Source organism: Cibotium barometz, chromosome 40 (genome assembly GCF_041138505.1).
Source record: "Cibotium barometz isolate CiBa-2024 chromosome 40, ASM4113850v1, whole genome shotgun sequence".
Classification (NCBI taxonomy): Eukaryota; Viridiplantae; Streptophyta; class Polypodiopsida; order Cyatheales; family Cibotiaceae; genus Cibotium; species Cibotium barometz.
The window spans coordinates 42656700-42717647 of record NC_141085.1 but is presented as its reverse complement, the minus strand read 5'-3'; the positions used below and the strand labels follow the sequence as shown (position 1 = coordinate 42717647).

At 44.6% G+C, this 60948-nt stretch overlaps 1 protein-coding gene and 1 pseudogene across 2 annotated transcripts; one reads left to right on the top strand and one right to left on the bottom strand.

The window, feature by feature from the left end:
* Positions 1–303: 303 nt before the first annotated feature.
* On the top strand, positions 304–45693 carry HESO1 (Nucleotidyltransferase family protein). Of its 2 annotated transcripts, none has more exons than XM_086779622.1 (10): positions 304–441; positions 1614–1757; positions 1852–2088; positions 2396–2563; positions 24256–24434; positions 24537–24632; positions 24787–24856; positions 24953–25080; positions 43992–44099; positions 44191–45693. In XM_086779622.1, the coding sequence occupies exons 2-10, from the start codon at positions 1721–1723 to the stop codon at positions 45535–45537; spliced, it is 2370 nt and encodes a 789-aa protein (XP_086635748.1). In that variant the 5' UTR covers positions 304–441; positions 1614–1720; the 3' UTR covers positions 45538–45693. The 2 variants fall into 2 exon arrangements, with proteins under 2 accessions (XP_086635748.1, XP_086635747.1); XM_086779621.1 differs by having other exon boundaries at positions 43992–44108.
* Positions 5539–8386, bottom strand: LOC147615522 (uncharacterized; annotated as a pseudogene).
* Positions 45694–60948: the final 15255 nt, after the last annotated feature.

Genomic DNA, 60948 nt, shown 5'->3' with positions numbered 1-60948 from the left:
AGAATTTAGAACTGGCAAGAAAAGTTTTGTATAAAGTTCTTATGACTTGTACACATGACATGCTGAACTTTAACATAAAGCCCATTGAAGAAGTGCTTGAATTGTAGGACACTAGCTTTTAACTATCTATTCGCTTCATTTGGTATGAAGTAAGGTAGTGTATATGTACCTACAAGAATTATTATTATTAATTGGCCCTTATGTGTGTTGTTCTTTCGAATTTCCAGCCAACAAAAAAAGGTTCTAATAAAAATTAAAGTGCCACGTGGATTAAAAAAAAAAACCTGAAAATCAAACTGAAGCAAAACAAAAAATTAAAACCAAAATCCAAATTAACTTTTTGTGATTTGCGACTGTTTATATGCTTTCTTCTGTGGGCGTACGACAGAGTTTGAGGTTTTGAGCGTAATCTGTGCCGTCGTCATGCTTCAGGCCAGATCGGTGAGTCCAGTACCAAAATTCAGCATGATCAAATTGCAATTTCTCATAAAAAAGGGAAAAGTGTTCTGTGATTTTAACCAAAAACGGAACCCGATTTCCAGTCTGTTCTCTAATTATGTGAGAAATTAGAGCAAATATTGATATAATTATCGACCTCTGCACAGTCGTTTTTACTGAATGAGCTTGGACAAGTAGGTCAGCTTAGACTAACAAAAGAATAGGGGTGGTCTTCTGCTTAAGTTGGAGCATTAATGTTTGTAAAGCATTTCCTACTTAAAAAATGCATTTATCCTCGGCTTGATTATGCAAATTATAATTTAACAAAAACACATGCATAATACATATATCTCACCGAAACAAAAAAAACAAAACAAAATAAGTATATAAACGTATAGCCACAGTTTCATATGGAGACAATATTTAAACGTGTAGCCTCAGTGTCATATGGAGACATACATACATACCCTCATATATTTTTTTAACATGAAACACATTTTTAGTCATCATACATGCTCTAAATATGTATTTCCCAGCACATCCAGGATAGCGTATTTAGTCATCATCTAGCATGCATGATGATGTTTCCCAGCACATCTAGGATAGGTACCTCTCTTATGTATGTAGGTACGTATGCATATTTACGTACATACACAAATATGCACGTCTATGTTGGGGTTTGTGCTCAAAGATAATCCCCTCTCCTCCTCTTTACCGCAGTAGCCTTCTTCCCTCTTTGGCCCCCAAAATCATCTGTATGTGTCATACTAGGCTTTACAGTCTCTCTCCATCATACCATTCAAAAAGGAACTCAATGAATGGGCATGACACATTTTTTGCAAGTAGCTTCTTAAAGTTGAAAGCGTGGGTGCATCCATTATCTGGTTTGTGTATGCATTGTATTGGTTTCCTTTGCCTATCTAAGCATCATGAAAACTAGCACTCAGCGGATCCATGCTGAAAGTATTGAGGATGCCATCACTCGTGGCATGAGTCTTTTTTGGTTTTAAACCCACTATTGTACCTGAACCACTAATACGTACATACTCACATACCTACAAGAATAAATGTCTCTTCTCTCCATTAGGAATTGGTCCTTCTCTTCATTATTTGCAGTGAATGTTATTGAGCGGCTTTCATGGCTTTCAGCTGAAGTTGTTTCTTCTCTGGTGCAGGAACGCTTTGCTCCATCATATCACCCAGCATCTGCAAGTTGGCCTGGAGAGAGTGGTGCGGAAGGTGTGCGTTGATTTGGTGAAACACTCAACAAATCAGTGCCAAAATGGAGTTTGAGTTTGGAATTGTCGGTGATGACCTGGGTAAGCAGATTGAGTGGCTTTGTAGTCCTGTTTTGTTCATTTCATGTAGATCTGCTGAATAGGACAAGCATTCTGACGACTTGATATTTAACAGCTCTCAGTGATGATGAGGGTCTTTCATCCCAGCTGTCTGTACAAGCGCTCGAGATGGAGCTACGGAGGCAACATGAGCTTAACTTTGCAGCTTGGGAAGGGGATACAGCAGGCCAGTTTCAGGGTTTCCTTGATGACCTTGTTTGTGAACTCCAGCCAAGAAAAGACGATTATCTAGTGAGATTGGATATTCTTACCCGACTGTCATCAGCACTCAATTATATGGATAATTTCAAAGGCAAGTATTTTGTTACATGGAAATATTCGAATTACAAATACCTCATGGATTGATATATATTTTCTCTTTGCCCTGTTATGGCAAACTACGGAACACACACATGTACGCAGGTGAGCGTGTAGGCACACACATGTGCCCATGTACACATGCACATCCACACGTATGCCTGGCGTACACGTGGGTGTGCGCGTGCACGCCCACCCCCCACCCCCCCTCCCAGGCATACGAGCACACATTCATGTCACTCATACAATATTTCTTGCCTTGTTACGCTTACCAAGATGGGAAATCATTTTTTTTGCTGCAGGAGCAACTTTGTCCACATTTGGATCTTTTGAGTCCAATTTCTATACCCGGTGGGCGGATTTAGATCTGTCTTTGGAGTTGCCAAACAGAAGCACCTTGCTAGAACCAATCAGCAAGAGATTGAAAGTGAAGGTCTTGAAGTCCTTGTTGAGGATTCTGATTGGAAGAGGTGGTTTTCTTCTTCCATCTCATCCATCTTTTGTATAGAGTGATATTATGGAGAGAGAGAGAGAGAGAAAGAAAGAAAGAAAGAAAGTTGTATTACATCTTCAAAAGGCCAAAATGACCTATGAGACCAAAAGGTTACATCATATCCATGAGGCACATAATCCTGGGTACAAAATAGTAATAAAGAAAGATAACAAAAATCTAGAACTTTAAAATTTGATCTAGGTACATGAGCAGAGAGCTCTCATATCACCCTAATACATCCCTCATGGGCCGCTGTGACATGGTGCTCAAGGTGGTAAAACTGAGTTGGCGCGAGAAGGTCCTGCGATGATGGGAGATGATGGCTCGTATCTTCCTGTGGTGGCGTGGCCGTGGGCGAGGGCCATGGGGTCTGGGGCGTCGAGCTCTGCATAACTCAGTGGCTCTGTCGAGTGTCACACCTCTCGGACGAGCTCCTACACTGTCTGTGGTCTGGGTATGATGGGTGGATCGGCCCTCGGAGTGCTGGTATGAAAGAAGTCAGTGAGAGCTCTCTGTGCTGGTCCTCGAGCAAGTACAGCTGATCTGGATCTCACTAAGAACTCCATGTGTCTACGGAGCTCTAGAAGAAAAAGTCCCAGGCATCTCTGATCTGGGAAGTCCACGATCCTGGAAAGTGGTCCGAACCCAGCTCGGAAGAGGCAGTGGAACCTCCCCCGAATCTCATAGTACACGGGGCATCGGCATATGTAATGGTCCTATGTCTCGGGCTCTGTGTGATAGAGCTGGCATATCCTGTCCTCTGATGCGGCCGCCCTAGGCCCATATCTGGCAATCTCCTTTCTCAGCTGGTGGGACAGGGTGCAGATCTGGCTGATCGCACATCTCAGCCCAAAGGATAGGTGTATGTCCATGTAGCGTGGACGGATGATGAACCCATCCTCTGTCAGGCATAGGAGGTGATCTCTGTAGAAGGCCATCTTTGTCTCCAGTGGACGAGTAGGTGAACTCCATGTCCTCTGAGTATCCAGTCTGACAATGTCCTTCCTGATAACCCTGTTCCTCTCTCTGCGGCTGAGAGCAAATGATGGGGCCTCTATGCTGTACTGGAAGGGGGGGAGTGCCTCCATCTGCATACCGTGCATGCCAAACCAAGTGCCTACCTGTGCATACGAGCACTCTGTATCTCCCTCAAGTGTCAACTGTCTCGAGGACTCCAGGGCTATCCGGGGGTATCTATCAAGTGGAAGCTCCCAGAGCCTATGCCAGTATGTCATTATCTGGAATAGAGGCTCTGTCACTATCGGTGCAGCCCCCATCTCTGCCCGCACAATCTCATGTGGCACTGATGGTTTACTCCTAATCATGCGTGAGATCATCGCCACTAGGGGTCTCTCCATCGGCTTCCACCCATCATATACCTCCTCTGTATCTGTCTCGGCCGGCTCTCTCCTCTGTCTCCTCCTATGGTATAAGCTAGGACCCCAGATGGGGGCACCATACAGTAGTGCAGGTGTAACTAGAGTATCAAATAGCCAAAGCTTCATCCTCGGCTCCTGAAACTGTATCTGTGAGCATTGCCTCTCTAGCGAGCCAAGGGCTACATATCCCCTCATCAATCTAGCATCGGCCGCCTTCCGCATCGAGAATTGAGGTCCAGCAAAAGTGATCCCAAGGTATACATACGAGGTAGCATACTCCACAGGCTCTCCACTGTATGTAAACTGTACTGCAAAGCTACTTATCCACTGTGAGGAGGTGTTAAAGATCATGACCTTAGTCTTTCCAAGGTTCATAGTAAGGTCCCGGTCCTCGCAAAAGGTTTGTAATGTATCCAAATGCCTCTGCAGCCCCTCTGGTGAATCAAAAATAAGAACAATATCATTTGCATACAAGAGGATCGGTATTAGGACTCCTGCCAAATGTGCTCCTGGTCCTCCTTGCCTGTCTATGTAATCCGAGATCTCGCAAAAGGTTTGTAATGTATCCAAATGCCTCTGCAGCCCCTCTGGTGAATCAAAAATAAGAACAATATCATTTGCATACAAGAGGATCGGTATCAGGACTCCTGCCAAATGTGCTCCTGGTCCTCCTTGCCTGTCTATGTAATCCGAGATCTCGTCAATGTATAGACCAAATAGAGTAGGAGACAAGGGGCAGCCGTGCTTCACCCTGATAGTGCTGTGTATGATCTCTGAGTCACCTCCTGGAGCCCGTACTTTGCCTGTGACTGACTCAGAGTGTAATGATCCCCCACAGCATCTCTGCTAGCACTCCCATATCCTGTAGTCTCCTCATCAGTTTGGCCCGTGGGACAGTATCAAAAGCTTTGCGGAAATCCACAAAGCAGCAATATATCCATTGCCCGTGAGCTCTCCCCTCCTCAATGATCCCCCGTAGTGTAAAGATATGATCTAGTGTGGAGTGCCCTCTTCTAAAGCCTGCCTGCCCCGGTGCTTTGAGTCTCTGCTCCTCGGACCATCTACTAAGCTCATGCTCCAAAATCGAACCATAAATCTTGGTCAAGGTGTGACCAATCATGATAGTCCTATAGTTGTTGGGGTCCATGGGGTCACCTGCTTTCAAGATAGGTACAATAGTATTCGATGACCAGCTGACGGGGAAGCCTTCACATAAAGCCCTGTTAAACATGTGAACCAGTAAAGGGGCTAGCGTGTCTCTAGCATGGGAGAAATGCTCGGTGAGGAGTCCATCATGATCCTGTGCTCTCCTAGTCTGCATTCTGTCAATAGCATCGCTCACCATGCTGAGGTGAAAGAAGGAAGAGTGTGGGGGATGATGTTCGGGTGGATGGGGGAGAGGTGGCTGCTCGGGGTCATGGTAGAGAGAGGTGGCAGAGAGAAAGAAAGATATATTAACGTCTACAAAAGGCCAAAATTGGCCTATGAGACAAACAAGTAGTACAATGATGTTCCTCCTTCCATCAAGAGGAAAATGTGGAGTTAATGCATCTCTATATGCTGAAGGGGTGATACAAGTATGATATGTTATCTACTCCTAACTCCATCCAGTCCCATAGTCTGGGTACAATATGTCATACATCCGATCTGAGGATGCCATAAATGTCTGGAACATGCGTCCTGGATCAGAGCGAAATTGTGCCAGCTGCTCCTCGACCTCCTGCTGGTGTCGAGATCGGATGGCCGCGATCTCTTTGTGGTGTAGCCGTGGTGTCTGGTAGCCGGCTAGTCTGGGTTGTCGCCTAGCTCGAATATCCTCCGCTTGCTGAGATGTCACTCCCAATGTATGTGGCTGGGCTACTGGTGCCAATCTCTGGAAGAAGTCAGTCAACTGGGACTGTCTTCCTCCGCTATGATGTGCGGGTGTCTGAAGTAAGATCTCCCTGTGTCTCTGTAGTGCTAGTAGTAGTCTGCCTAGCTGTCTCTGGTCCGATCTCTCCCAGATCTGTCTAAGTGATGTGGTCCCTCTAAAAACCTCAGGATAGCATGCCCTGATCTCCTGCAAAGCACCACACTGGCAAACAAAATGCTCCTCTGTCTCTACCCTCGTCTGGCATAATCTGCAAATGCACTCTGCTCGAGGGATGCATGTTGCTCTCCCAATCTCGATCTCTAGTTGGTGTGATGAGACCCTTAGTCGCCCAATGGCTACTCTGGCTCCATGTGATAAGTGGACCTCCAAGTATCATGGTCGCTGGATGAAGCCGTCTGTGGAGGTGCTCAAGAAGTGGTCTCTGTAGTAGAGCATCTTCGTCGGGAGTGGCTGACTGGGAGATAGCCAAGTCTCCTGTATGTGGCCCTGCCAAATGTCATGTCTCATGACTCTATTCCTCTCTGTCTCTGAGAGAGGCGTCTGTGTGGTGCAGCTAGGTCATATTGTAAGGGTGGTAATCTGTCAATATCAATCCTGTGTGATGATATCCACTGTACCACCTGAGAGTACCATGACCAGGTATGTCCCTCCTCAGCAAGCTGTCTGAATGCCTCAAAAGCAGCCCGAGATACCCGATTTAGTGGGAGCTCCCGCATCCTGTGTATAAAAGATATAGTCTGGAACATGGCCTCTACTAACATAGGTGGTACAACAAACTCCGCTCGAAGGATATCATGTGGTACTGAAGGTTTGCTGCGGATCATCCGTGAGAGCATCAAAATCTGAGGGCGCTCTATTTGTGTCCATGAGGATGTGGCCAAACCTGGTGCCCATACTGTTGCTGCATACATCAATGCTGGAGTAACTAGTGTATCAAATAGCCACCCCTTAGTACGGGGCTCTTGGAAGTGTGCCTGGTGACACTGGCATTCCAAAATTGCTAGTGCTGCGTACCCTCGTGTCACTCTGTCTCTTGCTGCTTGTGCCATAGAGAATCTCCCTGATGAGCTGGTAAATGTGACCCCAAGGTATACATATGAGCCCACCACCTCTACCTGTCCCCGGGCTAGTGTAAGGATAGTCTGGCATCTGACTGCTGTTGATGTATGAAAGACCATAACCTTTGTTTTCCCAAGGTTCACTCTGAGTCCTCGCTCCGCACAGAAAGTATCCAGAGCCTGTAGATGCCTTTGTAGCCCTGTCCGAGTATCCGACACAAGAATGATATCATCAGCATATAATAGAATGTGTATAGTCGTACTTGAGATGTCAATCCCAGAGCCTCCTCCGTGTATGATGTAGTCTGCTACCTCGTCGATGTATAAGCCAAAGAGTGTCAGGGAGAGAGGGCAGCCCTGCTTCACACCAATGGCGCTGGCAATCATATCTGATAGCCCCCCTGGGCATCTAACTCGTCCAAACACTTGCTCATATAATCTGTAAATCCCCCACATCATGTCGGGGGGTATGCCCAGTGTCTGTAAGCGGTGGAAGAGGCGCTCTCTCGGGACTATGTCGAAGGCTTTGCGGAAGTCCACGAAACAGCAATAGATTCTGTGTCTCTGTGCCCGAGTTTGGTCAATCAGGCATCTCAGGGTGAAAATGTGATCAATAGTAGAGAAGGCTCGCCGAAAACCTGCCTGACCAGGGGCACGAAGCCCCTCCCTCTCAGCGTGTGTGCTCAATTCTGCCTCCAGGATAGCCCCATAGAGTTTGGCCAAGGTATGACCAATCATGATAGTCCTGTAATTATCGGGGTCCAACATGTCCCCAGCTTTGTGGATCGGTACAATAGTGTGCATCGTCCACTCAGCCGGGAAACCTTCTACCAGAGCCCTGTTAAAGAGGTAAGCAATAAAAGGAGGGAGTGTGTCAGTTGCATAAATGAAATGCTCACCCTGTAAGCCGGTGTGATCCTCAGCTCTCCCTTGTTGGAATCTATGTATAGCTCGAGATACCATATCGGTAGTAAAGAAAACCGATGAGGTCGGTGGAGTCTTGGTGGGGCGAGGGATGAGTGGCTGGTGCGGAACATCATAAAGCCCTTCTGCATAACTCTGCCAGCGTTGAGGATCAGTAATCGGGGTGGGGGGGCGTGGCTCTCTGAGTCGTCGCCAAGCGGTGGTGGCTGCATCTTTGCTCATGAGCATGTGGTAGATGTCCCAGTATTGAGCCTCCTCATATGTGCGTCGCTTACGGCGTGTAAGAGACCGCATCTGTCTACTGGCCTGCTGCTGTGTTATTTCCCCTTTCGCTATCTGGGCTCGGAGATGTCGATGAAGCTCTCTGCACTCATTATCATACCATCTATTCTGGGGCATGTCCCCGGATCTAGGTGGCTTCCCTGTTTGGAGATGGTGTGGAAAGCTGTGGCTAGCTGCTGTGTGCAGTATGTGTGAAAGCTGGGCCGTCAGTACATCGATGGGTGCTGTAGGGTCCATACCAAAGAGGCCATCATGTACTTTTGAATCATAAACGTCTGCAAGCTCCCGGGTAAAGTGGAAGATGGTACGAGATGCCTGAGTGGTCGGGGGTGGCAGATCAAGAGAGCTCCTAAGAGAAAAAGCCAAATAAGTATGGTCCGCACCAATGGCAGAGAGAGAGAGAGAGAGAGAGAGAGAGAGAGAGAGAGAGAGAGAGAGAGAGAGATTAACGTCTACGAGAGGCCAAAGTCGGCCTATGAGACAAAAAATAATACAACTGTGTTCTTCCGGTCATCGGAAGAAAAGAAACAAAAGAAAAAGTGTGCATGTGTCTGGATACAACTGTGAATCATCATGGATCGGTGGAGCCCATATACAAACAATATAAGGGGGGTGGGGATGTGGATGGAGTGCTAAGGCAAGATGCATCTCTATATGCTGAAGGGGTAGTACAAGCATGCTATGCAGATCTATGTCTAACTCCATCCAGTGCCATAAGAGGGATATAAGATATCATACATCGCCGATGCTGAGGCTGTGAATGGCATGAACATGTACCCTGAGTCTGAATGAAAGCGAGCTAGCCTCTCCTGTGTCTCCATCTGGTGTCTCATTCGGATAGCTGCTATCTCTCGGTGACGGAGTCGGGGTGCTCTATGTCCAGTCTGTCTAGGTCTCCTCCTGGCTCTCAATTCCTCTGCTCTCTGTGCGGTCACCCCACGTGGTACATCAGCTGGCACTGGCATAGCTCTCTGGAAGAAATCTGTGAGCTGGGACTGTCTCCCACCCCTAGTGGGAGCGGGTGTCTGGAGGAGTCTCTCTCGAGAACTATGAAGCTCTAGTAGTAGTCTGCCAAGCTGTCGCTGGTCCGAGGCCTCCATCAACTGATGTAGTGAAGAGTGCTCCTCAAACAATCCTGCATATCTATCTCTGACCCCTTGGTGGGCTCTACATCTACATACAAAGTGATCCTCAGTCTCCACCTCCTCGCGGCACAATCTGCATATCCGCTCAGCTCTAGGAACCCGTGCCGCTCTCCCAGCCTCTATCTCTAGCTGCTGTGATGAGACTCGTAGCTGTCCAATAGCAACGCGAGAGCTGTGTGGCATGTATACATCCATGTACCGCGGTCGATGTATAAACCCATCCCGTGAGATGCTCATAAAGTGGTCACTGTAATACAGCATCTTCAGTGGTAGTGGGCTCTCTGGTGCTGTCCATGTCTCCTGTATGTAGTGCTGCCATATGTCCTGTCTCATCACTCTGTTCCTCTCATTGAGAGAGAGGTAACCCCGTGGAGCAGACTGATCATACTGAAAAGGTGGCAACCGCTCAATGTCTATACCATGATGTGAGAACCACTGTAGCATCTGTGCATGCCTCCACTGCCATAGGTGGTGCAGCGAACTCAGCTCGAACAATGTCGTGCGGGACGGATGGTTTGCTGCGTATCATCCTCGAGAGCATCAAGATCTGTGGTCTCTCCAGCTGTACCCATGTGGAGGCTCCAAGCCCTGGTGCCCAAACCGCTGCTGCATACATCAAGGCTGGTGTCACTAATGTATCAAAGAGCCACCCCTTCGTGCGGGGTTCCTGAAAATGTGTCTGATGACACTGACGCTCAAGGCCAGCAAGAGCTGCATACCCCCGGGTCACTCTGTCTCGGACTGCCTGAGCCATGGAGAAGCATCCAGCTGAGCTAGTAAATGTGATGCCAAGGTAAACATAAGAGCTCACCACCTCGACCCGCCCTCCTGCTAATGTGAGAGTAGTGTGGTTCCTGACTGCGGGTGAAGTGTGGAAGATCATAACCTTGGTTTTCCCAAGGTTCACTGTGAGCCCCTGCTGTGCGCAGAAGTCATCAAGAGCCACAAGGTGTCTTTAAAGCCCAACCTGCGTGTCGGATACCAAGACGATGTCATCAGCATAAAGCTTAACATGGACAGTAATACCTGATAGCTCAACCCCAGAGCCTCCTCCCTGTGTGATGTAATCGACCACCTCATCAATATAGAGCCCAAAGAGCGTGGGGGAGAGCGGGCACCCCTGCTTCACACCAATGGTGCTAGCAACTGTGTCGGACAAGCCTCCTGGGCATCGGACTCTCCCAAAGACCTGCTCATATAGCCTGTATATGCCCCACATCATGTCTGAAGGTATGCCTAGTGTCTGTAGTCGCCGAAAGAGGCGCTCTCTGGGCACAGTATCAAATGCCTTGCGGAATCCACAAAGCAACAATAGAGCCGTTGCCTCCGTGCCTTGGCCTGATCAATCAGGCACCTCAATGTAAAAATGTGGTCGATGGTAGAGAAGGCTCGATGGAAGCCTGCCTGGGCTGCTGCTCTCAATCCCCCAACCTCTGCATGAGTGCTCAGCTCTGCCTCCAAAACTGCCCCGTATAGTTTGGCCAATATATGGCCAATCATGATGGTCCTGTAGTTCCCGGGGTCTAGTACATCTCCCGCTTTATGGATCGGCACAATAGTGTGCATCGTCCACTTAGCCGGAAACCCCTCTGACAGAGCTCTGTTGAAGAGATGAGCAAGAAATGGTGCCAATGTATCAATAGCATAGATGAGATGCTCTCCCTGTAATCCTGTATGATCTGTCGCCCGTCCATGTTGGAGTCGGCATATGGCCCTCCTAACCATAGGTGGGGTGAAGAAGGTGGAGACTGTGGAGCATGGCTCTGTGGGCTGTGGTATAGGGGGCTGTGCAGGCACATCATAGAGTCTCTCTGCATATGTCTGCCAGGTCTGAGGATCGGCAATAGGTGTGGGAGGACGGGGCTCTCTGAGTCTCCTTCAAGCAGCAGCAGCAGCATCTCTGCTCATGAGCATGTGATATGTGTCCCAGTACTGAGCCTCCTCATAAGCTCGCTGCTTACGGCGGGTGAGAGTATGCATCCTCCTGCCTGCCTGCCTCCGGGTGATCTCCCCGCGAGCCCTCTGCACTCGGAGACTGTGGTAAAGGTTTCTGCACTCATCATCATACCATATGAGAAAGAAAAAGAAAGAAAAGATATATTAACGTCTACGGAAGGCTAGATTGGCCTATGAGACAAATTTGTATACAACAAGTCCATGTCCTAAGTATCATGGAAAGAAAAACTGAAATGAAAAGCGAATCCTAGTCATATGCAGCTCACTATGCAGTCACTGTCTAGCATGCTATAGATGTACAATCATGATAGGTGGTATACTACTAATTCCACCCAGTGGAGATGGTGGGGTGTAGTACATCCTACATGGGGCATGGGGCGAGGAGGACTCTCACATCTATTGTGCCCTGGTGTAGTCTTTGGACTCTCTCCTCCATAGTTGTGCGGTATCGTGCGTAGATTTGGGCTGACTGGGCCTGATGGAGTAGTGGTGGTCTGCGTCTGGGTAGTTGCGGTCTCCTGGTAGCTGTGATCTCCGAGGCTCTATTTAGTGTGAGCCCTCGTCGGGGCAGGTAGATGATACAGGGGGAGGTAGATGATACAGGGGGAGGGGGATGTGGCTCGTTTGATAGGCTTGAAGAAGCTGGTGATCTATGGCTGGGATCTCTGGCTCTGCACCTGTAGAAGCCTCTCTCTATGTCGGTGTAGCACAAGGAGGAAAAGGCATAAGCATCTCTGATCAGGATACTCCATCACCCGGCTAAGTGGGCCAAAACCCTCTCTGAACAGGCAGTGGTATATGAAGGAGATAGCACAGGCGGAAGCATAAACAGTAAACATATGAGAGAGTGCAAAGGAGTAAAGCTTTACAATGGCAATGGCTAGCAACTGAATGTTGAACTATGTGCAAGGGAAGTGGATGAAAGAGTGAATAATGGGGAACTCCTTACATAGTGCAGGAGGAAACAAGCTGACTGCCTCTAGGGATGGCCGACTGCCCTTGGACAAATAAATAGGAGAAAAATCCAGTAAAATACCAGATAAATGGTAAAGCCCCAGAACACTGAGATGCACAATTCTAACACCCCCTCTGCAGCTCATAGTGTGCAAGAGTCGGAAGAAGATAAGTCGATGAAGATGCAACCACGGACCCTCCAATACCGCGAATACTGGAATCACCTTGGAAAGAGCACCCACCAACCTGTTTCCTTGAAACAAGATGCCACCACGAACAGCAAGAAACTTTGCTTGGCCACGAATTTCCACACAAGTGTGCACTGAACTCCAAAAATAGATGATGAGCTGCTGGTCACATCGCGCCCATAATCCCCAACAGTGGACGGAACACATCACGTCCCAAAAGCCTCGAACAATGAACTTGGAACATATCCAGTTCATAGTCTCTGCTGTACCAAAGATAACCATGTCCTACCAGATGTCTAATGCTTTAACTCTGAATCACGGTCCCCATGCACCAGTAGGTGGAGCTGTAATCAGCCCCCTCTCCCGCCCACAAGCCTCTTCTGGCTGGAAGCACATGGGGGGAAACAGCATGTGTACTAGAGAAGCACACCATCTGGGGTCTCCTGAGCCGGAAGTGCCCTGGGAGCCCTAGAAGTGGTACTAGAATCTGTATCGCTATCCTGTGTCGTGTCTTTGCCTTTTCTCTGAGATGAAGCCTTGCCCTTGGTCTTGTCCTTCTTCTTGGACAAACAATCCTTGGACAGATGTCCTCTTTTCTCGCAAGAGAAACAACGACTCGGACCTTTCTTTTGAACTAAGGAAAATGCTTGGTCAGAACTATTGACTGACACCTTCAACTTACCCTGTGAGATGAGAACGGACTCCTCCTCCAAAAGTAGGGAGCCAAGATCATCAAAATCCAACTGAGTGGATGTGACCTGGCACCGCAAAGATCGAGAAATAACATCATAGTCCAGAGGAAGCTTGGTGAGGATAAGAGCAGCCAACTGAGAAGAGGACAAAGCAGCACCCATGGCTAGTAAACTGGTCATGGATAACCTTGGCCTTTATGAGAAAAGACTGCATTGAATTGCCTTCAAGAAATAACAAGCCGTATAGCTGCCGTTGCAAGGTAACTGCCCTCATCGACGAATCTCGTGCAAAGAGATCCTCCAATTTTGACCATACCTGATGAGCACTGGTGAGAGTTTGCACTGCCAGTGAGAACTCCTCGGTGATGGTCCGCACAAGCACAGAATGCGCCTTCGAGTCCTGATTCTCCCAGTCTTGTAATTCCATAGCAAATTCATCCTCCTGATCCTGAGTCCACTGCCTAGAGTTTTGAGGACGCTTGGGCTTCCTTTCAGTGCCCTGAACAATGTCCCACAAACCCTTGTGGATGAACTAGATCTGCATCTGAAGCTTCCAATGAGCGTAGTTGGGTCCTTTCAACTTGTCATCCTTGTTTGTACAAGGGGGAGCCATATCCACAGCAGCAAAGAACAAATCTCAGCTCTCAAACACTTCTTTCAAGTGCTTTCCAACGAAGCGAGGCACTAGGAACAATTAGCCCCCTCGCAAACCGTAGAGAGAAAGAGGCGGGGCAGTAGCAAAACAGTCCAAGATCCGCTGGGAACCGCCTACCGGAAAGGCAGGGACTCGTGGAGGAAGAAGATAGTGAAGAGCCACTTGTCTGGCAGCACCACGAGCAAGAAACGGACCACCAACAGATGCTGTAGTAGAAAACGCAGCCAAAACACTTCAAAATCTGCCTCTGAAGAGCAAAACACAGCCTGTAGGGCTGGCCGACAGCAACCAGAAGATGGCTGGACCAGAAACGCAGCAAGGTACTGAAAACTGTAGGGACTGATCTGCAGCCAGAGAAGTGATGGAAGCAAAACGCACAGCAAGGTGGGCAGATTTGCAGAGTTTGGAGCAGCCTGGACCTAAGAGTATAATACCATGAAGGAGATAGCACGGGCGGAAGCATAAACAGTAAACATATGAGAGTGCAAAGGAGAATGAGAGAGTTGGACAAGATCACTTTTTATAACAGCAGTAAAGCTTTACAATGACCAGCAACTGAATGTTGAACTATGCGCAAGGGAAGTGGATGAAAGAGTGATAATGGGGAACTCCTTATACAGTGCAGGAGGAAACTGGCCGGCTGCCTCTAGGGCTGGCCGACTGCCCCTGGACAAATAAATAGGAGAAAAATCCAGTAAAATACCAGATAAATGGTAAAGCCCCACAACATTGAGATGCACAATTCTAACAATATCTCCCTTTGATCTCGATTCTCATAATATATAGGGCATCTGCATATGTAATGCTCCTCTGTCTCTACCTCTCTGTGGCATAATCTGCATACTCTGTCCTCTCGAGGGGTCCATGTTGCCCTCCCTACCTCAATCTCTAGAGTGTGAGAGGAAACTCTGATCTGACCAATAGTCACCCTCATAGCATGAGACGTGTACATCCATATAGCCTGGGCGTCTGACAAATCCATCCTCTGTGAATCTAAGGAAATGATCTCTGTAGTACTACATCTTGGTGGGAAGGGAACCCGACCAAGCCTCCCTGGTGTGCATCTGGATCAAGTCCAGTCTCAGAGCTCTATTCCTCTCCTCTCGGGAGAGTGTAAATTATGGGGAGGACTCAGGAGTCATCATACTGGAAGGGCGGTAATCTATCCATGTCGAGCCCATGTACTGAGAACCACTCATCTACTTTAGCATACCATGATGGTGATGGCCCTCTGTGGCAATACTCTATGAGGACTCCATGGCCAAGCGCGGTATTCTCTCTGGATCCATGCCTCTGATGCATCTGATGTAGGCTATGGTTTGAGATAGAGCCTCTACCATCATGGGGGGCACTGCAAGCTCTGCTCTGACGATCTCATGTGGTACTGATGATTTGTTGCGAATCATCCTAGAGATTATGAGGATTTGCGGTCTCTCCATCCGACGCCAATCATATATGGAGAGGTTAGGGGCCCATCTACTTTAGCATACCATGATGGTGATGGCCCTCTGTGGCAATACTCTGTGAGGACTCCATGGCCAAGCACGGTATTCTCTCTGGATCCATGCCTCTGATGCATCTGATGTAGGCTATGGTTTGAGATAGAGCCTCTACCATCATGGGGGGCACTGCAAGCTCTGCTCTGACGATCTCATGTGGTACTGATGATTTGCTGCGAATCATCCTAGAGATCATGAGGATCTGCGGTCTCTCCATCCGACGCCAATCATATATGGAGAGGTTAGGGGCCCATACCAGTGCTGCATACATCATAGCTGGGGTGACTAAGGTCTCAAATAACCATCCTTTGGTGCGAGGTTCCTGGAAGTGAGCCTGATGACACTGTCGCTCCATCAATGCAAGGGCAGCATAACCTCGGGTGAGCTTGTCCTGTGATGCCTGTCTCATGGAGAGAGAGAGAGAGAGAGAGAGAGAGAGAGAGAGAGAGAGATAGTGGTATTAATGTCTTCAAAAGGCCAAAATGACCTATGAGACAAAAATGTTACATCATGTCCATGGAATACATCATCATGGTACTAAAAGTAAAACTAAAAGAAAATATCCGTAAAAAAGCAAAGAACCTCAAAGCTCTCGCATCATCCAAGCATATATCGCATAGGGCGCTGCAACATGGTACCCAATGTAGTAAGGCTGAGCTGGTGGGAGAAAGTCCTGCAGTGGTGGAAAATGATGGCTCTGATCCTCTTGGGGTGACATCAGCGTGGGTGGCGGCCACTGAAACCAGCCTTCAGCAACATGACGGGCGATGAACACACTTAATCACACTTTAATTGCTTTACGAACTGGAATAATAAACTTGGAAGAAGAAGAAAAATAAGTGGAGCTAGAGTGCTCCTGCACAAAAGACCATTTGGTCCCGAAGCGTGGCGCCTCCGCAGGTATTTATTTATAACTCAAAGTCGGCGTAGTCCTTGTACAATTCCCGAGGAGATGCCTCCTTGATCCACGGGGAGGAGATCTCCTTCAAGCTTTCACCCAAGATGTGTTGTGGAATACAAGGGCCTTGGCCTCTATTTATACAAATCTTAGAAAAATCTATTACAAAGTGCTTTTCCCCTTTATTGAAAAACTCTTCGAAGGATTTTCTGTTATTCTTTTTTATATATAAAAAAATAAAATAAAAAAAAATACATGGCGTTGCGTTTTTGACTTCATCGCAGCTATCGATTTTCTCTTTGTGTTTTTGCTGCATGACGTCTCTCTTTCCGCGTTTTTGGGGATTCACAGCTGAGACATGCGCCAGTTCGCCTTCTTTTAGTTGCAGCCCAGCCGCCTTTGCCACGTGGCAGTGCCATGTCACCTGGACGTGGTGCCTACGTGCTACGCTGGCTGTGCTGGCTTGTTGCACACGCTTTGTGCATCTGGTTATGCCTTTCTTTGACCGATGTCCTTGTTCTTGATGGTACATCTTCATGGCTTGTCACATGTGTTAGATATAATAAATGCATACTTACCTTTTGCAAAAACTAGACACAAGCTAGTCAACAAACAAGTATGCATCATTCGTGTCTATTGGGTATTCCAAGATCTGGCGAGGTAGTCTGGAGTCCAGTGGACTATCACATGCCATAAATCCAAGCATTGTCCACACATAAAAAACAACACACAAAGTTAAAGAAATTCAAACATACATCAGTATGCAATGCACAAGTAATGATCCTCTTGTTCATGGATTGTCTTGTCTGGTTTCATTGGAAACCGTGTTGAGCTATTTGTCTCCTGAGGGAAATCGCTGAGACTATCACTCGAGGCCATCTAGTTAATGGGACCACCCGAGAATTGATCAATAGTCATTTGGGCCATCTGGTCGTAATGACCGCCTGACTGTGAAGTCCAATACAATCATCTGGGTCATCTAGTCGCGGCCGCCCGATTGCGAAGTCCACGATATCTGGCATCGTTGCCGTCCAATGGGTCATCTATATATAATGAAGAGGGCGAGGGGTACAATCCCTCCCTCTTGAATGTGTCTTGATTGCAAGACGTTGGTATACCTGTACTTCAAATCTATTTGGACGAACCACTTCCTCATAAGCTCATATATCTAGATAATCGTTGAAGTACTTCTCTGAAAGGTCCAACCGATGACATACATGGTTGATCTTCTTGGTAATCTGAAAGGTCCATATACCATCATTCGTTGACTTTGGCAATCCGAAGATAAAATCCATAACAATACTCTCCCATAGAACATTCAATGGGTGCAATAATCCTGCTAGCTTTTGTCGATCTAACTTTGACCTTCTGACAAAACATTCTTAAACATAAAACTTAATGTTCTTTCTGCTAGGCCAATAGTAATAGCTTCTCCCAAGCTTGAGTTGTAGTCACTTTTGGCTTCAAGTCCTTTGTTACACATAAACAGGTACATGTTTACTTAATAAAAGAGTCTTTCTTGATGACAAGAAAATTCGCAAAATTTCCATTCTACAATCCGTTCCAATACAATCGTTGAAATCCTCATCTAAGACTTTCATAGGCCACACCATGGCCCTCATGGTACAAGACTGCTCCAATCTTAACAAACTTCCTGGCAGGATGTCAATATGATGATCTTCCGATCTCTTTGGAGGTAGCTCTCTATCTGCAAAACAATCTTCATACGTTCGAGCCCTTCTTTCGTCCTGTTCCTTCTTAGCTCTCCAAGCTAGGAATTCTTTATCTTGGAAAAATTGTCTAAACTGTTTGAAAGTCATGGTACTCTTCTGATGCCATGGCTGTGGTCTCACGAGTAATGGATCGACGACCGTGGTTCCCATCTTGAAGTCCTGTATTGGCCTCATAGTTGTTCCCTTCATTAGGCCTCTGATCTCCCTCTGCTCTCGACATGGCTCTGTCGCCCCAAGAAAGTTTCTTCAAGAGAAATCGTGCTCTGTTACCACTGTAAGCCCAGCGGGGCGTGCACTGACAGACTCAACCATGTGTCCAATAGATAAAGATATAGAGAGAGAGGGGAGAGGGAGAAGGGAATAGGGATCTTGCACAATACACCACATTGAGCGGGGAACAAGGCCTGCCCCCTTTCAGGAATTTATTCGGGAACAATCCACGGGCACGTTGGCCAGGATCAATACAATCAAGGAATACAAAATAAATAGATATGCCGATGTAGGATATCCAAGTTGATGTCGATGTCTATGTCTAGGCACGAGATCTCTGATGCCGAGCACACCACGGGGATAACCCACAACTATCTTTGACCAGGCTAGTACCAGATCTAATATCCAAATCCAATGAATCCAAGTCCAATGAATCCAAATCCAAATCCAAGTCCAAAGTCCAAGTTCAAGTCCAAGTCCAATTCCAAGTTCTAGTTCCAATCCAAGTACTAGTCCAATCCAATGATCAAGTTCAAGTCCAAGAGTCACTCGCTTATCCCATGAGTAATCTCCACAACTCCTACAGCCTTGTCGATGAAGAAAACCATGGAAAGCTCTTTCTGGCAAGAAAAGTGTTATAAAACCCGTTTTAATTGGTTTTGGGTGATTAAAACCTCCAAAAAGCAGTTTTTAGGGTTTTTGGAGCATTTTTAGGGTTTCTAAAATTTTCAGTTCGCACAGTCCGTATAGTTCCATACGACTGTATGGATCCGCATAGTCGTACGGACATGTGATGACGTGGCACAACAGTTGATGGAGGCGCTCTGAATTAGCAGGCAGCGATGAAAAATTCCATGATTTGGTTCATGATCAAGTAGATGATGATGGAGAAGATGATCTCCATGCTTCAACGAAGATGGCAACGCGATGAAGAGCTTCTTCTTTAACTTGGTGTTCAAGAGAGGCTCATGCTTCTTTTATACTTGGGAAGCCTTGCTTTTTGCCAAAACGTGATGCTTTTGCTTTGCTTTTGCCTTTTACTTTGCTTTTAGTCTTTTTAATAGTAACATATTACTGAACTTTAGTCAAAAGTTCTTGTTTTGCTTTTCTAGCTTCAGGGCCTTGCTTTTTGGCCCTGGAGCTGTTTTTTGAAAAAGTGGCTTTTAGCTTTTTGGTCCGGCTCAGTCTCCTCTTTCCAATGTTGTCCTTGGCTCGCAGTCAACCCTGTTTGACTTTTTGTTTTTTTCTTGCTTTTTGACCAAGAATGGTGCTTTTTCTTAATCAAACCTTATGGACCTTGTCCCCATGTCTACTTCCACCTGGTGTTCGGGCATGGGTTTCATTATGTGAAATAGAGCTAGGAGGGCAAATAGTTACAGGTCACCCCAAGAGATGAGATGGGTGCCTTGTTGTTTGCCTTGAATCCAAAGCCTTCGGAGCATCAAAACTCAGCCTTGAAACCTAATGTACAGTAGTCGACCAACCCTGTAGAGAAGCCCGAAGTGGTCGCTTGCTTCAAGGCGGGGGGGGGGGGAGAGAGAGAGAGAGAGAGAGAGAGAGAGAGAGAGAGAGAAGAATCGCTTTTGTCTGGAGCAGCTATGGAGGCAAGCAACCAGCTATAAATCAGCCTTGGAAGGAGTCGACCAGCCCTTGGGAGTTGTTGTGCATGCCCAACTGACATTGACATCTATGTGAAGCCCTAGGGTGTTCCACTTTGAAAACAGCTGGAAAGGGGGGAGCCCAGCTGATTTTGGTTTCTCCCTCCGAGAATAGCAACTCGTGAAGCTATTATTGCTTGTTGGGCTGCCCACCTTGAGTAATGGCCAAGTTTCATTAAAAACTGGTGCTCTTGATGTGAACACTTTAAAAATTTTCCGCCCAAACTTAAGTGTATGTGAACACTTTATAATTTGTTTGCCCAAATTTAAGTGTATGTGAACTCTTGCACTCATAAAACTTAGTATAATAAAATTGAGTTTGGGGTCACTTACCACCTGCTAAACACATAAGACCACTGCCTCAGTCCCAAACAAGTGTGCACACATGCGTCCACAGGTTTCCAGGCGTCCCCGGAGCCCATGGACAATCACTAGCAGAAATACCCAGGCATTGTCTAGGCAGCCAAGACAAGTCATTGTGCATGTCAAAACACACACAAATGCTTTATGCATAATATTCTGGTTTCCATCTTCCAACTTATTCATCTTGTACCGAACCCGTCTCAGGCACCGCCCATACAGGTATAAAGAATGCTCACCAGGGTGTCCACCCTTCCATGAGACTTTATCAGCATGCCAGGAACTCTCACTAGGGTATCTACCCTTCCATGAAGCCCTTCCACATGCACTGAGCCATGCCAGGAACTCACACCAGGATATCAATCCTTCCATGGGGCCCTTCCACATGTAACAACCCATGCCTGGAACTCACACCAAGATCCCAATCCTTCCATGGAGTCCTTCCACATGTAACAAACCATGCCAAGCGCTCACATCAGGATCTCAATCCTTCCATGGAGTCCTTCCACATGTACTAAACCATGCCTGTAACACACACCAGGGTCTATACCTACCCTTCCATGGTGTTCCTCCGCATGTGTATAGTCATAAATATGACACGGGGCATCCCGTTATAAATAAAGATACCATGTGCAGCTCTGATCTCCAGGAGGTATCTCCCAGATGCTGACACCTTTTTGTCTTGTGATGATCTCATGAGGCCCGTGTCACTGATGTCCAGCTCCTGTAGTCTGATGGGGTCATAAATCAAGTAGAGGAACTTGGTGGCTCCCGGTCTTGGCATTGAAGTCTCCTAGTAGTAGGACGTCACCTAGGCAAGAGAACTCTGTGATATCACTGAAGAGTGGTAGGAAAGGTGACTGGCCATGCATAACAGGAGTGGCTCGGCATACTGCAATATGGATAGCTCTCTCTCTAGTCAGTTGTAGCCACACCCGTATATACCATGCCTCCTCGTCCTTCCGGATCATGCTAAGAATCTGCCTGAGGTGTGATCTGTAGAGGACCGCAACGCCTCCCGAGCCTTGTACCCCTACTGACGTGCGTGTCTCACCCTGGAAGGCTGACTCCCGCTCATAACCCGCTATGTATGGTAGTCCCCTCTCGGGGCTCTGGTGTGTCTGTGTAGACGATGATGTCCCTACCTCTGAGGGTCTCACTCATCCCTCTTGGGTCAGACCACACTGTTGTTACAGTTTCATACAGCTAGCCTCAACTGTGTGGTCTCAAGCCCCACGCCCCTATTTGGGGTGACGCATGGTGATGATGATGCGGCCATCTCTGTAGACAGCCTTGCAGGCCTCCTGTACAGTCACCATGGCCTCTTAACAGTTTGCTACTTATGTGGGAGTCAAATCATCCCTCACGAATCTGTTTGCCCTTGAGGGCAGCCCGTCTATCTAGCAAGGCTTGTCGACTGGTGGTGTTAGGGAAGCGGATGAGAAGAGGCCTTTCACGTGTCATGTCTTTCCCAGTTCTTCACTCATCTGCAAAGGGGGTCCCATCTACCCCGAGTTTCTGGCATAGGGTAAGTGCATTGGCCTTGGGAGAGGCCCCTGTTGGTAACCCCCAGATGCGCACATGTAGGGTCCTCGCCTTCCTATCTCTCTCCTCCAAGGTTTCATTCATGATAGCTTGTGGGGCCCTCTGTTTTTAAACCATTTCTATCCGATTGGATTTCGTGGTCTGTGGCTCTTCCCGCAGCTTGTCATTGGCAGCCTTTAGCTGCTCCACATCAGCTGCAAGTACCTGGTGCTTGCTGATTTCCCCATCCTCCACATCTTGTTTAATGGTGGCCTCAAGTGTGGGCCTGAAGTTCTCTCAAAGCTGGGCTTCTTGTGGTGAGCGGGGGCTGTCTTGAGTATGGCCACCTTCTGTTCCAGTCTGAATTTGTGCGTCCTTGTCTTGTACTGTCATGTGCATCATAGATGCCATGGACATTCTCGGGACTAGATCCAGAAGAGGCAGCCAGATAAAGAGAAGAACCAGAATTTAGGAACCTCAGGTGTAGCATCTGTGGTTGACTTGGAGCAGGACAAACTGGGATCATGGAGGGGTGATGCAGTCGGCTGGCTGGCTGCCAGGAAGTACTGTCGGCTGACATCAGCAGTGCCAGAAGTGTGTTGGCTGCAGGACAGGAGGTGTCGGCTGTCCATAGACATGGTCGGCTGAACCAGCAGATAAGGGCAGCAGCAGGCGCAAGGAGGAGGACCAATTTATAAGCATTTAAAGCATTATGACTGGCCGACCAGCAGTCGGCCAGTTCCCCATGTATTCCAAGGGCTATAAATAGGCCCCTTGCTCATTGTTTTAATCATTCACTCCCACTAGGGGTTTGGATCATTAGAGGTCCCATAGGGGACAGATTTTGGTGTGTTACCACCTTTTCTGTAAGGCATCCCATGGCTGCAGATTTAGGTACCCTTTTTGTACCATAGAATATACTGAATTTTCCAGCACCTCTCTCTCTCTCTCTATACCTGCGTTTTTGCATTAGATGGTTCTCAAGAGTGTTTAGGGCTGAAAGAAGACTCCCAGAGCTTCCGCATGTTACATTGGTATCAAAGCATCAGGCTCAGCCAGGCTAAACGCTGATTCAGTCCCATATGATGGTGTACAGGTCCAAGGTACAGGAAAGTACACGGATTCAAAGCCCAAGGCAAGAACACAGATCGGGAAGAACTCCCAGGAGGTTTGTTGGTGGTGTTCCACAGTGCCAGAGGGGATGGCAGTTCCGTGAGCCAGATAGGTTCTCAGGTAACGGTCCCAAGGGAGGTTGATCCTCCAAGGGTGATGTGAGAGTGCCAGACTCAGTTCCAGGAATGAAGACCAAGACGGTGTTCAGAGTCAGGGCAGGAACGGATTGTGGACTAGAGGAAACCAGATGCATAGATCTTCATCAGAGACGAGTGGTTTGGAGAACAGGCCGGGTTTTCAGAGAAAAAAAAAGGTTGCCAGGGATGGATGATGACAAAGGGACTTTGGAACAAGATTGGGATGATGACAGTCATCCAAGAGCAGGTTGGATTCCCGTCATCAAGTTTAGCAAAGGGGGATGTCATGTGCATCATAGATGCCATGGACATTCTCAGGACTAGATCCAGAAAAGGCAGCCAGATAAAGAGAAGAACCAGAATTTAGGAACCTCAGGTGTAGCATCTGTGGTTGACTTGGAGCAGGACAAACTGGGATCATGGAGGGGTGATGCAGTCGGCTGGCTGGCTGCCAAGAAGTACTGTCGGCTGACATCAGCAGTGCCAGAAGTGTGTCGGCTGCAGGACAGGAGGTGTCGGCTGTCCATAGACATGGTCGGCTGAACCATCAGATAAGGGCAGCAGCAGGCGCAAGGAGGAGGACCAATTTATAAGCATTTAAAGCATTATGACTGGCCGACCAGCAGTCGGCCAGTTCCCCATGTATTCCAAGGGCTATAAATAGGCCCCTTGCTCATTGTTTTAATCATTCACTCCCACTAGGGGTTTGGATCATTAGAGGTCCCATAGGGGACAGATTTTGGTGTGTTACCACCTTTTCTGTAAGGCAGCCCATGGCTGCAGATTTAGGTACCCTTTTTGTACCGTAGAATATACTGAAATTTCCAGCACCTCTCTCTCTCTCTACTCTCTCTCTATACCTGCGTTTTTGCATCAGATGGTTCTCAAGAGTGTTTAGGGCTGAAAGAAGACTCTCAGAGCTTCCGCACGTTACATGTACTTTCTTCCGGAGGGTCTCTGTCTCCTTTATTTGTTGGTTGAGAGCGCGGTCAAAGGTTTTCTTGAAGTCACCAAGAGTTTCTTGTAGGTGTCCTCCATTTGGGCTACCTGTTTTCTGAGCTTCTCCACCTCTCCCATTGTGTGCACAATTATGTTGCTGCCTTGGGGGCCTGAGCAAGGGTGGGTAAAGGGACACGAGGGAGAGCAAGATTAAGTATGCAGAGGTGACGGGCAGGTTTGCAGAGGTGATTAAGCTGTGCGCATATGACAGCTATCACTAGCAAGGCAGCTCCTAGCCAGGAGAGAGAGAGAGAGAGAGAGAGAGAGAGAGAGCAGAGGACTATTGTGCAGGCATGGCAGTCAAAGAAGAGAGAGAGAGAGAGAGAGAGAGAGAGAGAGAGGCAGGCTTGTTGTAAGTTCTGAAGGTATCGGACTCAGTTAGCCTTCTGACAGTCTTAAGGCATCCAGCTAACTGTTTAGCACCTTGTGCAGCTGAGGCTAGTAATGTGCAGTTTATCCCACATGCGCGTGTGCCACTTATCACTTTTGAGGATTCGCATCACAACATTTCATGTGACATCTCTGTTGACAATGGCGTGGCTATATTGAAGTCACGGTTGTTGCGATGGGTTGGTGAGATAGATTCAAGGTGCCGTGATTTGATTTTCCTGGTAATCCATCTATGTATATACTCTCAAGGGCTCTTCATACATTAATCATACAATGATATGATGCCATGGCTTAGGAAGTGAATGCTGACGTGATTTCTGCAGGTTAAGTGCTGGGCCAAGGCGCACTGCATCAATGACCCGAAGATGGGCACACTGAACTCCTTTGCACTGTGTCTACTTGTTGTCTTCCATCTACAAGTAAGCTGCAACGGATCTTCTTTCAGCAGAAGAAGTTAGAGTCCACTGTGTGAAAGCTGACCTTGGCTTTAGATTCAGTCTAGTGATTCAGGACGTTATGTAAAAGCCTGCTGATGTCTTGTAGTGCTGCTTATCTGGTATGCTTTTTTTCCAGACACGCTCACCACCAGTGCTACCCCCACTGAGTTCTGTGTTAGAGGAAGATATCGCTAGACAGTTATCAGGTAAGACCATCAATACTACACAAGCTAGTGGAGATATTTATATGAGCGACATGTTTGAATTATGTGTATTGTTATCTTTTTCATGTGTTTATACAGATCCTCAGAATTCCACTGAGGAGGTTCTAAAGGGCTGCTGGGAGAAGATCCAGCCGTTTATTTTTCAAAAATTTGGGGATCAAAACAAAAGCTCTGTGGCAGAACTCTTTGTTACATTTTTTAATCAAGTACGTGTTCAGTGAACTCTGTGTAAAGTAGAGAAAGAAATTAAGAAAGATATATTAAGGTCTTCAAAAGACCCACAGGGTTTATGAGATTAGAAAGATAGTACAATTATTCATGAGATGAGAGAGAAAGAAAGAAAGAAAGAAAGAAAGCTGTATTAACGTCTACTAGAGGCCGAACTCAACCTATGAGACAAATCAATGTACAACTGTCAATGTCTTCTGGATGTCCAGAAAAAAAAAGGACAAAATGAACATGAAATAAACTAAGTGGGGGGGTGTGATGGATGGAGCACTACTACTAGAGGCTCAGTATGCAACCTATATGCGTAGGGTATACAAGAATGCAATGCAGATCTGTCTAGCTCCAACCAGTACCATAATGGGGGTGTAATATGTGATACATATGAGAGAGAGAGAGAGAAGAAAGAAAGAAAGAAAGATATATTAACGTCTGCGAAAGGCCAAAGTGGCCTATGAGACCAAAACATAGTACACAGCTGATGGTGTCTCATCAAAAGTAAGACAAAAAGGACTAAAAAGTCCTAAAATAGTCCTAAATAGCTATGAAAGGAAAAGACTCCTACTAAGGTACAACAAAAGTGTATAATATCTACAACCAGCATAGGACTGGTGTAATCTGCTCATCTCAGTATCTCTCTCATGGGGTGCTGTAAGATAGAGAAACTAAAGTGGCGGGGCAGTTGTCTCCTGTGGCGGGTGATGATGGCTCTAATCCACCGGTGATGAAGTGTCCGTGGACGAGGTCCTAAGCGTGGGCGTCTCGCTCGACAAAGTGCTATGGCTCTATCAAGGGTGACCCGTCCTGAAGGACGTCTGGCTCACCGAGGGGGTAGTGGAGGTCCTGGTCGTATCTGCCGAGGTGGTCCTGGCCCTGAAAAAATATGTCATGGCTCGTTGGCGGGGTGGATGCTGGTGTGCTGTCTTGGCTCGTAGGCCTCGCAAGCAGCACCACAAGCAGCCCGATACTCTGCCTTAGAAGAAGACAAGGCAATAGTTGGCTACCTCTTGTTGCTCCAAGAAATAGCTCCTGAGCCAAGGGTTAACCCGTAGCCTGATGTAGATCTTCTCGCGTCTGGATCTCCTCCCCAATCAGAGTCGCTCCAACCTCGGAGATTGACTCGGCCCTTCGTTCCCCCTCCAATGTCATAGAAGAGTCCAAGATCCTTGGTACCCTGCGTCTCAATGAGTCTTCAAAGGTGTTTGCATAAATGAGCTCAACAGCCCCACTGGAAAACTCAAGTCCAATCTGGTGTTCAGCAACCAAATCAATGAACCAACAAGCTTCCGATACAAGGAGGCATCAACCTGCTCACAAGGATCATGTACTGTCAGTTTGGTATTCAGGTCCATCGGAGATGAAATAGGCTTGCAGTTCTCCATCCCAAAGGCCTCCAGCAACTCATTTACTTACCGTTGCTGAGAAACAAAGAACCCTCTTTGGGTCTGCTAAATCTCCAATCCCAAAAAGAAATGGAGTAAGCCTAATCCGTCATCTCAAACTCCTTTGACAAGACAACCTTTGTCACGGATATGTGCTCCACATGACCGCTAGTGAGAATAAGATCATTCACATAGAGGATAATCAAGGTGACCGTATCGCGTTCCCGAAAGAGATACAAGTTTGGATCTGCAACTGATCTCTGGAAACCCGCTTGAAGAAAGAAAGAATCAATCTTTTGGTTCCAAGCCTTGGAAGCGTGTTTAAGACCATACAAGGCCTTCCCGTAACCTGTAAACCATTCCCTTTGATCCCGGAACCTCAAAGCTTGGAGGTTGCTCAACATACATCTCCCCCTGCAAGTCACCATTCAAGAACACAGATTTTATATCCATCTGATACATTGGCCACCGTTGAGAAGAGGCAAGGGCAAGAACTGTCTGAATCGTGGTCATCCTAGCTGTCGGTGCAAAAGTGTCCTCATAGTCAATGCCAGGCTGCTGAGCATACCCCTTAGCCACAAGTCTGGCCTTGTGCTTGTCCACCAACCCATTAGACGTATACTTGGTCTTGTAGACCCACTCGACACCCATGACTATCCGTTTTGACGGCCTTGGAACAACCTCCCAAGGGTTATTCTTCTCTATGGCTTCAAGTTTCACTTGCATGGCTTTCCTCCAAGTCTCCTGGGAAAGAGATTCCTTAACTTAAGTAGGCTCTTTGTCCTAAATGATACGAGACATCAAAGCATAATTTACTTGTAAAAGCTCCTCTGACTAACAAATGCAAGAATTGAAATGTCCCTGCCTGTCGCCAACATCTGGCGAGCCATCCACCATCTGGTCCTGGAAAGCCCGCCAAAGCGTATCCATATTCAAGTGGCCATTACGAAACTGCCACAAATCACCTAGCTGAGGAGTTTGTAAATCCCATTCTCCACTCTGCCTTCCCAAACAACCTGGCCTGTTGCTTTATCCCAGAGAGCAACAAAATGCTCATCAAAATCCACCTATATGCCAGTCTTGCAAACCTCATGCACTGACAAAAGATGAAAACCAAGAGATGGGACATAAAGAACCTGGGAGGAATGCTTCCCCCCTCTACCATCGGGAATGATCTCCAATCTGCCCTCGTTGTGAATAGGGATAGTGAACTTGTCACCAATAAGGATGTGACATGTGTGCCTTCTAAGATCCTGTAATAATTCTTGGGAAGGATTCATGTGCTTGGAAGCACCACTATCTAGAATCCACTCTCGAGTATCCCTAGCGGTGAGCCTCCCTGCTCGAAGAAGATGAAGCTCCGGTGTCCATAATCTAAGTGCACAAAAGTTGGAGTTTGCACGCTTGCAATTGAGGAATTACACCCTTCTCGGTGCTCCGCTGAGGACATTTCCTCCGGTAGTGACCCTTCTGGCCACAATGGTTACAGGTCCGCTTGACCTTCAATGCATTACGATCCGAGTCAGGCTCCTGCTTAGAAGACTTCGCCTGTGAAGACTTCTCTTTGCCCTTGTTGTTGTTGCGGTCTTTCGATCGCCGTTGGCCAGTCAAGGCCTCAGAACCTCCGCCCTGTGGAGGGTTCGTAAAACCGCTCTTCCTGATCCAAAACCATCGGCACAAGCTTCTCCCATGTGATGGTGTTGAGCCTCCCACTGGTGATCAAAGAAGAATAGAAAGGTGAGTACTGAGGGGTAAGATGAGACAGCAAAGTGATGGCCATATCCTGTGAAGATATCTACTTCCTAGCCTGAAGAACATCCTACTGAAGAGCCTGGAGTTTGTTGATGTGCTCTTGCATCATCGAAGACTTTGTAGGATTCACTCGCATCTACACTTCCAAGGAAATCCTCTTCATGGGTGATACCCTGTTATACAAAGAAGCCAAGTGCTGTCAAATCCCTCAGGCCAGCGTCATGTGTTTGATGTGATTGATCACTTGGGGTGTGCAATTAAGGAAGATGAAATAACGCACATGGGCATTGACACGATCCCACAACTGTGCCTGAGCCTCCCACTCTTTCCTAGTAGAAAGTGAAAGCTCCTCCTCCTCCAACTCTGGCCTTGGAACTCCAATCACAATGAAATCAGCCAAATCATAAGACTCCAAGACAGACTCCATCATTACCCTCCAGATGCCATAGTTGGTCCCGTCCAACTGTCGGTCCACCGGGAATGTCGGGAGGGTGGGGATCTTCACATTCTTCTAAGCCATCTTGAGCAAATCTACCATCTTGGGGGTTTAGAAGGTCTTGTGAAGGGAGGGTGGGTGGGAAAAAAAATGAAGAAGAGGCGGCAACTGGTATGCAAGGCGGCTATCTAGCAATGATGGCCGTCTTCTACCTGCTTCTCTATGTTCCGAACAGCCCAGAAATTCTCCAATTAGCACCAAAAAACAGCAAACCCTCAAGCCCAAGCTTCAAGCAACCTAGGGCTTTGATAGCATGTCGGAATGGGCAGCGGAAATGAGAAAACTGCTGTGAGAAATAAAACGCAGAACTATAGGAGAGAGAAGCTGTATAAACTCTACTATACACACGAGATCGAGTACAATATGGTGTGGGGGGACTGAGTGCAATATATACTACCATGGGCAGCAGGTCGGCCAATATAGAACAGGCTGACAACCCATAAAAGATGCCCATGACTGGGAATAAGAGCACTCTTGAGCTTAAGAAAAGCATCAATTTCAGATTTGACCGTTTAAACATAGCCCTTTTCTTGGTAAGTTCATGCAATGACGAGGTAATCATTGCAAAATGAGATATGAACCTCTGTAATATGAGCATAAACCAAGGAAACTACAAACTTCATGTATGGAGTTAAGTTCTGGTCAATCCTTAATGGCTTGGATCTTTGCAGGATCCATTCGCACGCCATCTTTTGACACTGTGTCCAAGATGGTAAATCTCTGAGAGGATAAATTCACTCTTTTTGCCATTACTCATAAGCTTGTGTTTCCGCAATTCATCAAAGACCACTTTCAAGTGCATCTTATGCTGTTACTCTTCCTTCGAAAACACCAAAATGTCATTGAAAAAGACGCATGTAAATGCTCTATGATTTTTGAAAATTATGTCCATCATTCGGTTGAAAGTAGCCAGAGCATTTGTGAGACCAAATAGCATAACCAAATACTCATAGAGCCCAAGCTTAGGAATAATAATGGTATCCCAAGCTACTCTTGCCCTGGTGTGTACAATGCCATCTAATCTAGGTCGATGAAGCTAGCCAATGCATCCGTCATGAAAAACTGAGCAAGACGTGACGAACCAAAAGCAGTTGCGAGCAGCACTTGGTTAGCCACCAAGGTTCTAGAGGCCAAATCAAGCTTCCTGCTACTCCAATACTGAAGTTTGCTTTTAATGCTCAAGAGCAAACTGTTGTGTAGGCCAAATGTCAATGCCAACCTGACAACCAAGGTATTTGGAGTGAATCCTCTCTCAATCCAAGTAAACCCCACATCCAAGCTCCAATCTGTGCGTGGAGAATCAATAATCCAAAGTCTCATTGATTTGTGCCAATTGATGGTGGGGCGTGATGCCAAACAAAACATCTCCAAGGCAGTGTGGAAAGCACATAGGCATGCATGTGAGGTCTCCGAAAACATAGCAGTATCATCTGCTAACTTTGAGTCCAGTAACTCTTCCTCTATGGGAAGAGCATAGTTGTTAGGTACGAAAAGTTCAATTTGGTACGGTACGTTCAAATACGGTCTCGGAACGCACCGCTAAATTTTAAAAATAAAAATACGGTGGAGGTACGGTCCAGCAAAAAATACTTAAATATATAAATATAGATGCAAAACTTAGAGAAGTTGCAACTTACAACTTATAATTTATAACTTACCTAAAACATAAAAATTTAGAATGTTGCAACTTGCAAGTTGCATAGAAAATGAAAGTAGACAAATGTACACGTGACATGTCAAAGAGTCATGAATATATATAAAGCCGCAAAAGTCGGCATGCCGCATGGGCAAGTACAAAAATGTGAGTACAAAAATGCAAAAAGCCCATAGAGGACTATAGAGGTTGAAAGCCTATGTCACCATCTCTGTCAGGAGGCAAGATTCTGAGCTATCGCTAGGCTCTTCAATATCCTCACTAGAGGAGGACATCTCAGAGCTCCCACCAAAATCCCCATTGCTAAGAACGTTGTCCTCATCATCATATTCGGGCTCCCGAATATCACCATGAACTGCCGAAGAAGACTCCGCAATGAAAGCATCCTCAACTCTAATCGCTACGGAGGTAGAGCTCCGAGAGCCACGTCTTACACAGGTAGCAACTGGGCGATCAGAGCCTCGAGAGCCAAAGGTAAGAATAGGCCGAACCTGTACTCCACCTCTAGTCGGCGGCCATGACGAGTGCGAGAGACTCGTCTATCAATCTCCTCTAGCTCTTTGTAGAGCTCTGTATATATGGCCTCCTCCTCTCCATTACGCTCCTTGTGGACACTTTTAAGAGTCCACCGTCAACTTGAATTTGTCGACGTTTACCTACAAGTTTTATAATTGATTAGGGGCTAAATAATAAAACATTGAAAGTTATGTAAGTCTAACATATTACATGTAACATAACAATATACCTGTCTAGCTTGACTCATATCGTGCATTGCACGCACCATGCGCAAGTTATTGTGGCAATAGACCAGCCGCTCTAACTGTCTCATGCTCAGTCGATTGCGTAACTTCGTGTGTATAAGTGAGTAGGAGCTCGAGTTCCTCTCACATGCACCCGAAGAGCAATCCTAATCCCCAATAAAAATAAACAATGTTCAAGATTCTAGTATCTAGATTCTACACATAATTTAGTAACTTGGTGCCAAGTGGTTAGTGGTTACCTGCGCTAGAATCCTCAAAGCCACTCTTTGTAGGTGAGGTTATTTGGTAAGCAAATGACTCCCACCAAAAGAGATGCTTCACCATAGAATCCCTCCTCCAACATACTGCATTGGCGAATGCGGAGCCCCTTTGACCATTATAGTTGATGAGCTCCTGTAAGAACTGAAATTGCCCATTCTCATCATCGGGTAATGCTTTTGGTAAGAAAGCATCCCTAGCTGAAAGCAACTCTTGATCAGTGAAAAGTGGGAGTGCTTTGTAGGCAGGATGCAACAAAGCAGCAAGGCCATGGATAGGCCTCTTCATCACTTCCATCTCTTCTCCACCAGTGCCAAGATAGCATCGCGTCGAGGAGTAGCCTCAAGGGGATCACTGTGAATTTTAAAATAAAGGGGAGAATATCTTATATGAGAAAAGCGAAAGAACAAGTATTTAGATTCAACATTCTATTTTAGTTTACTTGAAAAGTTGAATCTTATGGATCAAGCTCATCGAGGACTGTGGTGCGGAAAATCTCGGCAATGGCCTCTCTCATAAAGTGAGTGAGGAGCCCCATAGTAGCCCCCTCCATGTCTGTCATGCGTAATACCCTATACAAGGGAGTAACCGCAATGACTAGGGCGCAGACGTGGTGCCAGAACTCCTCTCCCAGGCAAAGCCGTTGAATGGCTCTTGTCTCATCGACACACGAAGGTATCTCACCTTGTATCCATTCCTGCCACTCCGGTGAAACCACTGTTACTTGGAGCTTAGGCATGACATCATAAAGGCGCTCTAGAAGAAGCCACATGTAGGTAAAGCGCGTCGAGGATGGCTTCTTCATCTCCAAGTCGCTGTGATGGCGCAAGGACCTTGACTTTTTGACTGAAAAAAGTGACAATTTGAGTTTCTTGTGTCACCACACTCTTCACCCATTCTAACTTGCCTATGTCCTCCATAAGCAAGTCAAGGCAATGAGAGGCACAAGGAATCCATACTATGGACTTCCTTCTCAAGCAAACGGCCCATCTTGTTGCAATTGGACGCATTGTCCGTAACCACTTGAACTACATTTTCGGGGCGAACCTACAAGGATGATGGATGATGGATCATGGATCATGGATGCAATCATGCATGATGCATGAAAAAGGAAAATAAATAAGACTTGAAAGTTGAGTAAAAGGCAAAGGCTAAACTTTCAAGGTTCAAACTCAAAAATTAAAATTGTATCTTACCTCGATTATGGCTTGTCAAATGTGGCGATAGATGACCTCGCCTAAAGTTTTCTTCCCCGCCTTTCTGGCATCCACGGCCCGCAAGAAGTACGTGCCAAGAGGGCAAGATACTAGAATGTTGAGGATGCCCCTCTTCTTTCTATCGGTCCATCCGTCGGAGAGGATGGAACACCCATACTTCACCCATCCTGCTCGGACGGGCTCAAGGGTCTTGTTGATTCTCTCCTTTTCTTCATCAAGTGCCTTCGTGCGCATGTCGTTGTAGGTGATACCATGCCAAGGGCCATGGCATGGTCCTACTTCGGCAATGGCCCTCACCATCCTTTCCCATTGAGGAGTTTTGAGGGCACGAAATGCGAGATTGTACTCAATGATCGTGCGTGCAATCTCCACATTTGCGTCTTGTTGCTTTGCCCAGACCCAAGAGAGAGAGGCCACATTTGCTCCAATGGAGCCTCCAAGAGTGGCTTGCCTCTTGTGTGGAACCTCAAACTCACTTGGCCTCTTTGATGAGGGGTTGGAGTTGGTGAAGGGGGAGAAGGATGTGGAGAATGATGAAGAGGATGTATCCCTTGCTGCCGGTGGGATGACTTCGTCTTGAGCAGCGGCAACGGCGGGGAGGACTCTTCCACTAGCACTTGCTTTGCCAAGCAAGGAGTACTTCTTCACAATGCTATTAGAAATGTCTTGAGGGATCATCTTGCAAGGTGCAATTTGCTCCCCCATCTTGGAGAGAGGTGCAATAAGCCTAGTGGCACTACTAGTGTAGGCCTTGCCACAATACTTGCAAGTCCACTTCCATGCCCCTGACTTCCCCTCGTTCTTCTCATGGGTAATGGCATGCAAAGTAAAGGCTTTATGCTTTTCTCTCATGGTGAAAGAGGAGAGAAGGATCCCGAGAGAAGGAAAGGGAGAGGTAGGGAGAGGCTTGAGGAAGAGGAAGAGGGAGGGAGAGGGAGGGAGAGGCTTGAGGAAGAGGGGGAGGCTTGAGGAAGACTCAAGACTCAAGAGGGAGAGCCTGGAGGCTTGAAAGTTGAGGAAGAGGGAGAGGCTTGAGCCTTGAGGGGGAGGCTTGAGCCTTGGCCCTTGAGGAAGAGGGAGAGAGCCTAGAGGGGACTCAAGGGAGAGGATAGACTTGAGCACTTGTGAGGGGAGGGTTGAGCAATGAGAACTTGTGAGGATGGGGTTGGGGGAGGGCCTATTATATAGATAATAGGGAGAGCCTAGAGACTCAAGCCTCAAGCAAAGGCAAGTTGGCAACCAAAGAGCCAAGTTGCCAAGTTGCCAAGCCTCAACCCTCAAGGGCCAAGGCAAGCAAGCAAGAGCCCCAAAAAACGCCCATCAAACGGCTCTCCAAACGGCTAGAAAACGGTAGAAAAAACGGGTGAAAACGGCGAAAAAAAACGGCCAAAAAAAAAAACGGTAACCTTTGAACCGAACTGAATGAACCAGATTGAACCGAACTATTCGAATCGAACTTCTGTGGCGGTTTGTGAACCGGGTGCAACTATGGGGAAGAGGCAACTTGAGGCCCGAAACCCCTGAGGTAATCCAAAGAAACTTGCTCATAGCCTCCGCTAGTATAAGGCAAAGTATGTTAGCAGTCATCTCTTGCCTGTACACTATAACAGGGTGTGCCTGCCCGTTTTAGTGTTTTCCCATTTTTTCTCTCTCCATGTATTTCCCCCATTTTTCGGAGATGTGGCTGGGTTGTCCGCTGTCCCCAGATGCTGGCTGATTGCATGCTCTGGTACCGGACCCGTCCAGGTGACCTGGCCGACTTCTTGCTTTTTTTGGTCGGGGGACTGCCCTATATGATGTTGCACTAGGGCCGGAACACCCCCCCCTCCCCCCCCCCCCCCCCCCAATAATTTTATTACCAAGGAGTATTTTGAAATCTGTACAAAGCTTTGAGGGCTCACCCATAACAGGGGTTCTTGCCGGATTCCATGTACATAACCATAAACAAATGTACAATAGTCTCCATCTGATGCCCAAGAATCCATGGACATATATGTATGTAGAAGACAATATACCTGTCAAGGGTACTGATCTTTCCCAATGACCAGGCCTTCCAACCCTTAGAGAAAATTGCAAATATTCAGCACCATAAATATACCTCTTTGTCTCTGCCATAATAGAACCATATGGGTGGGTACAACTGGTACAATCTTCACTTCAGCCGGCACATCAAGTGCAAGGGCTGGTACAATAGGTACAGGGGCTGGTACGGTAGGTACATGGGCTGGTGCAGTGGGTACAACGGCTGGGACAGAAGGTACAACGGCCGGTATAGCTGGTATAGGGGCTGGTACAGCAAGTACAATAGCTGGTACAACAGATACAATTCCTTTTGTAGAGGGGAGTGAAGTAGTGTAGACTCTCCATACAGTGATGTAGACAAGAAGGCGAGCAGCCAACATGGTAGAAGAGAGCCTGCAGCAAGAGAGAGCCTCCCTCAATAAAAAGAGAGCTCCAATTTATAGATTTGGGGCTCTCACTGTCTCTATCCTCAAGTGGTGCGATGACACCCGCAATTGGCCCACAGCAATCCACATGGCATGTGACATGTATATGCCAAGATAGGATGAAACCATTTTCTGTAAGCCTCATGAGAGAGAGAGAGAGAGATTAAACGTCTACAAAAGGCCAAATTGGCCTATGAGACCGAAGTGTTACAATGTTTCCATGATATATCTCATCCTAGATGGACCTGAATGTAAAAGGGTAACAACTGGTTACAATGGTAGAGCTAAGTGTTAGATGAGGTAATGTACGAGAGAGAGAGAGAGAAAGAAAGAAAGAAAGAAAGAAAGATTTTATTAACGTCTTCCAAAAGACCGAACTCGGCCTATGAGACAAATCGGAGTACATGTATGGGGTATCCTCTGTCATCCCAACAAAATGAAAAAGTACTGAATAAAAAAGCTGAATCTGGGTGTGTAGGAGAGAGAGAGAGAGAGAGAGAGAGAGAGAGAGAGAGAGAGAGAGAGAGAGAGAGAGAGAGAGAGAGAGAGAAAGAAAGAAAGAAAGCTGTATTAACGTCTACTAGAGGCCGAACTCGACCTCTGTCAATGTCTTCTGGATGTCCAAAAAAAAAAGGACAAAATGAACATGAAATAAAGTATGAAAGTACTGAGCTAGTGGGGGGGTGTGATGGATGGAGCACTACTGCTAGAGGCTCAGTATGCAACCTATATGCGTAGGGTATACAAGAATGCAATGCAGATCTGTCTAACTCCAACCAATACCTTAATGGGGGTGTAATATGCGATACATAGGCGATGGCAAGGCAAAAATACCTTGGAGCATGATCTCCGGGTGTGAGTGTAAGTGAGCTAGCCACTCCTGGATATGGTGCTGATGTCGAGCCCATATGTCACAAACCCCTATATTCTAGGGACATGCGGATGCGTGTCAGGCCTAGAAACATGCGGATGCATGTATGTATTATACCTGGGCATGTGTATGGATCATATGAGTGGATGCATATGAGTCCAAGGACATGGCAGGACATTTGTGGACTTTCGGGCGGTGCCCGTGTGGATTCCGGCCATGCACACATGGTGTGTTATGATGGCAGGCGGAATATTTTCAAGTACAAGAATGATGATAGGTGGTTCTCCAAGTTTACCTGTGCACAATGCATAAATGATGCATGCCATAACTTTATTTTACTTTGTGTGACATTGTCTTGCTGCCTGGACAATGCTTGTTATTTTGGCTTGTGAAGTCCGAGGGACCGGGGACGCCCGGGGACCTTGTGGACACGTGTGTGCACTCCTATTTGGGCCTAAAACTGTGGGCTTATGGGTTTTGCAGGTGGTAAGTGCGTCCACACTCAATGTACAGTTTACTTCATTTACTACTAAGGTTTATTGGTTTGCAGGTCCACACTCATTAATAAGTGGCCGGACAACTTATAATGCGTTCGCATTTGGTTGGACCAAAATTAATGAAGTCCGGACAGCTTATGGCCATTTCCCATTTGGTTGGACCTAAACTTATAGAAACAGGACAAATGGAGCACTATGGGCTGGACATCTACCTGGACACCTTATGGGGACACATGTTAGCCAGCATGTGTACCCACCAGGTCCCTGAGGTGGCACCTGAAAAAGGCGCCTCCCTCAAGAGGCCCTTTTGGGCTGTTTTACTCATTATTCAACATATTGGAGAGCTGGTTGGAGCTTTGGGAGTTGCTACAGGGTTGGTTGCTTGCTTCCCGGACTCACACAAGCTTGGACAACGATCCCCACACTCTTCTAAAGGACTGGTTGGTAAATTTCAGACCTGCAATTTTTGGTTATTGCGAATTTTGGGCTGGTTACAGGTGTCCAAAGTCAACTTGGACAGTACAGGATAGCTCTAGGGACCTCCACAAGGCTGTAGAACCCTTTACAGGTGGATTTCTCGCGACAGAAAGTTGCTGTTTTGGACTGGTTATTGCACAAAACAGGCCAGACAGCAATGGAATATGTGAGCATGGATGTGTCTCAAGGATTCCTGGTATAGCAGGTGCTTAGGGCAAGCATTGGGGACACTTGCTCGCGGAGAACACAGGTTGCTGGATCAGTTTCTCGCGTGGAAACAGGGCCTAAAGATCCATTTACATCTTGTGCATGTGAGGATTGTGATACTCTTGTGCAGGGCGGATGTACCTGTGAAGAGGCTTGTGCAGGGCGGATGTACCTGTGTAGGGCGGATGTACCTACAGATTCTCTTGTTTGAAATGTATTCATTCATAATGTATTTGGAAGAATCAGGTGCAGGCTGGTGGTGAATCCCCAGGCACCCGTAATCTTGTACTTTGCAGACTCTTTTGGTAATATAACCTAAAGGGGGGGGGTCAGCCTATCATCGGCCCCTTTATGTGGTGTATTGTCGTTTTCAGCTTTGTGGTTGTAATGCTCAAGTGTTAAGTACTCAGAATCTTGTTCACATTTATACGATTCCAATACACGCGTCCGCCTCCCGTTACATAATGGTTAAGGGTGATGTATACACCGAAGCCAGATGGTAGATTGGCTTTCAAGAAGCTACCCCTCATGGCTGCCCGTGATGGTGCACATGATGCACAACAAGCAGGAAGAGCACAGCAAGTGCCAAATGCTGAAAGGACAAGAGTCCCTGGTGCTAGGCTTGATGCAGGTCAAGAGAAGAGTAAGGATGAGGGATCCTCTACTCATTCCCGCTTTGCTCCAAGAAGACATATCCGTTCTCGTGTTGAGCTTTCCACTCATTCGGAGAGTGTGGCTCAAGAGAGAACGAAGAGGGATCGTGAATCTTCATCACGGCATCATCACCAGGGAGATGAACAGGATGTACATAGGGATGCACATAGAAGGAAGAAGCCTCGAGAGTTCAAGTCCAGTGACAAGGATGTAAAGTTTGAAAACTTTCAGGGACGGATGGACTCTACCAAAGCACTTGCTTTCATTAGACAGTTTGAGATAGCTTTTTGCAATGAAGACTTTTCGGAAAAGTCTATGCTCAGGCATGTGGGAATGCATCTCAAGGATACGGCAAGTGATTGGTGGCTTGCAAAAATACTTGATGGAAGTGCTGCCCCAACTTGGTCTTCTTTCAAAATTCAGTTTTATGATCAATTCTTACCACCAAACTTTGCAAAGGATGTACGCAAGGAGTGGGATTGGCTGTCCCAAGATGAGGGAGAGTCCATTGCTTCATACATAGCAAAGTTTTGGAAAGTCCTTCTTAAGGTTACTTCCTTCATGAAGATTGCAGAGGACGAGAAGAAGAGAAAGTTTGAATCGGGGCTCCATCACATCATCCAACAAAGCTTGGGAGTGTACCCAAATAAGACCATACAAGAGCTTATACACTCAGCCATGATTGTGGAGAACTTGCACATGAAAGCACCCACAAATAAGCCATTTGCAGGTCAAAACAAGAGCAAATTCAGGGCTGGTTATGACCAGAAAAAGGGTGGACAGCCACCTAAGAATGCTCCCAAAGATTGCCGAGATGCAAAGGATGACTCCGAAAAGAAGCCGACGGGTAAACGCCACAATTTTGGGCTCTCAAAACAGCAATTGGAAGAGTACAGGAAGAAGGCTGAAGGAAGGCTGGAAAATGCTTTAAGTGTGGCAGTAAAGATCATATATATCCTAAATGCCCACAGAATCCTAAGAATGCTGAGCCTAATGTGGAAAAGCCTCTTGTGAATGTTGTACCCGATGTGCAGGGTAATACAGGGCATGAGCCCAAGAGTAGAGTCATATGCAAGGCTTGGGGCAAATTGAAGGATCAGCTCGCTTTGTTTCTTTTTGATGATGCTTCCACAGATAACTTTATATCCGTACAGATGGCTGCCGCCATAGGTCTTAATGTGGAAGACATGGGAATGCAAATGAATGCAGATGCCGCCTTTGAGGGCAAACAGGTTGATGTAACTCCGGTCATTGGTAAGCTCTGTGTACATATACAGGACTACCTCGACCATGAGAGCTTTTTAGTGGCTCCTCTTACAGGTTGTGATGTTTTGTTGGGGATGCCCTGGCATCACCGTTTAGAGCCTATTAAGGCTTACAAAGAGAAGAAAATCAACTTTGTACATAGAGGCCGTGAGCACTCTATAGATGCTGGTACTACTGGAAGTACCATACCTCTTGTAAGCCATGTACAAATTAATAAGGCAATAAAGAAATCAGCTTGTTCTTACTTGGTTTTTGTACGTGATACCATTGAACATTCTAGTGTTGATGTTAGTACATTAGATCAAGACAAGTTTAACTTTTTGAATGAGTTCAAAGATTGTTTTGCGAATGCTTTGCCAGCAAGGTTGCCACCCGAGAGGCCGGAAGATCATTGCATAGATCTAATTCCCGGTAGCTCTCCACCTAATAGGCCACCATACAGGGTGAGTGCTAGTCAACAAGAAGAGATTATGGCACAGGTGAATGAACTTTTGGAAAAGGGTTTGATTCGGCCTAGTTCCTCGCCATATTGCTCGCCGGTACTTCTTGTTCAAAAGAAGGATGGTACTTACATAGGATGTGTGTTGATTACCGTGCCCTCAATAAGATAACCATCAAGAATCAGTTTCCGATTCCGCGCATTGATGACATCTTGGACAAGCTTGAAGGTTCGGCATGTTTCAGCCGAATAGACCTCAAGAGTGGGTATCATCAAGTGAGAGTGGCACCTCAAGATGTACACAAGACTGCATTTAGGACAGCCTTTGGTCTTTATGAGTTTTTGGTGGTGCCTTTTGGCCTTACAAATGCACCTGCTACCTTCAACAGGATGATGGACAGGGTGTTCAGAAAGCATAGAAAGTTCACGGGTATATTCTTTGATAACATTATTGTATTCTCAAAGAATGAAGCCCAACATCGTGAGCACCTGGCTATTGTGTTTAAAGAGCTTAAGGAAAATCAGCTCTACATAAATGCAAAAAAGAGTGAATTCTTTCTCCCAGAGATTCACTATCTTGGTCACATTGTATCAAATGATGGTGTGCGCATGGATCCCGCAAAGATACAAGCCATGCAAGAATGGCCAGAGCTGAAATCAGTCCATGAAGTGAGGAGCTTCCTTGGTTTATGTGCTTACTACAGGAGGTTCGTCAAGCATTTTGCTTTCATTGCCGCTCCGTTACATGAGTTAACGAAGAAGAAAGCAATCTTTAAATGGACACAAGAAGAGAGAGATGCCTTTCAAAAGTTGAAGAGTGCAATCATCTCGGGACCGGTACTCATTATTCCGGATTTGCACAAACCTTTTGTGGTGGAATGTGATGCATGTGGGGACTGCATAGGGGCTGTTTTGAACCAAGAAGGACATGCCATTGCCTATAAAAGCAGACGCTTGCAACATGCAGAGCTTCACTTACAGGTTTATGAGGAGTTGTTGGCTGTAATTCATGCCCTTACTATTTGGAAACACTATCTTTTAGGGGCTGATTTTATGGTCAAAATTGATCATCAAAGTTTGAGATACTTTTTGACTCAAAGTAAGCTCTCAGAGAAGCATATGAGATGGGCAAATTTCCTCTCAATGTTTCATTTTCAGATTTTACACACTCCAGGGAAAAAGAATGTGGTGGCAGATGCCTTATCTAGACGACCACAGGTTCATGCTATTACAGTTGCATACCATGAGGACTTATCGGATATGCGTAATACTTATCATCTGGATGAGGATTTTGCACATGTATGGGCTGATTTGCAAGAGGGTATTGCTGTCCCATCTTATGTCATAAGAGATGGATATCTCATGATGCAAAATCGTATGTGTGTGGTAAAGAACCTTCGCCATAAGGTTATGGATGAGTGCCATGCTCCTCCATATGCAGGTCATAGAGGCATTTTGGCCACAGCACAAGCTTTGGAGAGGTATTTCTTTTGGCCAGATATTCGCAAGGATATTGAATCATATGTACGTGAATGTATGGTATGTCAAAAGGTCAAGTTTGACCGACATAAAGCATGTGGATTGCTTCAGCCTTTGTCTATACCAAATGAACCATGGGAAAGCATTGCTATGGATTTCATTATGGATTTGCCAAGGACGCCACAGGGAAATGATGCTATTTGGACCATCATTGACAGGTTTAGCAAGCAGGCACATTTCATTCCCGTGCGCAAGACAATAAAGCCAGATCATATGGCTAGGATGTTTTTGGCACAGATATTCAAACACCATGGCATGCCTAAATCTATTGTGGGGGATAGAGATCCTAGAACCACAAGCTTATTTTGGCGCGCATTGTTTGACAATATGGGTACAAAGCTGAACTTCTCATCAGATTACCATCCACAGACAAATGGGCAAAGTGAAATAGCAAATTCAGCCGTCCTCGACTTGCTGAAATCTTATGTATCCGACCGCAAATCGGATTGGGAGAAGTATTTACCACTTGTGGAGTTTGCCTACAACAATACGGTACATACTTCTACGGGCAAGGCGCCCTTTGAGATTATCTATGGCAAGGTGGTACTACCACCCATCCTTCGTACAAAGGATGAGATATTTGCAGCAAATGAGTATGTCAGAGACTTGGATACTGCATTTGCACAGGTATGAACAGCCATAGAGAGGTCTCAAACCAAGAATAAAAAGGCAGCTGATAAGCATAGAAGGGATGTACAATTCAAACAAGGTGATTGGGTCTTGCTGAAATTTGAAAAGGCACGCCTTCGGAAGAGGCCAGGGAAAGAGGGAAAGTACCCTAAGCTTTCCAACAGGTACTATGGACCTTTTCAGATCTTGGAGAAGATCAATGATGTTGCATTTCGGCTTGTACTCCCAGATCATTGGAACATGCATAATGCTTTTCATGTGAGCCTATTGAGGCCTTATGTGGGACTGACACCGTTTGAGCCGGTTTTGGAAGACCCACCCGAGGTGGTTGAGCTGGAAGAGATTCTTCAACCTGAACAGATTGTTTTTCACAAGGAACGAAAGCTTGCGGGAGGCAAACTTGTTCGTAGGTACCTTGTGAAGTTCAAGAATTATTCAGCTTTGGATGCGAAATGGATGGATGAGGCCTACTTTGAGGATTACCCAGATCTTTTGAAGGCCTATCTGGAGGCCTTTCAGTTGCGGTCAACTGATTAGAAGCCGGGGGAAATGTCACAAACCCCTATATTCTAGGGACATGCGGATGCGTGTCAGGCCTAGAAACATGCGGATGCATGTATGTATTATACCTGGACATGTGTATGGATCATATGAGTGGATGCATATGAGTCCAAGGATATGGCAGGACATTTGTGGACTTTCGGGCGGTGCCCGTGTGGATTCCGGCCATGCACACATGGTGTGTTATGATGGCAGGCGGAATATTTTCAAGTACAAGAATGATGATAGGTGGTTCTCCAAGTTTACATGTGCACAATGCATAAATGATGCATGCCATAACTTTATTTTACTTTGTGTGACATTGTCTTGCTGCCTGGACAATGCTTGTTATTTTGGCTTGTGAAGTCCGAGGGACCGGGGACGCCCGCGCACCTTGTGGACACGTGTGTGTACTCCTGTTTGGGCCTAAAACTGTGGGCTTATGGGTTTTGCAGGTGGTAAGTGCGTCCACACTCAATTTACAGCTTACTTCATTTACTACTAAGGTTTATTGGTTTGCAGGTCCACACTCATTAATAAGTGGCCGGACAACTTATAATGCGTTCGCATTTGGTTGGACCAAAATTAATGAAGTCCGGACAGCTTATGGCCATTTCCCATTTGGTTGGACCTAAACTTATAGAAACAGGACAAATGGAGCACTATGGGCTGGACACCTACCTGGACACCTTATGGGGACACATGTCAGCCAGCATGTGTACCCACCAGGCCCCTGAGGTGGCACCTGAAAAAGGCGTCTCTCTCAAGAGGCCCTTTTGGGCTGTTTTACTCATTATTCAACATATTGGAGAGCTAGTTGGAGCTTTGGGAGTTGCTACAGGGTTGGTTGCTTGCTTCCCGGACTCACACAAGCTTGGACAACGATCCCCACACTCTTCTAAAGGGCTGGTTGGTAAATTTCAGACCTGCAATTTTTGGTTATTGCGAATTTTGGGCTGGTTACAAGTGTCCAAAGTCAACTTGGACAGTACAGGACAGCTCTAGGGACCTCCACAGGACCGTAGGACCCTTTACAGGTGGATTTCTCGCGACAGAAAGTTGCTGTTTTGGACTGGTTATTGCACAAAACAGGCCGGACAGCAATGGAATATGTGAGCATGGATGTGTCTCAAGGATTCCTGGTATAGCAGGTGCTTAGGGCAAGCATTGGGAACACTTGCTCGCGGAGAACACAGGTTTCTGGATCAGTTTCTCGCGTGGAAACAGGGCCTAAAGATCCATTTACATCTTGTGCAGGGTGGAGTACCTGTGAGGATTGTGATACTCTTGTGCAGGGCGGATGTACCTGTGAAGTGGCTTGTGCAGGGCGGATGTACCTGTGTGTAGGGCGGACGTACCTACAGATTCTCTTGTTTGAAATGTATTCATTCATAATGTATTTGGGAGAATCAGGTGCAAGCTGGTGGTGAATCCCCAGGCACCCGTAATCTTGTACTCTGCAGACTCTTTTGGTAATATAACCTAAAGGGGGGGGGTCAGCCTATCATCGGCCCCTTTATGTGGTGTACTGTTATTTTCAGCTTTGTGGTTGTAATGCTCAAGTGTTAAGTGCTCAGAATCTTGTTCACATTTATACGATTCCAATACACGCGTCCACCTCCGTTACACCGTATCTCTGTGATCTCCCTCTGATGTAGTCTGGGAGTCTGGTAGCGTGGTGCTCTCGGTCTCTGTCTGGCTCGGAGGTCCGCAGCGCGCTGAAGTGTAACCCCCTCCTGTGTCAGGGTAGGCACTGAGAGAGAGAGAGAGAGAGAGAGAGCTCACAAAAATCACATGCCTTCCAGTTTTCTGCTGTAACGGAGCTTTGGAGTGAAGGCTTGACCGTCTGTACTTTCACGGGAGAATGGGGTGATAAAACCTCAACTAGCGGAAAGTGGAGGAGCAAGGGCTATGTAATGGCTGTATGTTTCCAACCTAATTGTTTTAGCACATTGTGAATTTTTACAGACTCTTGTTCTCTTACTTGTTGCTGGGTTTTTGTAGATTGAGGACCCCTTTGATCGCACAGAAAACTGTGCCAGATCAGTGCAGGAATCCACTTTTCGTGTAATTTCTGGGGCTTTTACATCCATGGCAGACATGTTGTGTCATCCATTATGTGATCGTGGCCTATCATGGATGCTTGAAGCTCTATTCCACTGGCCAATGGGTACACAAAATTTAGGACTACGAGCTTGGCTCTCAAAAGTGTATTCTAAAGAGGGGAAACCGAAGACAGTTAAAGTCAAGCAAAGTACTATGGAACGGAGCACAGCAGCTATATCTGTATCAAGAAGAATGCATAAAGCAGCACAAGCAGTGGAACACCGCCCTCATGATACAAGAGTTTTGCCGTTGGATGCCTTTCTTGAGAAGAGCTTTGAAGCTAAGTTTGGGGAACAGTTGCAGTTCAACCACGTTGTTAATGAAGGTGTGCCCAAAAAGATGAGGAGGAGAAAGAAGAAGCTTCCAGTTATGAATGAAGAGCAAAACTCCCTTCCATCAGTTGCACTAGAGAACGTGAGAGTAGCAGCGTGTGATTTGGTATCAGAACTAGATGCACAGGAATATCTTCATCCTGAGGCACAGAGGATTGCCAGGAAGCAGAAATCCAGAGCTTTGAAGAAGGGTTCTCAAAAGAATAGTTTGGCTGCACCTGAAGGCATTTCGGAAACAACTCTTGAAATGCTGTCGGTGAGGTCTGATAGAGAAGTCCAACCTTGGGAAAACCCCTCGTCAAATGTCCAAGGTCCTATCGAAAACCATATAGGAGTTTCCTCTCTAGAAAATTCAGTGATAAACATGGTACAGACAGAGATTGCCATCAATTCAGTACATAGCCAATCCAATAATGAGAGAAGCCACAAAAAGAGCCAGTCATTGGATAGGAAGAATGAGGGTAGATGGAAAAGCAGGTACAGAGAGCGAGGTTCTACAAGCTACACAAACAATGTAGCACCCTTGTGTGACAGCAACATTGCTGATACAGAGATTTTGCCTAGGAAAACCGACAGCATGGCTGACAGAAAGGCGTCAACAGTCAGGCTGGAAAGTGACATCACTCAAAGTGAGATGTGCGCAACAAGAATTACAGCACCAATCAAGTTTAACGATAGCACAAGTCAAGGAGAGAGAGTCTTTCAGAAGGGCGGGAAGAAGACAGGACAACCACATCCATCTAGAGCGAAAGTTTGGGCGCCAAAGACTAGAGCAAAAGAAGGCTCCTCTGTATATGCTGTGACTGAGGTTCCATCACTAGCAGAGGACCGGAGAAGTATGACTGTTGTTGACAGCAAGAGTAGAAGCAGTGATTGCAACCAATGGAGGAAGCCTGATAATATGAATAATTGAAGGGATTTTTTTGTCTTTGTTTGTCCATGGCATGCGTGGCTTTTAAAAGAGTGATTTGTACCATAGCATATGTATTCATGGGAACCTGTTTATTTTCTAAGCCTTTCCATAAGCAATGGAAAGGCATACGGTTTTGTTCCATTCAATTGGCTGTTGGTAAGCAAACACTATTGGCAGATTAAACACCAAGATCTTGGATGTAGCAATTTATCAAACCTTCATTTTGGAAGGAGCTAGAGTTCGAAGGAAGTGAGCTCAACACATGTTTTAATTTTGTGAGAGAAATTGGATGCATGTGTGAAAAGAGGAATCTTTATATTATGTAGGCAGTTTTCGGATTGATGGGGTTGATATTTTTGAGTAAATATGGGTGCCAAATTTTGTTTGGCAATTAATTAATTTGTTGAGGTGGTATAACCTTAGGAGTGGAGATGTGACGTTCAAAAAAAAAAATCGAATTCTAAAGGCTTCTATGGATCCTTCCTTAATTGCCCCAGGTTGGAATAAATTGCAATTAGTCTTCGGCCATTTTGAGGCACTGGCCTCTAGCGCGCGCGCGAGAGAGAGATTCGCCGGACGAATGGGGAGAGAGAGAGAGAGAGAGAGAGAGAGTTTGCGAACGATGCGAATGGGAGAATGATCCTTTTTTTTTTGTTGCACTGGGTCTTTTTCGATTTGCCCTGCTCCAATGTTAAAACCTTAGGGCCTAAGGTTAAAAGCTTAGGGCGACGATGATTAATTCGGGCACTAATTAATCATAGTTGAGCGTAGATTTCTAAAATTCATGATAATGTTACATGTATATTTGATGCATTGTGAGAATTAACACTTATTCATTAAATTTTGAAGAATGCACTTATTGATTCACTTGCTTGAAAAGCAAGAATCTGCCAACTTGCATGGCATGCCTATACAGATGGTTTCAAGGCTATTTTGAGCATGCTACTTTGGACGCCTTTATTATTAATGGTTGGGCAAGCTATTTGAGGCATGGAATGTCATGAACAAAAAATAATTTGATAGCTTTTTTGATGGTGGAGATTGGTTTAATTCTTTAATATTCATGGGAGGCTTTAGGGACTTGATCACCTCCACCTTTTTGACATCCACATGCAAGAAAAGTTACATTCTCTCTCCCTCTCTCCACCCTAAGAAATTTATCCTTTTTACAAAACTTCCTAATAAGGGGACTTTCAAAGATCTCACCAAGCTCTACAACCTCCTTTGAGATGCTTAGGGCTTTAGGGTTCAAATCTTTTTATAAGATCGTTCGTTAATCACTTTGTTGATTAATATGGTTTCAGTCGCCCAACCTAACGTAAGGCGCTTTGCCATTTGCTCGTGCAAATGGTCACTTAACTTTTGTAAAATAGTGTTAGAACATATAAAGCAACCTTTCCATGTGCTTAATGTCAAATAGGTCAAGGCTACGGACTCCATGTACATAGTTGCTTAAGACTAGTAATAGAGGTTGGATCATTTTTAAGTTTGGTCAGCCTAGTGTGAAAATTAGTCACTTGTAAAAAAGTCATTTTTGACAATAAGCAATATACAATCAATCCCTTGTAACAGTTTTCTCTTGAGCTCTCCTTCATTTCTCTTCTTGTTTGCTTGCATGCTATTGGATTCTTACATGTTAGATGGATGCTTGTTTGACTAGGTTTGGTTGTAGGTTTTCTTCTTCCATTAGCTTCTTCTATCCCTATCTTTTGTTAGAGAGAACTGTCGCGAAGGATCTCTCTTCTTGCGTCCATCTAGGCGTTGAGATCTCCCTTTACCCCTTTGGCAAGGAGCATTCCGATGTGACAACGGTGTGAGGACACACAACTGATGAGCTAGCGTATCCACATTGAGAAGTTGCATATACGGTTGGAAGGCAAGATCCAACGACACATGCTTCAGTCCTAGGCTAGTCCCTGACAGCGGTGCCAAATATGTTCAAGTCAAGAGCTTACCTTAGCCTTGCCTAGCTCCATTTTTTTTGTCCATTCAAGCTGTTGAGAATACCCAATATTGCCCAATGTTAATTAGGAGGTCACACTCCGAAAAAAAACATGGTTTTGGAGCCATTGGATGTGTTTGTTTGTTGCTTTTGATTCTTACTTGGAGTTTATTTACATTAGGGCATTCTATTTTCATCTATTGGTAGGCCACAAGCTTGGTTTGTTGGTGATTTACATGAAATTGGAGCGCAAGAGGCTTAGATTTTATTTCTTTGTGCCAAATGGGTGTTGGAGATGGGTGTTGGATGAACCACAAGGTAGGGAGGTATATCCTTGAGTGTGTTTAAGTGCCAGTGACGAAAGGATCTCAGTGCTTATAGTGCCAGTGGCGAAAGGAAATGAGTGAATGCACACCAAAAACTTGTGAGCCGTAAGTGGAAGCAGATTTGGGTTTTTGTCTTAACAGGATTCCTTTTGGGTTTGTTGGTGACTAGCCAACGATGTACTGCCTTCTCAGGAGATGTCATAGAGCGGCCCTGGGAGCCCTGCTTGCACAGGTGCCCGATGGCGATGCTGCCCGACTGCTTGGCCCAAGTGCTTTGCATCGTAAGCTTTCATGGCTTTCTCGTACTCGGCTTTCCGCTTCTTGATCTTGGCAACATAAAGAAGCTTTGTTCGCATCACTAATTGATTTTCATTTGTCACCCGAGCCTGGCCTCATCATCCTTCGGGACCAGCGGCTTTCTGTTCTTCAGATTTGTTTCTTCCCTCTTCCAAACAGAGACATGATTTCCGTGATTCTGTCATCTTCAGCTTGGGAAAACCCTTGAAGAGCTTGCTAATGTTTATGCAGTTCCTCATAGCCGTGATTTGCATAAAGCCCACTCTGATCTTCATAGGTCTCATACACAGCTGGGACCGTGTGAGAGATGACGAAGCCAAGGTACACCAACGTTAGAAAGTGGAACTGGTCCCCGACCACTGATGACCAGGTACTGCCATGAGCTTCAGAAAGAGCTTGAAATCCTTCCCAACAGCTATATCTTGTGCAATGGCGATCCTCAAGATGCAGACCTGGCTTGTAACTCTCTTGACGCTTTACGGCAATCTGTCGCACTACATGGTTACGTCACCTTAGGTTAGTAGTATGGAACTTCAATGGCACCCTCTGGTCAAATCCAACACAAGGATGTCATTTTCTATATAGCCAGGTATGAGTGGGAGTCAGGTTTTCGAGGCGGGACCCACACATCAAGAGGAGTATGTGGCTCACGAGGGATAGCTATCCTTTGTAGACCCATCTCTGACATATTCTCACCATCGTTTGATGCAAGGTATCTTTGGGTCCACCGGCTACAACTTAGTGGGATGCATTGTTGCGTGTTATTTTGCACCGAGTCACTCCCCTTACGCCGCACAACATGGCTAGTCACTGTACTTACCGTTATATGGGGATATTATCGAGTTCTCACAGCTGGGGGAAGTCCTCCTGTTCAAGGACTTCAACTCTAGGACAGGGAGTCAATAGGTCCCACTACTCAATCTTGATGACGCTATCACACTAGATATCGCTGACACGGGTTTACAAAGATCATCACATGATCGTGAGGAGGTCATGGTGTGCATAAATTGTGAGCTTTTATGAACATATACATGGGGGGTGACTTGAATTGGTTGGAAATGCTGAGACACCAAGATTAGTGGTACGTAACTTTGCTCTATTTCAAACATGCTCTAACCATCATACATGCAAGTTATAGGAAGTCAACACCCTTTTTCCAAACCTTAATTCACCTAGCATTGCATTAACTCACATCATGGTCTACAAAGTCTGAAAGCCTATACATAACATGAACAATACCACCCTTCCACATATACAACTCGTATATATGACACCCATTTCACATATATAACACGAAGCATGATGTCATAAAAGAACATACACCCTCATGTAACATACCTCAAAAAATATCCATATCTATCAAGTGCATGATGAATATAAAAAAGTGATGTAAAAAAGAATCGAGCCCATGTATATAAAATTAACTCTACTATGATGGATAACATGAAAGAAATGATCCAGGAGTGCACGCAATAAAATGATGCTCTTCAATGCAAAATCAATTCCTTAGCATTTCCTTACTAAGCCTTCCCATACCCCCACAACCTGCAAAAACATCTATATAATAGTATCTCCAAGGCTCATGAATGTGGTGAGTAGCCATTTGTGGAAACATGTACAAGCTATAAGAATATGATTAAAACATAATAGATACAATGTTTAAGATTAACCATCTTACTACCTAATGAAGTTCTCATATCTCTCAGCACCTCCTCGAGCAGGATACGATAATACGCTCTATACTCGTCCTTTCCTCTGACTCCACCGAGATACTCTTGTGATGTGGAAAGAGTCTCTTGTTAACTGCCTCCCCTACCTCCCGGTCGATCTTGGGTAGCTCAGCCATCCTTCCCCAAAACACACCCAACAATAATTCACACACCTAGGGAGAAAATGTATGTTAGCATAGATGATTATTGATTTAATATAGTCACATGAATGCAAAAATCTATTTACACCATACCTGCTCATTAGTATCATTTGCATCACAAAGCAAGGTATATGTATGATGAAGTTTGAAGGAAGATCTCATGGCATGGCTATATACCATAGGCCAATGATCAGATACAATACATGTGATGAACCAACCCTCATCCACAGTGAATGAAGAAGCTAACTTTGCCAAAGAAACATTATGAGAGAAGTGATTCCATTGAGAGAAGTGATTCCATTGAGAAACATTATGAGAGAAGTGATTCCATTGAGAAACTTCAGTGGAATCAAGCAACTCCACACGTAATCTTGTGGGGAAATGGGCCCACACTAAGTGGGCCACTTCCACACAAGGAGTCCCTTTGTGAAAGAGATCATTTGCTTTCACCTTGCATAGAAATTTACCGATCCTACAACATGTACACCAAGTTGAAGATGAAAACATTTATTAAGAGTACATCATGCGAATAATTGAGATTGGGATATATATTTACAACTTACATGTCTAGCTCATCTTATAAGGCGAGTACACTTGTTGGCAGATAAACCAACATAGTAAAGAAAGATTTAATAGTAAACATGATGATAGAATTAAGCAACAGACAATTGATTAATACATAATGCAGACGACATTGCACAAGCAATACGAAGATAGAAATAGACTCTATGTATTCCTAAATGCTCTTCTTCTTCTTAATTATCCACGATTACAACTAGCGCTTGCAAACGGGTATATAGTTATCATCTCTTGAGAAATAGAACGACACATGATTGTTGGAATCCTATTCCTAAACTACCCCTAATCTAAGGATATAAGATTAAAGTGGCGGGTTATTTCCTAAGCTAACACCTGGCACACCCGGTGTGGGTAGTCCGCCCCACGGACAAAATTCGAACCCACTTGATGTCGAGGATTATTCGAATATATAAAAATAAATCAAGATTCTGTAATTTCTTGATTATATAAATTTTCTTGAAAATCCAATCTGGATCTATTGCCTGAAATCTATATCTATAATATGGGCTAAGGGATGGACTTGTTTGTAAGAATTAAACGTAGAAAGTAAATAATCTAGAAAGAAAACTTTTTCCAAATTGTAGATTTTCTTCATTCTACTCAGCATCATCCGGATTGTTACTCTGACCAGATATTCAAGTAACAGCACCTCTTCTTTTTGAGCAAGTACCCCTTTCCATCTCCTGCTCTAAGACATGAACATTTTTTTTAAATTCACTTGCTTGTGTTTCTAAATTTTTTTCTTTATTTTTCATCATATGTAAATACCATGTATGATGACTTTGAAGCCTTTGGATTTCTTTCTAATACTCATTAAACTTTCTAACTGCATCCCGCAATTCTGTAGAAACAGTAACTTTTTCTCTTAATTTGCCAATCCTTTACCAAGTCTCGTACTCTTTGATCTTCAAGTTCAACATTCCTCTTCTCCACTTCTTAATTGGTGAACCTTAAGGCCTCAGCTTCATTTTTGAACTGCTCCGAGTTATGATGAAAAGCTCAAGCCTGTTCTCTGAAGATGATACAAGCTTTTGAAAGTTTTCAACCAGCTCTAAGATGACTTGCTTGCCTTTGTCTATTTTTGTTGAAGATCTATTATCTGCTCCTGTATCCTAGCTTTATCTTGATTAGCCTGACTTATTTCCATGCTGAGAGTTTGAACAATCCTCTTGAAGTGCATCTGTTTTGACTCCAAGGTCTAGAGAGCCCTGCTCACTCCGCTTAAGTTTGTTGTAGCTTAGCTTTAGATAAATTAAATTAATTTTGTAGAGATCATCTTTTTGAGTTGTTAGAGTTGCAGCCACATCTGTGGTTTCGATGGGTGGGAAATGTACAAACAAGCTGCCTTTAATAACTCTATGTCCACCTCTTCCACTACATCTGGAAAAATAACTGTTCTGGATGGGCTTGTGTCATCCTGATCCTTCAAGACATGCGGATTCTAGATCTCATTCAAATTTCGAGAAGTAGAGGTATTGGGGACCTCTTCCTGGAATGTGTTGATCTTCTTTCTAGATATCCTCTTTGGTTCTACTGGATGCATCTAGAGTTGATTTATCATGAATCTTCTTCATTTTCTTCTCGCCTGGGAGTAATCCTTGTGCCCCTTGTGAGTGGGTTTAGCGTACTATCAAGAACTTTGTTATGCAGAAACTAGAGGTATAGTCCTATTTTTTTTTTTTGGACTGAGGACCTACACTCTTAAGCTCTTCTTGTAATTGATGAAAAAGGATATGAGCCCATGCAACATGCTTCCCAAATGATGCAAACAAATACATACCCATTCCCCTCTTGGACATGTATGTAAGCTTATGGTGGGTAAGTATTATCATTTCAATGATAAATCTGAAATGCAGCCTGATATTGCGAGCATCCTTGTAATTTGCCAGCTTGTACTCTTTGCTTGCTCCTTTGGAACCGAAATAAGCTTCCATATCTGCATCTGATGCTATAAGAATATCCACAGCTCCTTCCAGTGGCAATTGGAATACATGAGCTACATATTCTAGAGTGAACAACTTTGTACCTTATTTGGTTGTCTTCACAACTCCATTCTTCTGCACTTTATGTAGGCTACTCCAACACATTTGTGCTGAGTGTTTGATGGTTCCATGGGGGAGAGCAAAAAACTGCAATAAGCCCACCTTCTCCAACAAGACACGGTTGAAGGTGATGTTCACATGTAAGATGGTAGTGAGATTCTCGAATTCCACCATATTTGCAGGCAAAAACAGAGAACAACGAGAGAAATTACAAGAATGAGAGAGAGTGCGAATGAGAGAACAGTGAACTTTGCAAAAGAACTTGTGAAAAATGAAGGTTTTGTTGATATGGATTTAAAGCTTGGCATAAATCACACAAATGGCAAAAAAAATTGATACAAGAATTCATGATGATTGGATTCATGGTGAACACAAATCAACGTGACATGGCGGCTAAGAGAGATGAAATGTAGGTAGCCCCACGATGTAATAATAATAATTCAACAACTTTACACATTTTCAAATGCATGAATACTACGTGGACAAGGACATGTGTCATGTGAGTGTGTTGTGGCAAAAATAGTGCACACTGGCATAAGCACTGATTTTGGTAACCTTTCTAAATAGGGCTTTAGTCTAAATCCATTCGCAGGCTTCAATAAGCTCACACCATCTAATGATGTTAATTCAAATGTGCTAGTGCTGAGCTTTGTGATATCTAGTATGGGCCTATCCATCTTAACTTGAGCTTTACTCGGATGTGGACCCATTCTGGAATTAAGCAATAATATCAAGTCACCTGTATCGAAAATTTTAAATTTAGTATTTCTATCAACAAAAATCTTCCATCGTTTTTGGAAGACATCAGCATTATTCTAGCTACTCTGGAGCCTTTTCTTTCCCAATGCCAAGCTCTAGCTGATATCTCCGGAGAAAATCTATGAGTCATTGCCACCCAAAAACTGGGGATCATGAATTCCATTAGCACCACTACTTCTCGACCATATACCAACAAGAAAGGAGTACTTCCGATTGCTACATTATATGCTATTCGGAATGCCCATAGTGCTAAATATAGCTTTTGATCCTAATATGTTCTATTCTGATTCATGATCTTCTTCAATATTTGCTGCAATACTTGATTAGAGGATTATGCCTGACCATTGGCATGTGTATAATACAATGTAAACTTTTTGTGAATGATCATATGATATTCAGTAAGATTCTAGATAACTTAATTCTAGAAGTGTCCACCCTGATCCACTGGATAACCAAACCTGGTCATGATCATTTCATATAAAAAATTTGCTACAAATAGCTGTGTTGTCTCTGAGAGCCTTAGCTTCCACCCATTTGGTACAATAATTAGTGGCCATATATATTTATTACCGATTCTCTGAGTTGGTGGTTGGAATGGAATCACAAAACCCAATCCCCACTTTTGAAATGGTTCCAAAGGTAACATTGGGTTGTGCGGCATCCTATCTGCGTTGCATGTGGTTGCCCTAATCTCTGCATGCTTTGGCGAATTTCCACACATCTTTCAACACTATCGGCCACCATAATCTGGCCTATAATATTTTTCGACTTGTGATTTCTTCAGAGAAGTGCCTTCCACTGATGTATTGATGGGCTTCTGTGATTACTGATATCTTCTCATGATCTGGAATGCACCACCTCAAGATTTGATCCTCTCATCTTATATAGCTCTGTCCTGCCACACAACTGTAAATGTTTTGCTTCAAAGTGCCAGCCTCTTTTGATGATCTCTACTCATACCTTCTAGAAATGATCCATTCATCAAAACAACATCTCATCATACCATGTATTTGGTAGAATATCTAGAATAAATGGGTCTGCATTTGAAAATTGATCTTTGGACCACTATCTGCCGGTTCTCCAGACTCTATTCAAGACTGAAAATCATGCTCATTTTCGGGTCTATGTTCAATGGTGAACTCGAGCAGCAGCATCCATCTTGCCAATTTGCATGTAAGATTAGTCTTACTCACGAGATAAATTAATGCATGGTGATTGACATGAAAAAAATTACCTAAAAGATAATGCCTAAACTTGTTGATAGAATAAACCATGCCCAGAGCTTCTCTATCTATCGTGGAATAATTCTTCTGAGCTTTGTAGACAACATCCGACTGGTATAGTCAATCGGACGAAACCATTCGGCCTTGGTTTGTTGCATTAAGAACCTGCCAATGGCAACATCTAATGCATCCACAAAGATATGAAATAACCTCTCCCCATCCGGAGTGGATAACATCATCGTTAAGTGCCAGAATGGTTTTTCACACTTCTCATTCCCAGGAATTTGCTCAATTCTTTAGTATTGTGTGGAGCTTGTAATCAAACAATGATGATCACCTTCTGTGGATACACTGCTAACCCATTTTTTGAAACAATGTGACCAAGCAAAGCTCCACTGCTCATTGCAAAAGCATAGTTTGCTAGATTGAGACTAAGTCTAGTTTCACGGCACCTCTACAGACACAATGTCAAGTGTTGGAGATGCTACGAAATCCTCTTGAAGACACTCAAGTCATCCACAAACACCCTCGTAAATGTTGTGAGATACTCATAAAAAAAATCTTGGACCATCCCTTGGAATGTGGCTGGTGCATTCTTCAGCCCAAAAGTCATAAGATTAAAGGTGAACACCCATTAGGACATTTCGGAGGTCATTTGGAGGGCCTTTTAGAGGAGAGATCTATGCGTACCAAATGGCTATGAGCCTCTTCTCCCCTTGTTTTGGCCATTTCTGCCTCTCTCCGAGTGTCCAATTTAAGTGATTCAAAAGTCATTTTGGGCGTTTTTGGCTGCTTTGGACGCGATGGTGATGTCAAAAGCACCAAATTATACACCAAACTACCAGTAAGTGTAGACTGTTAGGAGAGTAGCATCAAATTTTGGGAAAAGGTGCTATATGATGGCGTGAGTGCCTTTTGCAAACCCAAAAAAGTTGAGAGCGACATGTAGCTAGTGCACATATTTCAATACCTTGTCAGATCCATTTTTTGTAACTTGTGATAGTTTCTTGTCAAGTACACATTTAATGAGGGTATCTTTTGAACATTTTTTCTAGAGAGAGAAAATAAGAGCTTGTGAATTTCTTACAAGGCCCTAGAAATAACCTCCAAAATTTCCTAATGCCCTACTTCGGACAAAGGCTATCCTTTCTTTATCCTATAGTGCCATCCCTACCTGATTATATCCGTTGAATCCATCCCAAAATGAATACATCTCATGGCCACCAACTGCATCCAGTAGTGAGTCTATAAATGGTAATGGAAAAGGATCTGTAAACTGTGGCCTCATTTAACTTTTTGTAATTTACACATACTCTCAACTTGCCATTTTTCTAAGGAACAATGATAATTGGAGACACTCAATTAGCTTTGTCAATCGGATAAATGAAATCTACTTTGAGCAATTTGTCAATTTCTTCTTTTACTTTCTAGGCATAATTCGGATTCATCCGGTACCTCTACTACCGGATGGGAATTGCATCTTCCTTGAGATTAATTTCATGTTGATAAAAGCTGGGATCAACACCCTTCATATGTGTATAACTCCAAGAAAACACATCTTTGTATCCTTACAAAAGTTCCTGTAGTCTCCACTCCTATGTAAGTTTTACACTTACGTGGATCATTTGAGGGTTCTTATTATCTCCTAAGTTTATTTCAGATAGTTCATCTTCTTGCACTTGACTACTCTTGTGCATGTTCCTCTCATGGGCTTCTTCGGCAGATATGAATACCCTGATTTCTTCAGGAACCTCATCCTTTTTTGCTTCTGGGGACAGACTTCTTAAATTTTTTGCTCTGCAGGATCCCTTCCTCCATGTTTGTCCCCAAGATTGGTTGCACTGCCATAACTTTCGCCTTGTATTGTGACACTATCCACCTCAAATAAGGAAACTAAGTATGGATTTTCCTTTAAAATTTTCTCTTCCTCATCATCTTCCACTCCTTCTAGCTAGTTATCCTTCTGCACAGAGTGGTTAGTCTAATGGGTCAACTTTTCCTTTAGAGAATATGGACACTTAGACCAGCTGATCTATCTCCCACTTGTGTGTCGGATCTTTCCACCATGACGGAACCATGGTCCAGCTAAGCAACATTGGGTATGCTCCAGAGTTCTCCTTCATTCGGAGTATCACAAAGGATGTGTGAAATTTACAGTTAGCCACACTAATTTCTTGATTCTAGACATGCTCAGAGGCATCACTCTCTATTGATCCACCATTTTGATAGCAAAGGGTGCCGATTGGATGTTTTGTGATGCGTAAGTTGTGGTCTATTTCTTATGATAACACATTAAACCTAGATCCTCCATCAATGAGAACACCAACTACTGTCCATCCCTTTAAATGTCATTGTAACTTCTAAAACTACTTCATCATAGTTTGAAACTATTTCTATTGAGCCACATTGAACTGTATTCATCTGAATGTTATTGGATTGAATTTCTACCAACAATTCCACATGAATGATCTTTTTCAAAAGCCTACAATAATCCCATGAATTTATCCAATGTGATATTTAGCTTCATCTTCTGCAAATCCTCCCATAAATCATATTCTAATGATCCATCAACTATCTGCACTTCACTTGTTGTAGTCTTAGGTAACATTCCTACCCCTTTCTTATGCACAGACCACTACTCCTAGCTTTCCTGCTCTTTGAGTGGGTTTTTTCTTTCCTCTTTGATTTCCACAATACTACATCCCTCTCTGGATTCTGCTTGTGATTTGTTACTGCTATTTTATCAGCTTCATGACTTGGTAATGATACTTCTAGCTCTTTTTGGATTTGTTCTACACCTTTGTTGTGTAGTTCTGATGCTTTTGGCACTTTTTGGTTCTTCTCTGCACCTTTTTCACTTAATTCTAGTGCTTTCGATACTTTTTGGCTCTTCTTTGCACCTTTTCCTCTTGATTCTAATGCTTTCAAAACTTTCTAGCTCTTCTATGCACCTTGTCTTCTTTGAACGGACTTTAGACAATCTACTACCATCGTGATTGGTTGTGGAGCTATGTGCATGTTTCGGACCTTGCCCCTCTGCTTCATGCACTAACTTGGCAACTTGGTCCCGGACACATTGCTGCTCCTCCCAATTCTAGGGTTTATGCTTTGTCCTTGGTTGATTATGATTCTCCATATATCAGACTGAGCATTTCTCCCTTGTGATCTCTCATATCTCATGATCTCTCAAGCAATCATCAAATGCACGACGTGAGGTGAACTCACCTCTACCATCCGTCCTCAAACATTTGATTCACTATCCATATTTCTTCTCAACATATGCTTTGAAGTCTATGAACTTCCCAAATGCTTCACCTTTTTCCCTAAGGAAGTAGACCTTTTTCCCCCTAACGAAGTAGATCCATGTCATTCGACTATAGTCATCAATTAAGGTGACAATATACCTACAACCATTTATGAATGGGGTTTGTGCCAAACGTTCCATCATACTTAAACCTTGGCAAACCACCAACAATCCATTTGGTTTGCATAGACTTTAGCTTTTGGATATTCACATGTCCAATCCTCTTATGCCAATCCATTCACCATGACATGTCATATAGTTTGATGCCCATGACATGAATTTCTAGAAGATGCATAGTAACCATGGTGAATTTTTCCAGCTTTGCAAATCATTTTTCTTCTTATAACATTCCCTGGCCATATGTCTAATCTTATCACACTAGTGACACTCATGCCACTTCCATACTGCTATTGAGGTTGCCATGTACCTCTTCCTCTAGAATTCAATCTCCCCCTACCTCTCAGAGTATGACTCTCTACCTACTCATGTACCATACGAGGGGTGAAAATTCTATTGTTGTTGTGGTGATCAATCCTGCCAGCCACGTACTTTTGTACGTCCTTTAGAAAATGATCTCCCCCTACTTCTTGCACCTATTTGTGTGTAAAATTCTTGTTCCCTTACATGTTGGCTGTTACTCAATGATGTAGCTAATCTAAGCTTAGAGTCTTCCACAATAAGCATTGAAATCAACTCTTCAAAATCTGGGGGATCACCACTTCTCACAGTGATAGAAGTGTCAAATGATTTGTACTCCTTGCCCAAACCTTTCAATGTAATAGTAACCAAATCATCATCATCCATTGGTGCATTGATAGATGCCAATCCATCTCTACACATGTTTTGTGTGTAAAATTCTTGTTCCCTTACATGCCGATTGTTACTCTCAATGATGCACCTAATCTAAGCTTAGAGTCTTCCACAATAAGCATTGAAATCAACTCTTCAAAATATGGGGGATCACCACTTCTCACACAGTGATAGAAGTGTCAAATGATTTGTACTCCTTGCCCAAACCTTTCAATGTAATAGTAACCAAATCATCATCATCCATTGGTGCATTGATAGATGCCAATCCATCTCTACTACACATGTTTTGATCTCCTACACATAATCATGTATACTCCTATTGTTTAGTGTTATATGCTTTGCATCTTTTGTTTCAACTGGATCTTCCTTGCCTTTGTGTTTGTGTTATACATTTTCACCAATGTATCTATACATCCTTGGGAATATCCGTATCCTACATACGACATAACATTCCATCCAGTCACACAAATCAAGAAGTAATACAACACCTTAAATGCTCTTTTCGACCAACTCCTATGTGTTGTAAGTTGTGTCAGAGTTCCATTAATTGTGGGAACCCTTAGCTTCATCTCTTCACCTGTCACACTAAATTCTAAATCCGTTTACCTTTCAAGAATTTTATCATGCGCGGTAATTGCAAATTTAAAAGTTGTTCCTATCAAGATTTTCACCAAAAATTTTATCTAAACTATCACTCATCTTGGATGAACACAATGCTTCAGTAGGCACACCGTCAAACCAAATCAATGTGATGTGGTACAATGCATACCACTCTCACCATATACACATGTAACTCTTTCCCAATGTCAATGCCAAGTATTACATTCATTGTCTCAACTTCATAATCATTCCAAAGTTCATATTCACATCAAATACATGCCCATTTTCAACATACATAAGCTCATTGTCTTCACCACATACACCTGCAAAAGTAACTAAGCTCACATACAAGTCACATGCACCGTAGTCAAAAACCACAACTAGGCTTGCATTCTTCCAAGTCCAACTTACTATTTTGTACATGTTCCATAATAGTCCTTCCTCAATGCTTTAAGCCCATCAATGACAATGTGTACATCATCCATACATATCCCCATACATGCTATATTGCTCTCCCATAGCAATGATGTTCATAAGCTCAAGGTCTTTTTTTTTGTTTTTCTGACATTTCTACAAGAACCTTCAAATTGTTCAATGATGTCCACTATATGTTTATTAGCTTTCCGCCATACATGGTCATTGTAATGTGGTAGGATATCTTGTCCTTTTTAATATGTGACAATAAGAAGCACAACACATCTTTGGTATCTCCAAAATAAAATTGCCCTTGGTCTACTAATTCAAGATGGTAAGAACAAAATAGCATGTTATTTTTGCAAGAAAACATCATATTGTATTAACACATGCAATCATGTGGTGTATTATGTAATGACACATCACAATAACATGACAAGGCTGATGATTCATATGGGGACACACAAGCACAATGTTCGATCAAACACAAAGAAGCTTGTTTTGTAGATGTCCTGAAGGTTGATAATGAAAGGTACATTTGAAGTGTGGAAAAGTAGCATATGAGTTCCTTAATGAGAGATGAGGCTACAATAAGATGTGCAATGGGGGAAAAAGAACTAACAAACTTCCTTGATGAGTTGGTACAACTGGTGGAAAATCAAAGGTAATTTTTTATTTGAATGAAACTATTACTCTTTGAGTTAATGCAATGCGATATTATTGATTTATATTGTGGTAATATCATGTAGGTTTAGAAGGATTGTTAACTCAAAGAGAGAAAGGCAAGACTCCCACTTGGGGAAGGATTTGATAGCCTTTTGTTACTTAAGAAAAGGTCAATGTATTCTTTTTTCCATGGTATTCGTTTCTCGAGATAACCAAATGAAAAGTGTTTTGTCTTCAATATATCAACTAAGGGGCTAGCATCTAGTGTGGACCTCGTAAATCGAATGTGACGATGAGGGGGAAATGGAGATTTGTGCAATTCCCAGGTGTAGTACATCGAATCATAAATTGGAATACAAGGTACTTACACACTTTTTGGTTATCCTATACAACAGTACAAAAATAGAGTTATCTTTGATATTAAAATTTTGTTGTAATGGTAGTGTGTAGGAGAGAGTTGAGTATAATAGCCATGTGTGAAATGAAAGAAGAAGATACTGAGAGCCAAGTTTTGTTTTGGGAAATGTTAAATGCTACTATGGTGCAATGTGGTTATCCACTTGCAGACTTCTAGGGTTC

Bases quoted from the DNA above. Each gene is read 5' to 3' on its own strand.
- HESO1 (XM_086779621.1), top strand. From the start codon at position 1,721: ATGGAGTTTGAGTTTGGAATTGTCGGTGATGACCTGG. The intron at 24,857-24,952 runs GTAAGACCATCA...GTGTTTATACAG, and splicing joins TATCGCTAGACAGTTATCAG to ATCCTCAGAATTCCACTGAG. The intron at 25,081-43,991 runs GTACGTGTTCAG...CATGCCTTCCAG, and splicing joins TTGTTACATTTTTTAATCAA to TTTTCTGCTGTAACGGAGCT.